At 34.8% G+C, this 53,933-nt stretch overlaps 2 protein-coding genes across 3 annotated transcripts; one reads left to right on the top strand and one right to left on the bottom strand.

Moving 5' to 3' along the window:
• LOC124371816 lies at window positions 1-296 on the top strand (the record flags this gene model as incomplete). Its single annotated transcript, XM_046830171.1, is given in 1 exon segment — window positions 1-296. A coding segment is annotated over 1 exon segment (96 nt), but the record flags the coding sequence as incomplete, so codon positions are not given.
• Window positions 297-6,944: 6,648 nt separating this feature from the next.
• Window positions 6,945-53,455, bottom strand: LOC124371815 (the record flags this gene model as incomplete). Of its 2 annotated transcripts, XR_006923275.1 has the most annotated exon segments (8): window positions 6,945-7,335; window positions 8,218-10,664; window positions 13,609-13,845; window positions 26,991-27,176; window positions 39,222-39,392; window positions 48,007-48,237; window positions 48,373-48,440; window positions 53,329-53,455. XR_006923275.1 is itself a non-coding variant. In XM_046830170.1 (6 exon segments), coding segments are annotated over 6 exon segments (1,698 nt in total), but the record flags the coding sequence as incomplete, so codon positions are not given.
• Between the last annotated feature and the right edge of the window lie 478 nt (window positions 53,456-53,933).

The raw sequence follows: 53,933 nt of genomic DNA, 5'->3' as shown, positions 1-53,933 counted from the left end.
AATCTTGTCGCGGAAGTCTTGGATGGCCTCGTTTGGGATGAGGTAGCAACTGAAAAAAGTTACATCCCAACATCTAATCCTCGGCCACGTCCGTGACTCCGCACCATGACTTCCTGTGAGTTCCGGGTCCAGAAGGCAGCAGTGCTGAGACTGTCTGGGATCCAAATGCTTGGGTCCCTGTCCCAATTCTGTTCGCTGACCAGGAGCGCGTCGGCACAGAGTTCTTGGGCGAGCTTATTTAGAATATTATCAGCCCCCCAGGATCTCTGAAGATTGGCCTAGAGGATACGGATTATTGGCCTCTGTCTTTTTGCCTGTTCGAGTGCGGATCTAAAAACACCGCGCTGACCAGAACCAGGTAAGTGACCAAGAGCATTCCCAGGAGAACCTGTCTCCTGTCCTTGCAGAGGAAACAGGAGAGGCTCGAGGTGCAGTCCTTCTTCTTGTGGGCTTGGTTTCCGCACCGGAGGCAGTGCAAACTTCGGTTGGGTCCTCTGCAGGTACGGGAAGAGTGACCGAACGCTAGGCACAGGAAGCATCTTTGCACGATCACCCTTCGTTTGAGCCTGCTACTCACCCATCCGACTCTCAGGTGCTGGAGGCTAAGCAGCTTATTAGCGTGCTTCTCTCCCATTTCAGCAATTGCCATACGCTGCTGGCTCCGATTTTGTCAACCAGGCCTTTAGACCTCCCGTTTCCCCCGGTAGTTCTGGGAGCGCCTTCTTTTACGCTCTGATAAATAGAGCGTCTAGGTCTCAAATCTCCACTGATCATCTCGGTTGAAGGGCTTGAATTGAGCCTTTGTCACCAAGAATGGTTTTGAGAGAAGCAGCAAAACCGTCCTTGTCCTTCGATCTCCGTTCTGGGTTCGTCACATGGACTTGATTGTGGTCTCCGTCTCTTCCAGTTTCGTCTGGATTTTAATCTTACCTAGGACATCGGCGAAAGATCGCCCCCCTAAGGGCTTGATCAAAATCGCCTCAGCCCTAGGCTACTTGGGCCTGGTGAAGACTTCCTGCAAGTTTTGCCAGGGGCCTCCTTAACTGGTTCAGAGACTTGGGCCTTCTTCTTCCCTTTTTCAGGCGTCTTCTTTGAGGCAGCCTCGGCATGTTTTAGCTGTCCCCTCTCCTTTTTTTTTTGGAAAAAACTTGATTTTTACAGGTGACATAAACTGTAATATATTGGCGGATGATGTCACAGCTGACGTGTATCTAGGCTTAATGGCCAGCTATGGGCAAAGTTCCCTTATATACGAACCGACAAGAATAGTAGGTGAAAGTAAAACCTGCATTTTTTGATTACTGTTTTGTTAGATTTAATAAAATTAATCATAAAGTTAAATACGATGCTTTAATATTACATCTTGGCATTACAGATCATTCAATGGTTGTTAAATTAAATAAAAATGTACGATGATACAATTGTTTTAAAGATCTATCATAGTAAATTGGAATTGGACAGTATACAATGGGCCCATGTCTGTAATTCAGTCTCAGATGCATTTGATTTGTTTATTAATATTTTGCAAAATTATGTAAATAAATGCAAAGAGAAAACCCAATTAAAAAGAGCTTATGTATACAAATACCTTAGATAACTGATTATTTATGTAGAGGAGTTGATAGAAGGAAAAGGATTTATGGGCTAATGATTTCTAGATCTTATTATTATAAATTGAAGGAATACAGGTCCTTATAAATCCTGTACTACAGATCATTTTAAAATAAGCTGAAAGTTAATATGAGAAATGCTAAAGAAAATTATTATTTGAAGAAATTTGAGGATTGTGCTGGGAACAATGGAGAATAATTAATGATTTAATTGGAGAAAATCAAGATAAAAATTAAATTAATAAAATAGAAAAGGATAACTCACACATAATTACTGATGAAAAGGAGATTGCATCAGAATTGAACTCTTTTTCATAAATGCACCGAAGGATTGTTAATAATCAAAATCAAGTTATGTTTTAATCAACTATTTCCCAGGAAAATTGTACCAAATTCTTTATTTCTTACTGCAACAACTGAATTTGAAGTTTTAAAAACCACAAAATCTTTAAAAAACAATAACTCGTCTGGAAACGATAACATTAGCGGTTGCATTTTAAAAAGATTTCATAAACATATAGTTCCAGTTCTGACAGATTTATTCAATTGAAGCATGTTAGAAGGTGAATTTCCATCTTGCCTTAAAATATCGGTTCTGGGTCCAATTCTTTTCCTTGTGTACATAAACGACCTATGTAATGGAGGTTTAAATGGTAAATCGACAGCTTTAGCAGATGATACAGCACCGACGTATTCTGATTACAATTTGGAAGCTATTTGTAGAAAAATGAATGATGATTTAAAAGTTTTAAATGTTTGGTTTAAAAAAAATGCAATGCTCCTAAGTGACAAAACAAAATTCATGATATTTAACGTACGAGGTACAAGCAAACTTTGAATATGATGTACACTATAATTATTTTATGTGCTCTGCAAGTAACGTAACGTTTGTAACTGTAAAAAGATTGAAAAAGTGGACAGATACAAATCCCTTGGGCTGACCATTGACTCAAATTTATCTTTGAAAGGTCATGTAAACTCACTGAAAAAAGTTTGAGAAGCTTTTATATGTTGTATGATGTCTCCAAGCTTGCTATTGAATGTTTACCACGTTTTAATACACTCCAGACTAAGTCATGGGCTTGTATGCTGGGGAGGTACGTATATATCCACGCTTTATCCTCTCATTACATTTCACAAATCCTTTATCCACATTATTACTAAATCAAATAAGACCAATCATTCCTGGCCACTATTTTTAAATTTAAAAATACTCCCTTTACAAAATCTTTACATATATAAGGTATTAAAACTATTTTTCATAAGAAGCTCAAACCCGGTCCTCGCACGTAATAATAGATATAATTTCAGAAGTTTGCTTGTTCCGGTTCCAAAGCCTAATCTTAACTGTTTTCAAATATTTTTTTACGATTAAATTAGATAAGAAATTGTTTAATCTTATTTCTGTTAAATTAGATCATTTAGCACTATTAAATCTTTTTTTTAAATGTTTAAAAATGTTTTATTTTTGTTGGATAACTGCGAGTGCTTTCTGAAAATTGTTGAATGAAATCATGAATAATGTGTATATTTTAGTTTGTTTTTTATCACCTTTTATAATTTCAATCAATCTTTTTTTATTTTTACGTCTATGACTTGTTTTATAGATTTTGTATCGATTCCTTATTAATATATTATTTATGTAGTGGTTTCATTCCTTCTTTGAGTTTAGTTTTATTATGTTAGTTTAATCTGATGTGCATCGTTCCGAGTTTTTGCCAATTGGATGTTCTATTTTATTTCACAATTATCGTTTCGTTTTTTTGTAAGTTCTTTTTGATTGTTAACTTTACTTTTAGTATGTTTGAACATTATATTATTATTTAATTATTTTTAAGTTTGTAAATATTTCAAGATGGATGGTTTTATATTGTTTTACGTTTTTTATTTTGTATAAATCTAAGTTTATAAATACTGTAAAATAAAATCTTTTTGAAATGAAATGAGTTACAGCAGTGTGGGTGGAATATCAAGATCCAGATGGATGGTGTGTCTCAGTTGCCAGGGGAAGAGGTTTTGAGTCTGGTAAATAGTATGGCAATTGCTATTGATGAAACTATAGTCTTAAATCAGGACATCCAGGCCGCACACAGCCATCCAAAAAAAAAACACAAAAGCCTCGTTCTCATGTCATTCGATTTAGTAACTAGCAGAGACGGGACAATGTTCTAAAAAATGCAAAATGGTGCAAATTACAGAGTACAGTGTTTGTGAGGGATGCACCACAAACTGTGGTGTATATTAATGAACATCTAACACTATACTTCAAAAAACTATTCTATGATTCAAGATTGGGAAAAGCTAAAATAAACTCTAAGTACCTATGGATATTAAACTCAACAATATTCATGAGAAAGGACAAAGAGTCAAACGCAGTAAAAATAACCGGCATACAGGATTTGGAAAAATTGAAAAACGATAACAAGTAAATAGTCAACAGATGAACAGAATATCAAGTTTGGACAGAGCATTTCTGGAAACTGGATTCTTGTCTTTGGTGCTTGTGTGGATTGACCATAGGTCGGATTCAAACATGTTCTTGTGTTGGTTAATGATGTCTTCAGTCACTGTAATCTCTGCCATCACTATTATACAAAAACTGTTATAATAATGATCCAACCTACCACGGTCCTTCTGCGAACGTTTTCATAACCTCAAAGTAAAAGACCGTTATTGCCATGTTGTGGGAAATTAATATTCTTTTATCGCTTATTGTTTTGTCTCCTTTATTAAGGATGCAGATTGGCTTTTTTATTTTTATATTTCTTGTTTTTGGAAGCATTATTTTATACATTTTTTTACTGATTATAATCAGATCAATTTACAATTTTCCAGCCTCTACATTTATAGACAGTTTATTAATTAGACGGTTAGACTGTTTATTCTAAACAGATTAGTTTCAATTAGGGTAGTGTTTTATTCTATTATGTTATCATAGAAAACAATAATATTGTTATTATTGTTTTACGTTATCGAACAAAGAATCAAACATTTTAAAGTATATAGCCTAGCTTGTGTAAAGCGCTCCTGTTGTCAAGAGCTGAAGTTCATTCAATCCACTGTAATTTTTACATGTTTTGAATGGTTTAGTTATTTTAAAGTATATAGCCTAGCTTGTGTAAAGCGCTCCTGTTGTCCAGAGCTGAAGTTCATTCAATCCACTGTAATTTTTACATGTTTTGAATGGTTTAGTTATTTTAAAGTATATAGCCTAGCTTGTGTAAAGCGCTCCTGTTGTCAAGAGCTGAAGTTCATTCAATCCACTGTAATTTTTACATGTTTTGAATGGTTTAGTTATTTTAAAAGTATATTAGCCTAGCTTGTGTAAAGCGCTCCTGTTGTCCAGAGCTGAAGTTCATTCAATCCACTGTAATTTTTACATGTTTTGAATGGTTTAGTTATTTTAAAGTATGTAGCCTAGCTTGTGTAAGGCGCTCCTGTTGTCAAGAGCTGAAGTTCATTCAATCCACTGTAATTTTTACATGTTTTGAATGGTTTAGTTATTTTAAAGTATGTAGCCTAGCTTGTGTAAAGCGCTCCTGTTGTCAAGAGCTGAAGTTCATTCAATCCACTGTAATTTTTACATGTTTTGAATGGTTTAGTTATTTTAAAGTATATAGCCTAGCTTGTGTAAAGCGCTCCTGTTGTCCAGAGCTGAAGTTCATTCAATCCACTGTAATTTTTTACATGTTTTGAATGGTTTAGTTATTTTAAAGTATGTAGCCTAGCTTGTGTAAGGCGCTCCTGTTGTCAAGAGCTGAAGTTCATTCAATCCACTGTAATTTTTACATGTTTTGAATGGTTTAGTTATTTTAAAGTATGTAGCCTAGCTTGTGTAAGGCGCTCCTGTTGTCAAGAGCTGAAGTTCATTCAATCCACTGTAATTTTTACATGTTTTGAATGGTTTAGTTATTTTAAAGTATATAGCCTAGCTTGTGTAAAGCGCTCCTGTTGTCCAGAGCTGAAGTTCATTCAATCCACTGTAATTTTTACATGTTTTGAATGGTTTAGTTATTTTAAAGTATGTAGCCTAGCTTGTGTAAAGCGCTCCTGTTGTCAAGAGCTGAAGTTCATTCAATCCACTGTAATTTTTACATGTTTTGAATGGTTTAGTTATTTTTAATTTATTAGTAAAGCACTATAAACATACGTACATTTTCATTCTGAATATAATTAAATAGGAGTGCTCAGCTGACTGAGATTATTAGCCTTGTAAAACTATTTGTTTGGTTGCGATAGAGCTGAGAACGGAGACATCAAGTGCAGAGCGAAGGAAGAGTGTGCTTCACAAGCAGTGCGGCAGGAAGCAGACAAAATCTATAGGTGTGCTGTGTCAAGAATAAACACAGATTCCGTATGAATACGTTTATAATTTGAAAACTTCAAATTCTAGATATCATTCTCCCAGAAATATTTTAAATTTCAAAATACAAAAAAAATTGATATTTTTTCCGTAACATTTTAAGCATATTGGAAAAATTAACTCACATTTTCAATGGCCTAAAAGTCCTTTTGGACATTTTAACGCCATTGATAGGAAAAAAACTGAATCTTTAATAAAAAATTCAAGGAATTTTGTAGAGAAGTCAAAATCCCTAAAGTTGACTGAAACTGACAAACTAGTAAGTTTTGACGTTGAAAGTCTATTCACAAATTTACCAGTTCAAAAGACTCTCAAAATCATTGAATCACGTCTCAGCGAAGACCAAACATTAAAGGAAAAAACTAAACTTCCCGTGCCGGTAATTATGGAACTGTTAAAACTATGCACTCAATTAAATTATTTTGAGTTAGAGGGTAAAATTTACCGTCAAGAGGGGGATGGTAATGAAACGGGTTCTCCACTGTCTCCTATTTTTGCCAATATCTTTATGGAGGAATTTGAGAAAAAAGCCTCGGCTTCAGCTCAGTTCAAACCGAAGATTTGTTGGAGGTATGTGGATGATACCTTTGTTATATTTTTTCATCATGGAGACACTAAATTGAATGAGTTTTTGAATTACATTAATAGTATTTCTCCTTCCATCTGCCTCACAATGGCAGTGGAAGTCCAACAAAACAAACTTCCTTTTTTGGATGCTTGTATATTAAGAGATAGGAATGTCATTAAGGAAAATAGTTCAATTATCCATCAAACCATCAAAAATCTGTCAAAGGAACGGCCTACTCATTATTAGATACAGCAAAGAGCTTATGCTCAGATAAAGATGGATTAAAAGAGGAATTTAAGAGAGTTCAGATCTTAGAAGCAGTGGATAGCCTCAGTTAGTAATAAATAAGTGCAAACGAACCAAAAGAATCACTCCTGAGTAAGAAAAGCAGAATAGCGATAAATTTGCGTTTTTCTCAATAGTCAATAGTCTTTATTTACAATTTCATGGAGAAATGTACATGCGTCAGTAAAATACAGGTTTCGGTTTATTAAAAATTGTCTAGTGAGTCAAGTTGTGTTGGCTTCTCTTCTCCAGTTCAGGACTCTTCTACGGAGTAGTATGGTCTGTCGATGAGCCATATGGTCAGGGATGTCTTCAGCTTCTTTCCTTGAAGTGTCTTCATGTAGTCTGGTAGAAGGTTGAATAATTTTCTGCCCATGTAAGACGGTTTCATTTCAAATTGCATGGTGTGGTGTAGAGAGGCAGGTGGAAGTTTGAAGTGTGACGGATGTTATAGTGATGGATATCTTGTCCTCATTGCAGAAGTTCCTTGTCAACATGCATGATTACTTCTGTAATGTATAAGCAGATTGCTGTTAGGATTTTTTGCCTTCGGAAATAATCTCTGCAGCTTTCCCTGGGACAGCTTTACACCATTGTTGGTCGGAAGACCATCATATGAATTGGGATGAAGCCAACATAATACATTGTGTACCTCATTTCTTTAAAAGGAAATTAATTGAAGCAACATTAAATTGGCAGACCAACCAATCAGTCAACCATCAGTCGAGATTAGGCCACTTTGCTTTCCAATTGTAAAAAATGAACTAAAAAGAAAATCAAAAGTATCAAACAGATTAAATGTTTACAACAAACCAATGCTGTGTCACAGTATGGTTTTAAGAAGTTCATCTAGTATAAACCAATAATAAAAAAGGCCCACTCCTGTTCTCTCCTTTTTTGCCACCATCTTGTTTCTGAGGTTACAATTGACATTTGCTATTGCCTCTGGTCAGTCGTAGATGGTTGGTAGATGAATGCAGACATATTGTAACCTGTATTCTGTAGTTCAGTTTTAATGATTGGTGTTGTGTATAGTTTTTTATTAAGTGCATGTTTTGGATGTTTTGGAGTTAGTGAATTTGACACACAACATGGTGGTTGTGATTCCTGACTTAGGTGTCACAACGCTCTGGTATGATTTGTTTATTTTAACCTAGTTTGTAATTATGTGTTAGGTTAGTTATTTACCTGAAGAAGAGATCAGATTACAGATCCTGAAAGTTTTACTGATTTTTGTGTGTCACTGAACGATGGAAAATGTCCGGAAAAATCCTGTTTCTTTCACAATTCTTCCATTGTCAAAAACAAACTTCAAACAAAGATATATAAACAAATAACACCCAAGATTTTTTTTAATATTCAAAGTTTATTTTTAGAAGAAGAGAACTAACCTTTTAATTAGGTGAAGCGCATAGTTCTCCCATTCTGCCATTCTGTCGAGGTTCTTTCACTGAAACTTGGCAATCAGTCTCACTCGGAATCAAATACGTTAAACCCTGTTTTTTATCTGATAATGAATAGACAAAATACCCTGGTAAATTAGACACACAAGGTTTCCAATAAGTTAGGTTTTCAGTTACTTTTCTCTCTTCAAAGTTATCACTATCATAAGGAAATAACTTGTCAAACAATTCCTCGGGATCGTCACAGCAACTTGAGTAGTAGCAATTCAGGTTATCAGCCATGCCATACCATGCCTGCACACATGTCAACCCCTTGGGGTCTGAGTCTACTTGCTGCAGCTGATCAACTTGGTACTCTTGTAGCACTCTTTCAAACAATTCCTTCCCATAATTTCCTTTTATACCGATCTCTTCAAAAATATCATTTAAGTCATTGCAAGTTGGATTTTTTTTTGGTACTTTAGTTTTAAGTTTTTTTATATCTTCGTCAAACATTTTCATCATTCGAACAGTAATTGATAATAGACACTGTGCATACTGAGTTAAATTCCAGTTAGGTGTAGCATTTCTCGGAAGAAAATCTAGTATCTGTGGTAAGAAATCATCTAGTTCTGAGGAACTGTCAGTAAATGATTTATTTTGCTCTATTTTATCTTTGATCTTACGGTTAACCTCTTCAAGAGGATGGCACCTGACATTGTAACTCATTAGACAGACAGGTCGGTGCTCGATGTTGTTACAGTACTGATTCACTTCTCTAACTCTGCTTGACACAGAACACATCAAATAACGCAATATTAATAATATACGATGCTTGTCTTCTTCGTTTCCATTACTTATTAATTGATTATATGCAGAACTGTATTTCTCATTTTCTTTCTGTAAGTTTCCATAGAGTTTCGACATGTTAATATCAATTTTATTGTACACATCCTCGGATGTTTCTTCAGTCAGGAACTGTGCATACTGGTTTATTTCTGCAAGAAGAATGAGTATATCTTTCTCAGCAGTACTGATAGTATTTAACAGTTTAAATACCAGTTCTGTTACGTTTTCAGAAACATATTTTTCTATATTAATAACGTCTCCCTTATCAACACTGTACTGAATGCTGTTGACATTTACAAGAGCCAACAAAACTTCAACATCATCACTATCTTCATTTATTTTAAGAGCTTTTCTAATGTTTTCTATCGCTTCTGAAGTTGATGCAGCATTAAAGTAGAAAGATATCATTGAAGATTGATCACAAAGTTCGTCCAATAATTCAATTAATTTAGTCGTATTATCCGAATAAAGCAAACCTACAAAGCCATTAAGACCACATATTCCCTGTGCAATTTTAGTGCTCACCACAACAGCCCCTTCTGCAACTCTCAAAGCTCCAGCTGCAGCTACAGCAATAACATTAAATGCACCTTTCACTACCTCTTTAGCATAAGGCTCATTATGCTTCTTCTTGTCTAGTATTTTGACAACACAACGGCCAAAGCCATAGATGCCTGCAGCTGCACCGCCTACGACTGCACAGGGAGCGAGTACGGGAGCAGCAACTACCAAAGCGGCAACCCCAGCAACTCCAGCGCCAACAGAAATTACCTTCTCTACTTTATCTGCGGCTTCTAGTGCTTTGGATTTAGCACAGGTGTCTTGAAAAAACCGACACTGAAACCGGTTTTTATGTCATAACTTCCATGTAAAGGATAACAAATGACAATATCAGGTAGGGTATTTGTCGTTAAGAAGTCAGCCCAGCTTTCATATACACGACAATTTGTATCTATGTACACAATATTGGATCCACCACTATGAGTTTTAAACACAGGAATATTTTTGATTTTTTTCTTTGCAGGAATACTAGAAACTTTTTGATTCTCTTCTTCTTTACGAATACTGGAAATGTTTTTATTCTCTTCTTCTTCAGGAATACTGGAATTTTTTTTATTCTCTTCTTCTTCAGGAATACTGGAAATGTTTTTATTCTCTTCTTCTTCAGGAATACTGGAAATTTTTTTATTCTCTTCTTCAGGAATACTGGAAATGTTTTGATTCTTTTCTTCTTCAGGAATACTAGTGTCTATAGAATCTTCTTGATACGTCACATACACATAGGAAAATTTGATTTCTTTATCTGTGCAACTAAGAATGGCATTAACAATTGATATAATTTTTTTGTCTTGATCACTATAATATCCTGTTGCAACTGTACAGTTTTTATTTGTATCAGTTTGTGTAGGACGTATTTCAGTATGAATAACTTGTTTGGGAGGGCCAAATAGGGCATAACCAACTTTTTTAAATAGCAATGTTTTGTCTCCTGGTATACTATCCCAAATATCACCATTCTTTTTCAATAAGGTACATGCTTCATAGAACTTATATTGCTCCGCTCTTACATTTTCCAAATTCTCTGCACCAGTTAGTTCTTCAATTTTCTGAAAGAAAATCATAAATAAAATTATAATAAAAATAAAATATAAAATTAGAAGAATAAAGCTTCCACTTTCAGAAGAAAGAACTAAGTTGAACAATTTACTTACGAAACTAACACTCACAAACCATCCTTCAATAACTTTTCAGGGTGATTGAGACCTCGAAACTAACACTCACAAACCATCCTTCAATAACTTTTCAGGGTGATTGAGACCTCGAAACTAACACTCACAAACCATCCTTCAATAACTTTTCAGGGTGATTGAGACCTCGAAACTAACACTCACAAACCATCCTTCAATAACTTTTCAGGGTGATTGAGACCTCGAAACTAACACTCACAAACCATCCTTCAATAACTTTTCAGGGTGATTGAGACCTCGAAACTAACACTCACAAACCATCCTTCAATAACTTTTCAGGGTGATTGAGACCTCTTCATTTTCAATAAATGTTCACATTACACTCACGAACCTCAGGTGCAAATGCTCCTGCTCAGCCCTACAACGCCAAATATACCAGCTGATATACGTCAGACACATTGCAGGTCCGAGGTGTGTGCAGTAATCGATCACGCATTTTCGCCGCTGTAACATTTCTCACTATCAGTTTGCGCTGAGCTGCAGTCACATAAACATGGCTGTCTTTATTGGTTCTCCCACCAAGTGTAAATTGAGGAGTGTTATTTGTTTCCTCCAAGCAGAAGGGACTAGTGCAGTAGAAATTTATTGAGATATGCCGTATTTACGAAGAAAATATTACAAGAGATGGTGTTAAATGTTAATCCCATCAACAGTTTAAAGATGGCTGAATGTCAAATTCAATGATCAATTCAAGAAATGTGAGAGCTGCAGCCATTTGGCGATTTTTTGTGGGTGTCAGTCAACATATCTGGCTTTCTACACCATTCACGCCCAACATCATCACTCAACATGTTTTCTGCATACACATGGCACATTCTGTAATGGATTTCTGCTGCACTAGTCTCTTCTGCTTGCAGGAAACTAATAAAACTCCTCAGTCCACATTTGGCGGGAGAAACAACAGAGGTGACCATGTTTATGCGACTGCAACACAGTGCAAACTAGCGACTTAAACTCGGTAGTGACAAAGTTGTAGCGAGGAATATGCATGATCTACTACTGCCCATAATGTGGAACTGTCATGGCGTGAGATCGGAGGTTGTACATATAGTGTGCTTCATTCGGAACACAGTGAACACAAAAAACTACGAATTACGTAATGTAAAATGGACACTGGCAGTTTTACAACATAAGCACAACAGATGACATTGAAAGGGTTACCTAACAAAATGTCTGCCACACAATCCCCATATGGATGCGTGGTCTATTCTCTAGAAAGTTAAAAACACAATCCCCATATGGATGCGTGGTCTATTCTCTAGAAAGTTAAAAACACAATCCCCATATGGATGCATGGTCTTTTCTCTGGAAAGTTAAAAACACAATCCCCATATGGATGCGTGGTCTATTCTCTGGAAAGTTAAAAACACAATCCCCATATGGATGCGTGGTCTATTCTCTGGAAAGTTAAAAACACAATCCCCATATGGATGCATGGTCTTTTCTCTGGAAAGTTAAAAACACAATCCCCATATGGATGCGTGGTCTATTCTCTGGAAAGTTAAAAACACAATCCCCATATGGATGCGTGGTCTATTCTCTGGAAAGTTAAAAACACAATCCCCATATGGATGCGTGGTCTATTCTCTGGAAAGTTAAAAACACAATCCCCATATGGATGCGTGGTCTATTCTCTAGAAAGTTAAAAACACAATCCCCATATGGATGCATGGTCTTTTCTCTGGAAAGTTAAAAACACAATCCCCATATGGATGCGTGGTCTATTCTCTGGAAAGTTAAAAACACAATCCCCATATGGATGCATGGTCTATTCTCTGGAAAGTTAAAAACACAATCCCCATATGGATGCGTGGTCTATTCTCTGGAAAGTTAAAAACACAATCCCCATATGGATGCGTGGTCTATTCTCTGGAAAGTTAAAAACACAATCCCCATATGGATGCGTGGTCTATTCTCTGGAAAGTTAAAAACACAATCCCCATATGGATGCGTGGTCTATTCTCTGGAAAGTTAAAAACACAATCCCCATATGGATGCGTGGTCTATTCTCTGGAAAGTTAAAAACACAATCCCCATATGGATGCGTGGTCTATTCTCTGGAAAGTTAAAAACACAATCCCCATATGGATGCGTGGTCTATTCTCTAGAAAGTTAAAAACACAATCCCCATATGGATGCATGGTCTTTTCTCTGGAAAGTTAAAAACACAATCCCCATATGGATGCGTGGTCTATTCTCTGGAAAGTTAAAAACACAATCCCCATATGGATGCGTGGTCTATTCTCTGGAAAGTTAAAAACACAATCCCCATATGGATGCGTGGTCTATTCTCTGAAAATTTAAAGCTGCAAATAAACAAATAAAAAATGCAACAGTGCATCTGTACAGACCTAGATAAATAAGAAAAGTGTAGAATATAATAATGTAAAATATACTTTCTGCAACATATCAAAATAGAACTTACAAACATGCCTTCTATTTAAATTTGCAGTTGTGTTAAAACAAAAAGCATTGATTAGCTCTTCTTAAAGAAAACTGCATAATCTTTGGTATATTTTGAATCATGAATTATAATATTCTTTTAATTGTTTAGCACATAACATAAATCATACAAAGTACACTTGTTCAAGACAGGTGAATATTAAATAAATATTTAAGTTAACTAATTTAACTGGCTAATGAAACATTAAATAATTGTAATTGGTTACTACGGCTGAAAAGTTTTATACATTATTATTACTAGCAATTTCAGTAGAGTGTTTAATAGTATGTATCCAGTCGTTTACTTTTTGGCACTAGTACTTGACCGGGAAGTTTATATATGAGTAATTTGACAACTTACCTTTAAAAAGTGTTCAGTTACACAACATTTCAAATTTTGATGGTATTTCAGCCATATCGGATGGATGACATTAGTATCTACTATATCCGTAAAGTCGTCCAATTTCAGGAATCTTTCTTTTACAGTTTTATCATCCAAACCAGTCAACTCTTCCAGTTCCTTCAAATCTTTTATGCTGTCCTTAAAATCATTATACACTTCTTCATAAAGTTGTCTATAATATACATCTGACATTTTCTGCAACATAGAAAGTCTCTAAAAGTATATAAATAATTGACATCAACTATAACTTATGTTTTGCACATCAATTGTCAAACCAAAGTCTCATTGTAACAATGAACCAGAGCTGCAGAGCAAATATATTGTTAGTAACTTCACATCAACTATAACTTATGTTTTGCACATCAATTGTCAAACCAACGTCTCATTGTAACAATGAACCAGAGCTGCAGAGCAAATATATTGTTAGTAACTTCACATCAACTATAACTTATGTTTTGCACATCAATTGTCAAACCAACGTCTCATTGTAACAATGAACCAGAGCTGCAGAGCAAATATATTGTTAGTAACTTCACATCAACTATAACTTATGTTTTGCACATCAATTGTCAAACCAACGTCTCATTGTAACAATGAACCAGAGCTACAGAGCAAATATATTGTTAGTAACTTCACATCAACTATAACTTATGTTTTGCACATCAATTGTCAAACCAACGTCTCATTGTAACAATGAACCAGAGCTACAGAGCAAATATATTGTTAGTAACTTCACATCAACTATAACTTATGTTTTGCACATCAATTGTCAAACCAACGTCTCATTGTAACAATGAACCAGAGCTGCAGAGCAAATATATTGTTAGTAACTTCACATCAACTATAACTAATGTTTTGCATATCAATTGTCAAACCGATGTCTCATTGTGACAATGAAACAGATCTGCAGAGCAAATATATTGTTTGTCAGTACCTTCACATCAACCACAACTTGTGTCAAACATATCAATTGTCAAACCGATGTTTCATTGTGAGAATGAAACAGATCTGCAGAGCAAATATATTGTTTGTCAGTACCTTCACATCAACCACAACTTGTGTCAAACATATCAATTGTCAAACCGATGTTTCATTGTGAGAATGAAACAGATCTGCAGAGCAAATATATTGTTTGTCAGTACCTTCACATCAACCACAACTTGTGTCAAACATATCAATTGTCAAACCGATGTTTCATTGTGACAATGAAACAGATCTGCAGAGCAAATATATTGTTTGTCAGTACCTTCACATCATCAACCATAACTTGTGCGAAACCCAATTGTCAAACCGATGATGTATTATTGTGACAATGAATTGGAGTTGCAGAGCAAATATTGTTTGTCAGTACCTTCACATCAACCACAACTTGTGTCAAACATATCAATTGTTAAAACAATGTCTCATTGTGACTATGAATGAGAGTTGCAGAGTAAATATTGTTTGTCAGTACCTTCACATCAACCACAACTTGTGTCAAACATATCAATTGTTAAAACAATGTCTCATTGTGACTATAAATGAGAGTTGCATATTGTTTGTTAGTAACTTCACATCATCAACCATTACTTATACAAAACATATCAATTGTTAAACCAATGTCTCATTGTGACTTGCATATTGTTTGTTAGTAACTTCACATCATCAACCATAACTTGTACAAAACATCAATTGCCAAACCGATGTCTCATTTTAACAATGAATTAGAGCTGAAGAGCAAATATATTATTTTTCAATAACTTCACATAATCAACCAGAACTTTTACAAAACATATCAATTGTTAAAACAATGTCTCATTGTGACTATGAATGAGAGTTGCAGAGTAAATATATTATTTGTCAGTACCTACACATCAACCACAACTTGTGTCAAACATATCAATTGTCAAACCGATGTCTCATTCTGCCAATGAAACAGATCTACAGAGCAAATATATTGTTTGTCAGTACCTTCACATCATCAACCAGAACTTTTACAAAACATATCAATTGTCAAACCGATGTCTCATTGTGACAATGAAACAGATCTACAGAGCAAATATATTGTTTATCAGTACCTTCACATCATCAACCACAACTTTTACAAAACATATCAATTGTCAAACTGATGTCTCATTGTGACAATGAAACAGATCTACAGAGCAAATATATTGTTTTTCAATAACTTCACATTATCAACCATAACTTGTAGAAAACAATTCAACTGTTGACCATTTATCACCCTTATTATGATCTATTAGTCAATTCTTTGACCATGAGTTAAGTCCATTTACTACATATCTAAAATAATCTAATGAGATATTTTGGTACTTTGAAATCCAGAATGATCTATGAGATGGTTATGAAAATGTTTTAAGGAACTATTGTAACACTGAGTGATGGTTCCTCTAACCATTTCATGGTCAATAGGATCAGTTGATGATCACTTGTCCAATAAGTATGTCTCATGCTAGGTGTACTTGTCTATCGCTAGTCTATGGTACCCCTCGAGTTATGGGCTGTGGCGTGACCTGCAGGTTGATGATCCATTGTCCAATTAGTATGTCTCATGCTAGGTGTACTTGTCTATCGCTAGTCTATGGTACCCCTCGAGTTATGGGCTGTGGCGTGACCTGCAGGTTGATGATCCATTGTCCAATAAGTATGTCTCATGCTAGGTGTACTTGTCTATTGCTAGTCTATGGTACCCCTCGAGTTATGGGCTGTGGCGTGACCTGCAGGTTGATGATCCATTGTACAATAAGTATGTCTCATGCTAGGTGTACTTGTATATCGCTAGTCTATGGTACCCCTCGAGTTATGGGCTGTGGCGTGACCTGCAGGTTGATGATCCATTGTCCAATAAGTATGTCTCATGCTAGGTGTACTTGTCTATCGCTAGTCTATGGTACCCCTCGAGTTATGGGCTGTGGCGTGACCTGCAGGTTGATGATCCATTGTACAATAAGTATGTCTCATGCTAGGTGTACTTGTCTATCGCTAGTCTATGGTACCCCTCGAGTTATGGGCTGTGGCGTGACCTGCAGGTTGATGATCCATTGTACAATAAGTATGTCTCATGCTAGGTGTACTTGTCTATCGCTAGTCTATGGTACCCCTCGAGTTATGGGCTGTGGCGTGACCTGCAGGTTGATGATCCATTGTACAATAAGTATGTCTCATGCCAGGTGTACTTGTATATCGCTAGTCTATGGTACCCCTCGAGTTATGGGCTGTGGCGTGACCTGCAGGTTGATGATCCATTGTCCAATTAGTATGTCTCATGCTAGGTGTACTTGTCTATCGCTAGTCTATGGTACCCCTCGAGTTATGGGCTGTGGCGTGACCTGCAGGTTGATGATCCATTGTCCAATTAGTATGTCTCATGCTAGGTGTACTTGTCTATCGCTAGTCTATGGTACCCCTCGAGTTATGGGCTGTGGCGTGACCTGCAGGTTGATGATCCATTGTCCAATTAGTATGTCTCATGCTAGGTGTACTTGTCTATCGCTAGTCTAAATTACAGAAAAAAAAAATTTTCTCAAATAATATTTATGATGTTTTACGTCAAGACAATGATGATAATGATGAAGTGAGCTATGTAGAAGACCTAGAACCAAAAGGGAAAATATTAATTTGTTCTGATAGCCATGGTAAGGATCCTGCATGGCACTTAAATAACAAACACTCTCTAAATTCTGTTGGCTTTGTAAGACCAGGTGGCCGAGCTGAACAAATTTTAAACATGGACAATATCAATGGTGAAGTGGTTTCCAAAGAAGATTTTCTAGTTATTATGTGTGGAACAAATGATGTGGCACGGAACGAAGCGGAGGTTTTAATAAACAATATAACAAATACATTAGAAAGTGTGAAAGAAAAAAAGGTAATTCTCGTTGATCTACCAAATAGGTACGATCTCGCTGAGTGGTCTTGTGTGAATAAGGAAACAAGAAAAACCAATTTAGTGCTTAAAGAACTGAGCAATGGTTTTGGCAATGTGTCTTTGGTGGAAGCAAGTGTTGCTACAAAGGACATGCACACGAAGCACGGTATGCATTTCAATGCCAAAGGTAAGGACTGGCTGGCTGGTAAAATTGATGAGGCCGTGAAAAGTTACAGCACTCGACCTCCTTCGGCCATGGACCCGAGCAGCGCAGGAGAACCCAGTACGGAAGACATGCTACAACCTACTGTCGAAACCTTGACGGGAAATGTGCAGCCTCCTCTTCACGGTCATCGAATAGAAGAACAAACAGACAGCACTCATCCAAACCCCTAACTCTTTTTCATCTTAACATTCAATCTATAAAAAATAAGGTAGATGTTTTAGACTTATTTTTAGATAGCTATGACTGTGATATCCTAACTCTTAATGAACACTGGTTATTTTATGAAGAATCTGATTTGTATATACCAAATGGTTATCAATTAGCAAGTATTTACTGTAGAGAGAAACCACTCCACTTAAATGTTTGCTGTCCCCTTAGGAAAATAAAAACAAAAGGTAAAGTTCAGAAGAATTCTTGGATAACACCTGGAATTCTGTTTTCTAGAAATAAACTAAAATTCTATAATGAAATATTCAGGAACACTAATGATTATAGATTCAAATCCTTCTATAGAAATTACAAAAGAATTTATAAAAAAGTAATAACTGCTGCAAAATCATACGAAATAAACAATAAACTAAAACAGTCATCTAACTTTTCTAAGACAGCTTGGAACATTATAAAAAACTCAACAAATAAAGCATCTTCAAAATCCATTCAGCTTGATGCTGATGGGATAAAATTAACTGATCCAAATGCAATAGCTTTGGAATTTAATAAATTTTTCTCCTCAGTGGCTGGTTCTCTTGATGCTGACCGTGAATTGGAACCGGATACAGTCACCAAACATACCCCTGCTTCATCTATGGTTCTGGCCCCTGTGTGTGAGGACGAAGTGGGACGTATTGTAAGAAGTTTTTCAGCTAAAACTTCCAATGACATAAATGGCATATCAATGTGGCTTATAAAACAATGTTATCAGCACATATTAAGCCCATTGACAAAAATCATAAATGTTTCTTTCGAAACTGGCACATTCCCATCCGCACTCCAATTGGCAAAAGTCGTACCTGTTTTCAAAAAAGGCAATCCAAAGTTAGCGGATAACTATCGACCAATTTCAATTTTACCTGTTTTTAGCAAAATTTTTGAAAAACTGTTCCTGGACCGACTTCTTAATTTTCTTGACAAACACAAAATTTTGTCTGATCTACAATTTGGTTTCAGACCAGGAAGATCAACTTTTGGAGCAATCACACAACTTGTAGACTTTATTGTGGAAGGCTTTGAGACACACCAAAGAACGCTCAGTGTCTTTCTTGATCTCTCAAAAGCGTTTGATACTGTTAATCATGGTATATTGCTACACAAGCTGGAAGGCTGTGGTGTACGAGGGACAGCACACCAGTGGCTCCACTCATACTTGAGCAGTAGAAGTCAATGTGTTCAGGTCCAGAATGCAGTATCAAGTACTATTAGAATATACCAAGGAGTCCCACAGGGATCAATCTTGGGTCCTGTCCTTTTCTTGATTTATGTGAATAATATCCATGCGTCAGCCTTATATGGGAAAATCATTCAATACGCAGATGACACGACTCTCTGTTTCCGGGCTGATTCTCTAACTTCATTGGAGATTCAAACCTTCATTGATCTTAATTCCTGCATTCAAAATTTTCTGGTAAATAATCTCAAAACTAATCATGAAAAGACAAATTACATCAACTTCTGTTTACGTGGGTTGAATACTTATGAAACCCCAACAGTAATGATGGATAACATTGTTCTGGAAGAAACTGATTCTGCTAAATTTCTAGGAATACACCTAGATAAAGGGTTAACCTGGAAAGTTCACATTGAAAGTGTATGTGCTAAATTGGCAACTGGAATTTTTGTCCTTCGAAATTTATCCAAGTTTTGTACGTCTGATGTCTTAATGATGGCCTACTATGGATTAATATTTCCATACCTGTCGTACGGAATTTCTCTGTGGGGCAGTTGTGCCATATCAAACTTGGAAAGAGTATTCAGACTGCAGAAAAAAGCTGTTCGAATAATCGCAAAATTGAACAACAGAGAGTCATGTCGAAGTGCCTTCAGGGAGCTCAACTTGCTAACTCTACCCAGCTTGTATATTTTAGAGACTTCATTTTACTGTCGATTTCAGTGTATATTGATGCAGGGCAGTGATATACACAAATACGAGACAAGAGCTCGGGGGCGCTTTCGAGCCCGACAGCATAGAACAGCAGCATTTGAACGCCTCCCTCCTCAAGCTGGGATCAAATTCATTAACAAACTCCCTGAAACACTAAATTTAGAAACAAATCCAAAAAAATTTAAAACCCAATTAAAACACTACCTGGTGTCTTGTGCTTTTTACTCAGTTGGCGAGTTTATGGAGCACACTTGGGATTGATATTCGCGGCAGTGTTGCAATCCTGGGGGTTGATCCCACGAATTATGAATTTTGTTTTTTTGTATGTGTATGAATGTGTGCCTGCGTGCAACTGTATGGAAAGTCGAGTGAATGGATTTAGTTTTTAAGATAAATACCGTAAAAAATTGGTATTATTGACTATTGCAATACAATGTAATATATATTGTCAACGCAATAAAATATATTCTATTCTATTCTATTCTATTCTATTCTACTCTGTAGGGGCGGCAGCTCAATCTTTGTAAAGTCTAAAATCCAATATAAAACTGTAGATATTAGTAGTTTTTGTGTTGTCTTTGTTTTGGAAGCAACAGCTATATATTTAAAGGAGATTGATGTTGTTATAGTTACCATCTACCGTACTCCAAAGAGTAATATTTTTAGTTTCTTTGATTATTTGGAGTCTTTAATGATATTTTTAAATAAAAATTTTGCAACTGTGATACTAACAGGTGATTTTAATGTAGATGTAAGAAAAGATTCTTCTGAAAAATTTACTTTTTTGAATTTATTAAGATCATTTAATATGTATTGTCATAATTTTGATACAACTAGAGAAGATGCTTGTCTTGACAATGTTAGTAATTTAAGCAAAAACAAAGTAAAATGTCAAGTTATCGAACCAAATTTATCTGATCATGCTGGTATATACACAGAGTTTTATGAGTTGCATTTTTCAAATACAGTACCAGACAAAAATATTCTTAAAAGAAAAGTGAGAGATCTGTCTTTTGGTGCCATTGAAAGTTTGAAACATAGACTGAATCAGACTGACTGGTGGCAGCTTACTTTTTTTCAAACTGTTGACGATGCTTTTGATTTTTTTATACAATTATTAACAAGTTCACTTAAAGAATGCTGTCCTGTTAAAGATGTCAAAATCAAAAGTAGAAACAGACCAAAGGTTGACTGATTTACACCTGAACTATATAAACTTAGAAATATAGTAACAGTGTTTTATGATAGATTCAAGATAAGTAAGGGCACAGAAAATGAAGCTGAACACAAAAAAATGTACATAGAAATAAAAAAGATGTATAAAAATAGAATTAAGGAAGAAAAACGATTAGCCACTGACAGATATATTATGAGAGCTCCAAATAAATGTAAAGCTGCTTGGAGTATAATAAAAAAGGAAATTCATTGTAAGAAAGAAAGCGTTGAAGAATTAATAAAGCCTGATGACTTTAATGATTATTTTATAAATATAGTTAGTACTACACATTTGAAGCAAAATAATTTTGACACTGCTATTGAGCTTTTGAGTAATTATTTATCTAGATTTAATAATGCTAGTAAAACATTCCAATTAAATGTAATAACTGAATTTGAAATTATAAAATATGTATCTAAGTTGAGTGGATCAAAAAGCGAAGATTATTTTGGGTTTTCTAATAAAATAATCAAGGATATTATACCCTACATAGTAAAACCATTGACATTTCTATTCAACTGGATGTTATCTGAGGGGATTTTTCCTAAAGCACTGAAATGTTCCAAAGTAGTACCAGTATATAAGAAGGGCAGCAAGGCAGATCCTGCTAGTTACCGTCCCATTTCTTTGGTTCCCATACTGAGTAAGATTTTTGAGTGTTGTTTAAAAGACCAATTGTATGATTTCTTTTCTCAAAACAATTTGCTCTGTAAAGAACAATATGGATTTATAAAAAAATCAAACACTGTGAAAGCAATAGGAAAAATTGTGGAAAACATTTTAAATAATTTTGAGAAAAAGGTTATATCATCTGCAACATTGATAGATTTAAGTAAAGCGTTTGACTGTATTAATCATGAGTTGTTGTTAAAAAAGTTGTTTAGTTATGGCATAAAACATAAAGCATTACAATTATTGTCATCTTATTTATCTGACAGGAAACAGATGGTTGTCCAAGGGGAGAACAAGTCCAATTTCAGAACAGTGAAATTGGGAGTTCCGCAAGGCTCTGTTTTGGGACCTTTTCTGTTTATTGTTGCAATCAATGATTTTTCATCTAGCCTACCTTGTAATTCTGTTTTGTACGCGGATGATACTACTCTTTTAAACTGTAATAAAGACTCAAAAATCTTAAAATCTGATCAAGAACGTTCATTTAAATTAGCTCTAGAATGGTTTAAAGCAAATGGGTTGGCAGTGAATCATAATAAAACTGAATATTTAACATTATCTCTACACAATAATACTAAATACAGTAATGATTCTGTTAAGTTATTGGGTGTTATCCTAGATAGTAAATTAAGCTGGCAACATCATGTTAATTATTTATGTACTAAACTATCTAGAGTTATATACCTATTATGTAAACTAAGGAATACTGTTACTCAGGAGATGTTGATAACTGCTTATTATGCATTTTTCCACTCACACTTGAGGTATGGTGTGACTCTTTGGGGGAACAGTTCCAGTGCCAAAAAAATATTTTTATGGCAAAAAAAAGCTATTAGGATTTTAAAAAATGTTTCTAAACAAGAATCTTGTTCACCTTTTTTCAAAGAACTTCAAATTATGACCTTGCCAAGTTTATACATCTACTGCTCATTACTTGATGTAAAAGAAAATTTGAATAGTTTCATAAATAGACAAGATGTTCATACACACTGCACAAGAAAAAAGTATTTACTCGATCTACCCCCAGTCAGACTCGAAAAGACCAAAAACAGCCAGATATTTTTCAGTATAAAATTATTTAATAAATTACCAGAGAAAGCATGGAATGTTACACTTGATAATTTTAAAGTTACCATTGCAAAGTGGCTGAAAAATAAAGCTTTTTACACTGTTGAAGATTACCTAGCCTGTGATATTAGCTCATTAAGTTTTTAATCCATTGTTAATTTAAGGTTAGGATTGTTAGCACATATTGTATAGATTTTTAAATTATTTAATTGTAATTTAATTGTTTTTATTCACATTTATATTATTTTTATTTAGTTCTATTAGCTCATTAAGTTTTTAATCCATTGTTAATTTAAGATTAGGATTGTTAGCACATATTGTATAGATTTTTAAATTATTTAATTGTAATTTTATTGTTTTTATTTCACATTTATATTATTGTTATTTAGTTCTAGCTGGCAATACTGTATTTTGTCCTATAACTGTGCCTAGATTAAAGATTAGATTAAAGTAGGCTATATAATATGTTGACTTTGTCTATTGCATAATATGTATTGTGCTTAATGACAATAAAATATCTTGAATCTTGAATCTATGGTACCCCTCGAGTTATGGGCTGTGGCGTGACCTGCAGGTTGATGATCCATTGTCCAATTAGTATGTCTCATGCTAGGTGTACTTGTCTATCGCTAGTCTATGGTACCCCTCGAGTTATGGGCTGTGGCGTGACCTGCAGGTTGATGATCCATTGTCCAATAAGTATGTCTCATGCTAGGTGTACTTGTCTATCGCTAGTCTATGGTACCCCTCGAGTTATGGGCTGTGGCGTGACCTGCAGGTTGATGATCCATTGTCCAATTAGTATGTCTCATGCTAGGTGTACTTGTCTATCGCTAGTCTATGGTACCCCTCGAGTTATGGGCTGTGGCGTGACCTGCAGGTTGATGATCCATTGTCCAATAAGTATGTCTCATGCTAGGTGTACTTGTCTATCGCTAGTCTATGGTACCCCTCGAGTTATGGGCTGTGGCGTGACCTGCAGGTTGATGATCCATTGTACAAGAAGTATGTCTCATGCTAGGTGTACTTGTCTATCGCTAGTCTATGGTACCCCTCGAGTTATGGGCTGTGGCGTGACCTGCAGGTTGATGATCCATTGTACAATAAGTATGTCTCATGCTAGGTGTACTTGTCTATCGCTAGTCTATGGTACCCCTCGAGTTATGGGCTGTGGCGTGACCTGCAGGTTGATGATCCATTGTCCAATTAGTATGTCTCATGCTAGGTGTACTTGTCTATCGCTAGTCTATGGTACCCCTCGAGTTATGGGCTGTGGCGTGACCTGCAGGTTGATGATCCATTGTCCAATTAGTATGTCTCATGCTAGGTGTACTTGTCTATCGCTAGTCTATGGTACCCCTCGAGTTATGGGCTGTGGCGTGACCTGCAGGTTGATGATCCATTGTCCAATTAGTATGTCTCATGCTAGGTGTACTTGTCTATCGCTAGTCTATGGTACCCCTCGAGTTATGGGCTGTGGCGTGACCTGCAGGTTGATGATCCATTGTACAATAAGTATGTCTCATGCTAGGTGTACTTGTCTATCGCTAGTCTATGGTACCCCTCGAGTTATGGGCTGTGGCGTGACCTGCAGGTTGATGATCCATTGTACAATAAGTATGTCTCATGCTAGGTGTACTTGTCTATCGCTAGTCTATGGTACCCCTCGAGTTATGGGCTGTGGCGTGACCTGCAGGTTGATGATCCATTGTACAATAAGTATGTCTCATGCTAGGTGTACTTGTCTATCGCTAGTCTATGGTACCCCTCGAGTTATGGGCTGTGGCGTGACCTGCAGGTTGACGATCCATTGTACAATAAGTATGTCTCATGCTAGGTGTACTTGTCTATCGCTAGTCTATGGCCCTTGAGTTACGGGCTGTGGCGTGACCTGCAGGTTGATGATCCATTGTCCAATTAGTATGTCTCATGCTAGGTGTACTTGTCTATCGCTAGTCTATGGTACCCCTCGAGTTACGGGCTGTGGCGTGAGTTCATCAGAATTCAGAAATATTTATTGTCATTAAGCTTAAGTACAGCGATAGACAAAGTCAGCTTATTCATTTATGTACATACAGATAAATAAAACACATACAATATCACAAATAAATAAAATAAAATAACAAATAAATAATTATAATGTAACAAGTCAATGGGACACATACAAATTAATTTTAAAAGCATAAAAAAAGTAAAGTAAAGATGTCTTATTTTACCAGGTGAAGTTAGGACTAAGAAGTCATCTCTAACACTTAACCTAGGGACCAACGGCAGGCAGGCTGCTTGCAAGGACAGGATCACTCAGCGGTCACCCATCCTAGCAGTAGCCACGCTCGACTTTGCTTGATCCGGTTATCTTGCAATAACTGTTGTACCCGCTACACAGCGCCATTGGTAATTGGCATAAATATGTAATATCACTACTTAAGAAATCTGAGACTGAGTAATAAACATTGTTCTTGAACCAGTTCTCTAATACTCTCTTAAAATTGCTTAAAGGTACAATCCATGCATTTTATGGTAATTTGTTAAACAGTTTAATTTTCATAAAGTTTCTTGGGCGTTCATCTGGATGCTGGTTTTTCTTGGCGTCAGCATGTAGAGGCCCTTTGCTCTAAGCTCAACTCTGTATTGTTTTTCTTAAGATGTCTTTCAAATTTTCTGAAAGTAGTGGACTGAAAATTGTATATGATGGTTACTTTTCCTCTGTGATGTCATATGGCATAATGTCATGGGGAACTGCTTCATCTTCTCTGTTACAAAGAGTATTCAAATTACAAAAGAGGGCTATTCGTTTAGTGTTTGGGTTGAGGGACCTGGAGAGCTGTAGGCAAGTGTTTCACCAAGAACGTATACTAACCCTCCCCTCCATTTTTATTTATTCCGTTTCAATTTACACTTTTAAACACATTACCGATTTTCCTACCAACAATCATATATATCCCACCAGAAATAACAATAGTTTGAAACAGTACCCCACCATAGTAATAATATGTTCCGCAAATCAATAGAAATTTAGGACCTACAATTTATAATAGATTGCCAGATTATTTAAAAGCCAGCACTTCACTTGCATCTTTCAAAAACAAACTAAAAGACTTTCTTGTAAAAAACTGTTTTTACTCACTCTCTGAATTTTTGTGCCCCACCCAACCTTACAAGTAAAAATATCATTAGTACTATTTTTCAATATATTTTTAATTTATAGTTTTACCAGATATAGCAATAACTTTAATAAGAATATTTTTAGTATTTAGTTATTTTAAACATATTGACAATTCTCTATACATGTTAATGTCAATAAAAAATAAATGATTTTGATTTGATTGATTTGATAAAAATATGGCTACCTCTAGTTTTTTCTAATCTTACTTGAGGAAGATCTAAAAAATACTTCCTCCTCGTATCATAACCATGTACTTGTTTCCTAATTGTAAAGCTGCGGAGGACTTATTTTACACTTACTAAAAAACAGTAAATATAAAGATTTAGCAGTGTGATAATTTTATACTCTCTAAATAGAGCAACACAAGTTTCTCTATCTGATACATTTTTTATTGATCTAACCGCTTTTTTACCATATGAATGCTCTTTGTGCACTAGCACCGTTTCCCCATTAAGTTACATCATATCTTAATTGCGATTGAAAAAGGGCATTATAAACTAATAATATCAGTAATAATAATAATAGTAATAGAGTAATATCATCAGCATATAATGGAGCCGTTATATGAGCATGCTATGAGAATTACGTCAGTTTGTAGGACCAATGAGAAGCGAGCAAAAGAATCATATGACTTTATGGTCACAACGGATTTTCCTGACCAGTTTAATCAAATACAAACTATTGATAACATGTAATATTGAAAATATTATATACAGGTGACTGGCTGACTATAAGACATAGAGTGGAAAGATGTTTGAAATAATAAACTTTTATATTTAGATTTATGAGCATAACAATTACTGCACCTACATGCAAAACTTTATTATTGTAAATAACGTCACACATTTCTCTAAGAGTTACTGGTTCATATTAACTATGTTTAGTTTTAAATTGATTATGTTCAAGAGTATGCCTTGTTACTTAAATTGAATTGAATGTAATGCACACTCACGTAGGATATTTGTGTACAGAGAGTAGACTTCCACTGTCCCTAAAATATATGTAAATAAAGTATCTTATTGAACTTACTTTAACAGCTTTTTCCCTGGTTTGGATTCGAGTAGCAGTGTTTCCACACATATATTTATCCAAAAGAGACACACAACCTTTCCAAATTTCATGACATTGTTTGGTTCGTTTTGAACTTGAAAAATTGTCCTCGTATTTCTTGTATACTTTCTGAATAACTTCTGAGTTCATCATCTGTTCCAGAGTCTAAAACCAAGGAATTTCAAGGGCAGCATATTAGAAAACGTTAAAGGTATCATGAGTGTTTAATGCATTGCAACACATGGAAATTACATTATAATACACTACAACATGTGGAAATATCTTTATGCTACATGTACAATATATGCAGTAGATAGAGAGTTATATGAACAGCATTTGAATTTAATCAAAACAAATTTTAAAGGCCAAAGAGACAGCAGTTAGCTTGCCCAAGATGCTCTAAACTTTATAACCAACTGGTGTCGTGGAGACGGTCTAAGAATTAATCCATCAAAAACAAGTATAATAAATCTTTACCAGAAAAAGGAAATTCCAGCTTGCACAACCTGTTCTGGAAGGTAATAGAATAAAACATTCCGATGTAGTCAAGTACCTAGGAATAGTGTATCATATGTATATTATATGTACATGAATGTGTGTGTGTGTATAAATTTTGTACAATCTTCTTGTGTTATGAGGTCATTGCCAACTATAAGGGATGGATATATATAATCTTCTAAGTACTTTAAAGTGTACACAAAAACAGAAACAAAAATTCAGTGCTCATGTTTAATTTTCGAGTTCACAGAATCCTTCATCAGAACACACTGAATTAAAACATATAAACAGAACTCAAACAAAAAACAAAAGACATAACCAAAATAAAATTTTAACAAATCTATATATATATAAATGAATGTTTGTATGTTTGTCCTTTATGGAATCGTGAACTATTGGACCGATCATGATGAAAATTTGTACGTATATGTATTTTTCCACGGAGAAGGTTTATAAGCTATGCCCATCCCTTTCCCGATTCAGGATTCCGCCCCACTGGTTACAGAAATACCCATAAGAAATGCATTGCAGCAAACATATGTTAACGTCTTTTCAAATTTTTAATCAGCTGTTCTTTGTAAACATATATTACACTTATAGTTTTAAAGCATAGAGTAAGCTTAAGAGAAACGACAAATTTTGTTTAAACTGTTTCTGCAATCACTGTTAAACATAGACTTTACTATCCAGATAATACAATTCAAATTTGACGTAAAAATTCACCTTTAACTGCAATATTTATTTAATATAAACCATGCTCATGCTTGATCAGAAGAGCAATGCAGATATCATAATTACTATCTTACGTTGGCTACAAATATAAAGAATGTTATAAAATCAACCTTAGTTGTTTTTTTTGACAGAAGTATGGTTCTCAAAACTCCGTGTGTACATATTCTCTCGATCGAGACAACAAAGCAAGCTCAATCGTGGCATCGGAGATATAACTAATTTAATCTAAAATTTATTATAGTAAAAAAAAAATTTACTAAGTAATATAAGGACTTCGGTTCTTAAGATTTGCGTGCGAAGCCGTGGGTAACAGCTAGATAGAGGCAGGAATATGGTACATACCTTCATAATACACCCAAGAGGCTCACGATGGAACGACTATCAATTATCTCAGCAATGTTTAGAATGTGATAGAAAAAGAATAAGTGAATATAGTGTACTGTTTTCAACGGGAAATTGCGTGCGAAGCCGCGGGCAACTTTTGCAAAAAATTATTGAAATGCGCAGCAAAGCGCGCCGGGCCCGCTAGTAAATACCATAAACAACAAGATTCCAATCAGCTGTGTGTAGAATATTTGTAAATGTTTACATAGAACTAAAAATTTTTTTGTAATAAAAAGGAAAAGAGAATCATCTTAAGTTCAACCCATCTGGTTGCCTTGGTTTTAAAATTAATTGATGTGCGATTTCAACATTTCTTAAATTTATCAGATTGGTATTTTGATTGGGGTTTGGGTCTAAATGGTAAAATTCCTTTTAGGCTGAAGCAATTTTCTAATTTATTTTGATTGTGTTGAATCGCATGAGCAGATAATGGTCTCTCGTAATTTTGATGAACAACATCAAATCGATGATTGGTCATTCTCACTCTTAATGAAGTGATGGTTTTTCCAATATAGTCTTTGGGACAGAATTTACAGGTTAGTTGATAAATTATGTTTTTTGTAGTGCAATCAATGTTACCTTTAACCCTAGAACTGTTAATCGACATAATTTTGTCGGTCAATGCCGCTTCTGTAATGTTAACCGTCAAAATTTTGTCGGTCACACATTCCCTCATATAATTACTTTTTACAATATACTCCGGTAACGTATCGAAATAATTTATGCACCATTGGATTCGGGAAGAAAAATGCTAGGGAACAGATGAGTTTTATTCCTTTTTGTATTATGGTTATGAAGAAGCAAGCTTGTTATTTTGAACGTAAAAGAAAACGCGACGCCGTTTGTTGTGACCGCCATATTGCCGCTGCCGTTCTGTATCACTTTCGTGCCGAGCTGTGGATATTTGTAAGTTTTAATAGTTTTACGCGTGTTTTAGTGTCGTATTTAATGTGTAGTGTGTTGTTTGATATCGTAGTAGTGTAAACATATATATTTTAGAATAAATCAATTTCTATTTACTGAAATATGTTTGAGAAATTAGCGGCTCTGTGTAGGCTATGGCAAAATGACTTGGCTAAAATTCATTTCACATAGTTTGTTATTGTTTTCACTAACTAATCGTTATTTATAGCACTCTTTTAGCTCTGAGTAACTATTTAGTTTTGGTAAATAGATAGTTTTCACAAAAAAATATGTATTTCCTGTAATTTCTTTGATTATATATAATAACTGTTTGGGTTATTCTATATTTTTTCAATATATTTAGTTATATTTATAGTTTTCTAACTACATAATATTTCCTATTACTTATAAACCATAAATTTATAAATTTTGATATAGTACAAGCTTTAAAAAAGATTTTATATTTTGCTGAATGAAAATTTTTTGCAAAATTTTTGAATAATGGCAAAATTTAACTTTTTTTTACTTTTCAAAAAATAATTTATGGTAATTATTTCATTAGTACTGTATATTCTATTTTATTCTAAGTAATAAAATATGCAATATAACATGTATTCATAGATAAATGTATTAGCAAAACTTGTTTTACCAAAGTCTTACGTGTACACCCGATTTTCAGAATTTATACGCATCGCTGCTTTTTGTTCTATAGCTATGATGCTTTCATAAATGTATATAATGTTTATGTTTTTCTGAAACTAGATAAAATTTGACACAGGATGGCTATCTCACTTATAAATATTTCTCACTATAACTTCATTTGCTAGGTATGGTCCCCCTCAAATTTAAGAAATATTTTTTGTAAATTTTATATTTGATTAAAAAAAGTGTTTATTAGAAAATTTTTTATGGTTAATTTTACAATATATTGCAACGTTTAATTCTGAACACAAAAACATATACTCTTATTTATATTGCTTTTATTTTATATTTTTAATAATTTTTTTAAAAAAACCTTGCGCGAAGCTCCAAAACAGCCTGACACTACATGATGAAATGACCGTCAGTTCTAGGGTTAATAGGATATTCTTTTTCAGTTGTGCTACTTTTAAACGATTTAGAATTTATTAACATCTTACAAATGCCGCATCTTGGCTTGTTACAAGGATTGCACACGTTACATTTGATGTTATTACTTTTTGGATTGCCTTCATACTTTAATTTCGGTCTAGAGAGAATGTTTTGTAAATTTGGAGGTTTTTTAAAAATTACTTTGGGGGGCTTAGAAAATAAATTTCTAGTTTCAGGGGAAGATTCCAAAATAGGAAAAGAAACCTTTAGAATTTTGTTGATTTTATGAAGGCCAGGAAAATATTGGGTGAAAATTTAGGATCATTAGGATTGATAGCACTGGAAATATTTTTAGGTGCTCTGATTTGTCTATAAACAAGATTTTTTGGATACCCCCTTTCAAAAAGTACATGGGACAGTCTGTTTATGTAGTTATGGAAGTCAGATTGATTGCTAGAAAGATTTTTTGCTCTTATTGATAAACTCTTGGGTATAGATTTTTTAATGTGAACTGGATGGCAGCTGGTGAAATGCAAATATTGCATTTTGTTACTGTCTTTGACATGAATTTTTGTTTTCAAATTGTGATTTTCAATAAATACATCAGTATCCAAGAATGTTACTGAATCTGGTGAGTAGACCATGTAAATTTTAAAATGCTAAATTTATTTAGATTAAAAAGAAAGTCGTTAAGTTCTTTGATACCATGCTGCCATATTATAAAAATATCATCTATGTACCTGAACCAAATTAGAGGTTTATAATTTTGACTGGTTAAAAAATTCTTTTCCAATAGTCCCATAAAAAGATTGGCATAAGAAGGAGCCATCCGTGTGCCCATAGCAGTTCCTTTTGTTTGAAGGTAATTTTGGTCTTGAAATTTAAAATTATTTAAGGTTAAAATCATGGTCATAAGTTTGAGAATGAAATTAGTACTAGGTTTGGAATTGTTTGGGCGTGAATCAAGGTAATTTTGGGCAGCGCTGAGACCATCGTCTGTAGGAATATTTGTATACAAAGATTCTACATCGACAGTACACAATAAGACGTCGTCAGGCAAGGGTTGATTAATTTGAGCTAATTTAGTTAAAAAGTCATTTGTGTCCTTGATATAGGAAGGAAGTGTTCTTACAAACGGCTGCAAGATGTCGTCAACATAAGCAGATACCATTTCCGTAGGGCACCCATAGCTGGAGATGAAAGGCCTGCCAGGAGGTGGTCTGGTAGGCTTGTGTGTTTTCGGTAAAGTGTAAAACACTGGAGTTCTAGGATATTTAGGTGTTAGTAGTTCAATGGCTTTCTGAGACAATCCCTCTTGAGGACCGTTATTCTTAAGGTAATTTTGGATTTGTTCATTATGTTGAGGAGAAGGATCTTCATCTAATTTCTCATATGTTGATGTGTCATTCAGTTGTCTTTGTGATTCACCAATATAATCTAAAGAATTCATCAGAACGATAGAGTTACCTTTTGTCGCTAGGTAAAATAATTATGTCTTTGTTTTCACGTAGTGATTTAATTGCTCTAAATTTATTTTCAGATAAGTTTTTGGTAGTATTTAAGTTGTTAGGAAACGAGGAATTTGATAGATTGGCTAGGACGACATTTATGAATTCTTCAACAGGATGATTAGTTGGTAAAGGTGGAGGTTCCCAACCTGGATTTGTTTTGAATTTTGATAAACAGTCAGGAATTTTTTCAGTTATATTTTGATTTCCTGTATTTTGGACAGTAAAAAAATACTTTAATCTTATACTGCGTGCAAAATGAAGGGCATCTGTAACAAGTTTGAAGTGGTCAAATCTTGGTGTGGGTGAAAAAGTCAGGCCTTTTTCTAATATCGATCTTTCGTGAACATTTGGTGAATAGTTAGTGTTATATAATTTACTCCTTGTAAACATAACTAGATCATCTGTTATTTTAAAGAAGATATTAAGTAATTGTTTATACATTCTGATTGAATATGTAAGGTTATCTAGTTGAATTTTGTTGATTAAAGCCTTAGTTTGTAAAAAGGTTTTCTTAGTTTCATTACAATTTAATCAACAATTTTGCTATACTAACTTCAATACTCTGTAATGGAAAAACTACTGAAACCTGAGAAATTTGCATGCAGCCCTGAAACAACAAATGCTTCTAAACAATGGAAACATTGGTTTCAAACGTTCAATACATTCATAGAAAATGCTGAAGTTAAAGAAGATAAGAAACTTGGAGTACTAGTGAACTTTCTAACCTATGAAAACTATGAATTTATCAGTGAGTGTAAAGATTACAACAATGCTATACAAACTTTAGAAACATTATTCATACCTAAGAAAAATGTACTTTTTGCTAGACACTTGCTCGCTAATCATAAACAACAAGAAGGAGAATCAATAAATCACTATTTGCAAACGCTTAAATCTCTTAGTAAGGAGTGTGATTTCGTAAATGTCGATGCTAAAACCTATAGTGATGAGTCTATCAGAGATGCCTTTATTAGTGGTTTAAATTCTTCTCAAATCAGACAACGTATTCTGGAACATAACGTTTTAACCTTGGAAAAAGTTGAAGAAATAGCTCGTTCCTTAGAGTCAGCTCAGAAACATGCGGACGCTTATTCCATGACTTCAGAGGTACCTCAATCATATTGTCACAACGTTGATACGAGTAGTAATTTAAAGATCCCTTCAGACAAACTAAAAACTCAGGAAGACAATTCTACTGCTGCTGCTGTATCAGCACACGGACTCCGACAGAAATGTTATTTTTGTGGAAGAGCAAGACATATTTCAAGAGATGACTGCCCTGCAAAAGATGCTATTTGTAAAGGTTGCTCGAAAACTGGTCATTTTCTCAGAGTTTGTTTATCTAAGAATCTTAAAAAAGGTAAGATAAATTCAGCCTCTTTAACAACATGTCCCGTAATAACTTCGGCAGTAACACCCAAAGTATTATCTAAAGCAATTGTATCCGGAAATGTAAACGGAATTTCTGCTAAGTTTTTAGTTGATACTGGAAGTTCTGATAGTTTTATTGACAGTAGTTTTGTAAAGGCTAACAACCTTAAAACATTTCCAGAAGTCAAACAGGTGTCGATGGCATCTACGTCACTCGTTTCACCAATTAAAGGATATGTTAGGGTAGATCTGTATGTACAAGACAATGCTTACAAACAAATCAAAATGCTTGTAATTGAAAGGTTATGTACTGATGTACTGATAGGACACGATATCATGAAACTACATACAAATGTTACTGTAGACTTTGGGGGACCAAGATCATCTTTCTCCGTTTGTAACGTTGCCTGTGCTAATGTGGAACCACCATCATTATTTCAGCACATGACTAAAGATTGTCGACCTGTTGTGACTAAGACAAGGCGGTTTTTTGGGGAAGATGAAAAATTTATACAATGTGAAATACAATCTCTTCTGAAAGATGGTGTTATCGAGGAAAGTGTTTCTCCATGGCGAGCTCAAGTGCTCATTACCAAAAATGAAAACCACAAGAAACGACTTGTAATAGACTATTCTCAGACAGTAAATAAATTTACATTATTGGATGCTTATCCTTTGCCAGATATCGAATCACTTGTGTTAAAAATTGCTAAATTTGATACTTTCAGTTCATTGGATTTGTCTAGTGCTTATCATCAGATACCAATTCCAGAGCATGAAAAACAACTTACCGCTTTTGAAGCTAATGGGCAGTTGTATCAATTCAAACGCATTCTTTTTGGAGTAACCAACGGCGTGTCAGCTTTCCAAAGGACTATAAATAAGATTATTTCAGAAGAAGGACTCGAAGGTACTTTCGCATATATTGATGATGTTACAATAGGAGGAATGGGTAAACAAGATCATGATAAAAATTTAGAAAAGTTTATGGCTGTGGCTAAGAAATACAATCTAACATTGAACCTGAAGAAATGTAAATTTGCTCAAGATACTATATCTATCCTTGGTTATCAAATCAGAAATAGAACTATACGTCCCGACCCAGAGAGATTACAACCACTTTTGGACATGCCTCTGCCTCATGATGCTGCTTCTCTTAAACGAACACTTGGATTGTTATCATACTACTCCAAATGGATACCAAGGTTTTCTGACAAGATTAGAAGTTTAGTAAGCTGTAAGAATTTTCCTATTGAACCAACCTCCATTGCTGCTAGTGATTTTCAAAACATTAAGAAGGATATAGAAAGATCATTTCTTGTGACTGTTGAACCGGAAAATCAATTGATAGTCGAAACTGATGCTTCAGGAGTTGCAATAGCTGCTACACTGAGCCAAAATGGACGTCCTGTTGCCTTCTTTTCTAGGACTTTGTCTGGAAGTGAAAAACAACACTCAACAGTAGAAAGAGAAGCACAGGCCATTGTAGAATCTATTAAGAAATGGAGACATTTTTTGTTAGGGAGACAATTTATTCTCTTAACTGATCAAAAAGCTTTGTCATTTATTTTTGACCAAAAACATTCTAGCAGAATTAAAAACGACAAAATCATGCGCTGGCGACTAGAGCTTTCTCCTTTCTCTTACGACATTCAATATCGACCTGGTAAAGAAAACGTTTCTGCAGACGCACTCTCTCGGATCTGTAACACCTCTACGACTGACAACAAACTTTTTGAAATGCACCAGTCTCTTTGTCATCCAGGAATAACGCGTTTCTATCACTGGGTACGCAGCAAGAATTTGCCATATTCTTTGAATGAGATCAAATCAATGACTTTATCTTGTCCTATTTGTTCAGAGGTTAAACCTAGATTCCACAAACAAACCAACACATTGATAAAGGCCACTTCACCTTTTGAAAGACTCAATATTGATTTTAAAGGACCACTACCATCGTCAAGTAGAAATCGTTATATGTTAAATATTGTTGACGAGTACTCTCGCTTCCCATTCTCTTACCCCTGCAAAGAGATGACTTCGAGTACTGTGATAGAATGTTTGGAAAACTTGTTCTCTGTTTATGGGATACCAAATTACATCCATTCTGATAGAGGCAAATCATTTTTGTCTGATGAACTAAGGACATATCTTCATCAAAAGGGGATTGCTACAAGTTTAACCAGTCCATACAATCCTGCAGGAAATGGACAAATTGAGAGGTATAATGGAATTATATGGAAGACCGTTACACTGTCACTAAAATCCAAAGGACTGGACCAACGATACTGGGAGTCTGTACTTCCAGAGTCTCTACATTCGATACGCTCTTTACTATGCACAGCAACAAACTGCACTCCACACGAGAGAATGTTCATACATCCGCGCCGATCAACTAAAGGTACTTCACTACCAGCATGGTTACTGCAACCTGGTCCAGTACTGACCAGGCGAAATGTAAGAAGCAGCAAATACGAACCACTAGTTGATGAAGTTGAATTAGTAGAAGCAAATCCACAATACGCACTAATTCGTTACCCCAATGGAAGAGAATCTACTGTTTCACTTAAACACTTAGCTCCCCGAGGTGATAAAAGTCTAATGGTGACAGACTTATCCAATTGGTCGGGAGAACAGGAGGTGGAGGATGAACATGAAGATGCATCACAAGGAAATAAGGAAGATTCTTCAAAAGACACTGAAGTTGAATCTGAACAGTTCAATCAAGAAAATAAAATAGTTTCTCCTCGAAGAGGATCAAGAATAAGAAGGATCCCTGAACGTTTCAATGACTACCTCCTAAATTCAGTGGGGGAGAATGTTATATAATTTACTCCTTGTAAACATAACTAGATCATCTGTTATTTTAAAGAAGATATTAAGTAATTGTTTATACATTCTGATTGAATATGTAAGGTTATCTAGTTGAATTTTGTTGATTAAAGCCTTAGTTTGTAAAAAGGTTTTCTTAGTTTCATTACAGTTAGACAGGTTTTCAATTCGCAAGGTTTCTTCATTGCTGTAGTTAAATGGACGTAAGTTGTAGCTATGATCGTCAGACTTAAGTTGGACGTGGTTGTAATTGGACGAAGACTGTTGATTTGGCTTAATATCGGTAGCATCCATGGTATTCTTGGTATTTATGGTTTCAATAGAAGTTGTAGTTTGAAGAGGAGTGTTATCGGAAGAATTGGAAGGATGGTTATCGGAGGAATTGAAAGGGATTTCAAAGGAAGACGTAGTTGGGACATTTGGAAGTAAATTTAGATTATCAAGAATGTTTTCAGTAACACATGAAGATGTTTGTCGAAAGGTTTGTTGTGGAATACAAGGATAAGAATCTGAATTGATAGTGGGGAGTAGAGGTAGGTTATTTTGATCAGAAATTGAACTATTACCAGCACAAAAATGATGTGAAATTGGACTACTATTTTGATATTTATCAGCTGAATTGCAATAGTTTTTAGAATTCGCTTACAGATTTGACAACTTGAGATGTAACGAATTGAATTTTTTAGATATAAATTTCTGTGAGTTTGATAATATTATATTAAGGTCATAAATTGCGTCTTGATACTTATTAGAAATTTCCAAATGTAGCAGTTTAAGTTGTTTTCCGTGGTGTTGGGCAAGAGTCTTGTATGAATTCAAAACTAGATTAGTTAATTCAAAGCTAGTTTTTATGGCTAAACCAATAACACTACTGTGAATTTCAGGGGGAAGACCAGTTAGTGGAAATTTGGGTTGCAGGCCACGTGGTGTGAGATCTAAGGATAGGCAAGCTGTCAAAAACATGATGTGGCAATTTAACTTAGCAATTTTGTTGGCGTGATATCTAAATTGCTGCAGATAAGAAGATTTATCCAAACAATTGAAGTGGCTCGAGTTTCTGTTCATTGTTCACAAGGAGATAAAGAAAAACACAATACCAGTAGGCTTATAGAATATATATAGGCTTATAGGCATTGCAGAATAAATATATATATATATACATTAAAGTTTGTACTGTATGATTTCTTGAAGTGTTGAACTTTATTTCATCGTCGTAATACATTAAAAGTGCATCTTTATTTTACCAAGTATGAGTAGGTAAGCGGTTTTAGTTTTGAATTAAAAGCTTTAATTTATGTTTTGGCTGAATTTAATTTAAATTAATATCAAATGTCATTGCAGTATAGGAGAGGTATTTTATTTAGTTATATTTTACTTTTGGAACATTTAGAATAATTATGTTAGTAATAATCGAATCAGATGTTTCCACATATTGTTGCCTATTAAGATAGGAAATAAACCAATTTAGTTATTGTATGACTATTCCAAAATTTTTGAGTTTGTTTAACAACAACATATGGGATACACTGCCAAAGGCAGGTGATAAATCAAGGAAAATACATATAGCTTTCTTTCTGGCATCAACTGAATTTATAATATTTTCACAAAATACACCGTGAGAAGAATTTTTATTAACGCAAACTTATTGAGGCTTCAAACATAAAATTGGCAGACCAACCGCTAAGTCAACCTTTGGTTGAGATTAGACCACTTTGGGTACCAATATTAAAAAAAGAACTAACCAGGAAACCTAAAAAGATTATAACAATTAAACAAACCTCAACCAACAAAATTCGGACACACAACACGACACTAAGGCTTAGGACAAAAACTTAGCAGCTTGTCTTTACCCCTTCCCCTTCCCCCTCCTGTTGCATTGTTCCACTATCACTCGACAATATGTGGTGCCGATGAAAGAGCCGACATCCTGTGCAGTGACAACGTCTGGACTGGACTTCAAGCAGCTTTTGGGTATGTTTGAACGCTTTTCTTTACCTTGTTTTCTTTTTTTCTGTTCTTTATTTTTGTATGTATTAATACTTCCCCCACCTGACCAAGAGGACAAGTTCAAATCCTCCTTAAATGTCGTGTTAAACCTTTTGTAACATATAACGATGGTAAATGTCCGAAATCCTGTTCTTCTTTCAACCTTCCATCGTCAATAATAACATACTTTGAACAACGATCAGTATACTGTCGATCAGCTGCAGTCAGAAATGCGTGTCACATATATAGAACTGCAAGCAAAGTATTTACAAAGCTAGGATAATTTATTAATTAGGATATCTAACACGGTTACTCATGCATAAAAAAGACAACAAGATTAAGTTTTCGTGATCAGTAATTTGCGTTAAAATAATCAGCTGTTGTCCGAGAATATGCGCAACGGACATCTGGTGATTTACAGACATCAATCTAAAATATATTAACTGCAAGCAAAATACTAATTTAAAAACTCAAGACAATTTATAAACAAGATTATCTATTTACGATTTTTCAACCACGAAATACAATAAAAACATGTTTGTGATCAATAATTTGGTTTCAATTTATCTCAAGAAACTATCACAATGCTATAAAATTTATATTTTAAACAGAAAATTTCAGTGTCAGGTCATAATCCATGATTTTTTTGCAATTTCCGTGAACCCTCATTAAAATTTTTTACTTTTTCCGGTCTATTGTGAAATTCCATGACTATTCCCAGTCACCAGCCACCAATTGTCAGAATTTTAAATAGGGTAGGTTTATGGCCATTCCAACCGATATAACAAAGTACACCAATGGTTAGAGTACTGTGTAGGCACCAGTGTCACTTAATGGTATATCCTCTCCTGTTTCCTTGGACTAAGGAAACTCACACTAATAAATATACTAATAATAAACAATACTAATAAAGCTGCCTTACCCTTTTAAGTCTTTCATTAAAACGTGTTTTTGACTGCCCTCTGAACGCATTTTCACCCTCAGTTTCAATTTCTGTCTTAAGTTTCTGTAGAAGGTCAAGGTCTTGAAATCCACCTGGAAATCTCGCTAAAAGCAGTGACTCCTTGGAAAAATTTATATTCTCGGTGAACATCTGAAAAAGAAGCATACAAGATCTTGCATTCTACATGAAGTAACATGTAATAGCTAACATATTGATATACAACCGGTAGGCCTACCCCAGTATTGCTCCAGGGACTTAAGTGTATACCATTTGAATGTGCAATCTATTAGAAATAAATTAGAGGCTCTAGAATTATGGTTAGACAAATATTGTTTTGATATTTTGACAATTAATGAACATTGGCTGGATAAAGAAGAATCAACACTGTATATACCAACTGGTTATACCTTAGCCAGCATTTTTTGTAGAAACCCACCATTAAAAAGAGGTGGAAGCTCAATTTTTGTAAAGAATTGTATTGACTTTAAATTGTTAGATATTGACAAGTTTTGTGTTGATTACTCCTTTGAGGCAGCTGCTATAATCTTGTCAAAGATTAATGTCATTGTTGTAACTGTTTACCGTACTCCAAATTCTGATACCAACCAATTTTTCCATAGTTTAAGAGTTTATCGTAGAATTTTTAAATGAAAAATTTGTAAATTTAAAACTTATTTTAACTGGTGACTTTAATATAAATATTAACAATAAATCTAATGAATGTAATTGTTTTCTGAACATACTTCGCTCTTTGAATTTATACTGTTTAAATGAGCAAAACACTAGACAAGAAGCCTGCTTGGATAATATAATAACAAACCTTAATGAGTCAAACATAGTACAATGTCAAGTGTTAGATCCTGATTTGTCTGACCATGCTGGTGTATCTGCGGTGTTTTTTGACTTGATCATAGTTGACAACAATAGTGAAAAAGTTTCATTTTTGTTAAAAAGAATGCTTTCTGCTAATTCAGTCTTAAAGTTTAAGGAACAACTGTCACAATTTAACTGGACACAACTTACGAAGTGCACCAATGTTAACCAAGCTTTTGACTACTTCTTATTTATTTTGACAACTTCTCTTGAAGAATGCTGTAAAACTAAAAAAATAAAAAAAAGTAAATTTAAAAGGCCAAAAATCACATGGTTCACACCAGAGTTAAAAAAATTTAGAGATTTTATTGTTACCTTATATGATAGATATAAGTTATCGGTAGGGGGAGAAAGTGAACAACTGCATAAAAACGTTTATAATGAAGCAAAAAAATTATATAAGGCTAAAATTTTAGAAGGCAAAATATCTGCGAATGACGAATATATAAAGAATTCTAAGAATAAATGTAAAGCTGCTTGGAATATTATAAAGCTTGAGACCAACCGTTCTAAAGTTAGTCAAGAAGTACCTGTTAATACTAATGATTTTAATGACTATTTTATAAGCTCTGTTTCACTTACACCAACAAATAATGTTTTAGCAATTGAGTTTGTTGATGATTATATTTTAAGTTGTAACGGTGGGGTCAGTTGTTTTAAGTGGCAAAGCATTGATAACACTAAGGTGTTAAAGTGTGTCTCAAAGTTAAGTTCGTCCCAAAGTGAAGATTATTATGGGTTCTCTAACAAACTTTTAAAAGAAATAATCGATGTACTTGTAGACCCATTAACTTTTTTGTTCAATATGATGTTGGAATATGGTGTCTTTCCTGAAGCATTAAAAGTGACCAAAGTCATTCCAATTTATAAAAAGGGTGAGAAATCACATCCTTCCAGTTATCGGCCAATCTCTTTGGTACCTATATTTAGTAAGGTTTTTGAAAGTTGTGTAAAGGACCAACTAAGTTTATATTTTTACAATAATAATTTATTATGTAAAGATCAATTTGGGTTTCTTCCAAACTTAAACACAACCAAAGCCATAGAAGCAATAGTAGAAAACGTTTTAGAGAATTTTGAAAATAAATTTTTGTCGTCTGCAACTTTAATAGATCTCACAAAAGCATTTGACTCCATCTCTCATGAACTGATTGTAAGTAAATTCAATAGCTATGGAGTTAGAGATACTGAACTACAGTTAATTTCCTCTTACTTAATAAGTAATAGAAAACAAATGGTTGTAACAGGCTTGGAACTATCTGATTTTAAAACAATTCAAGTTGGGGTACCGCAAGGATCTGTTCTGGGTCCTTTTCTATTTATAGTTGCTGTGAATGATTTTTCATTCAATGTGCCATGTAAAGCAGTACTATATGCCGATGACACCACTCTTCTGAATCAAAGTAAAGATTTGAATGGGTTATTGTTAGAAGAAAATAATTCAATGATAGCAGCTCAGGAATGGTTCAAAGTCAACGGGCTACTTGTAAACAGTAGTAAAACTGAAAATATTGTTTTCTCATTGAATAAACTTATAAATGAAGGTACTAAACCCGTTAAACTATTAGGATTATATCTAGATAGTAGGCTTAGCTGGGAATGTCAAATAAATCAATTGTGTATAAAACTATCTAGAGTTACTTATTTATTAAGAAAACTAAAAAATTGTGTTAGTTTCCCAATGTTAGTTGCTGCTTACTATGCCTTCTTTAATTCCCATTTATTATATGGAATAACACTTTGGGGCAACAGCTCACAATCACTAAAAGTGTTCAAATGGCAAAAAAAAGCTATTAGGATAATGGCAAATATCTCAGGTAGAGAATCATGTGTTCCATATTTTAAAGAATTCCAGATAATGACTCTTCCATGTATGTACATATATTTTAGCTTAGTTAGTGTTAAGGAAAACTTAAATAATTATAATTTTAGAAATGAAGTTCACACCTATAATACTAGACAAAATTACTTACTTGATTGTATTTCTATAAAACTAGAAAAATAAAAAAAAAGCCATGTGTTTATGAAAATAAAATTATTTAATAAGTTACCAAAAGAAGCATGGTCTGTAAACCTTAGCAGATTTAAATTTATTCTGTCAAAATGGTTGAAAGAAATTGCCTTTTACTCTGTTAGTGATTTTTTGGCCTGTGATATTAGTACTTTAAGATTTTAACTGTATTTTTAAATGTCATCTTGTTTTTTAATTTATTTTGTAATTTTAATGTCTATGTGTTATCTATTTATTTATATAGATATATATTTATGTCTATGTTTATTAAACAGTCAAGATATTTACTCTTTAGGAAGATGCTTAAATATATAATAAATTTCTAGACCTTATGTAAAATATAAATAATGTTTATTAACTGTTTATTTATTTTGCACATGTATATTTTTTTTTTTTTTTGTAGAAATTGTATTAGATGAAACTGTATTTTATTTGACTTTGTCTATTGCCATGTGCTTAACGACAATAAAATTCTTGATTCTTGATTCTTATTACAAGTGAAGTAGCAAAACTCAGATTATATACATATATAATCTGTAAATTACATTTTTGTAAAGATATGTCATTTTTCCTTTTTGTCATTTCTGGCCAAGTAAATGCAATTTGAAATTCACAGTACTTAAAATAAACAGAACTAAGGTTATTTCTGATAAAATAACTAAAACTATTCATATCCTAAATTTAAAAAAGTTTAAAACAATATTTACTTTGCTACAAAATGAGATTTCAAAAATTGATGGCAAACCTGTTAAATAAACTAAAAATAATAATGGTGCCAATATAGAGCCTTAGAGCACTCCATAACTAATTAATTATATTTAGTTTTGAAACTGCTGAAGTTATATGGTTAAAATTGACAAAGGGAATATCTACATATTGTTTTCGACCAATTAGGTAGAGCGTATAGACCAGAGGACATTTTATTTACTACATGGTCAACATGTTTTTCCCAACTCACGACTATGTCTGTTGTCGATTTGCTCTTCCTGAATCCAAATTTTTAACTTGAGAGCTGATTGCATTTGTCCAAAAACCAAAGCATTCTTATAAGAAAAAGCTTTTTACCAAAAATTTTGCTCAGCACTGGTAAAATTGAGACAGGCCGGTAGTTAGTGATTGAAGTTACGTCGTCCTTCTTGAAAATTGGAACAACTTTAGCAATTTTCAGGAGAGAGGGGAACACTCCTGTTTGGAATGAATAGTTTACCAATTGAGTTAAAGGTCTCACTAAATTCTTGCAGCATTTTTTTATGAGCCACAGGGACATTAGATTGTTATTTGATTTTTTGGCTGGGAGCTGCTGAATAATTCGGTGAAGCAAATTAACGACAGGAGCCAACGCCATTGACGCTGTGGGGCTCTGTCTTCGCCAGGGGCGTACTTGGGGTTCAGATGGCCGAGGACCCTGCCCACCAGCAATGGATACGAAAAATCCACTTAACTGATTGACAATCTCTGTTTCATCCTCCAAAAGCCTATCCCCAATTTTAATTTTAATTTCTTTGTGAGCTTTTGTTTTATTGTTAATGATGCTCCAAACCGTTTTTGATACGTTTGAACGTGAAAGAGAGAATGGATTTTGAGACATCATATGCTTTTGCGGCTTGGATCACTTTCCTGTATATTTTTTTATAATTTTTGAAAAAAAAATTTGAATTGTTCGCTTGAAGTGTTTTCATAAACTTCAGAGAAGAATTTTAGTTTCTCTCTAGAAACTAAAATACCTGTTGTGATCCAGTTGTTTTTTTTAATTTGTGCACAAACATTGATCGTTTTTGCAGGGCAGCAGAAGTTAATGTGGAAATTTAGAGTGTCATTAAACAATTTAAATTGCTGCTCTATAGGTTGAAATGAATTTAGAAAATCCCATCTTTCGTTAGAAAGGGAAATGTTGAGGTGAGCAATGTTTTCTGGCCTTATGTCTCTTACTGTTTGCTTAATTTTGGGCTCCCTTTTGAATTGTACCCCACTAATGACTTCTTCTTGGCCATAGTGGTCTGAAATAGCTGTATTCACTACAGACACAGCGACACTTGGGTGGTTGGTTATGATGTTGTCGATAGCCGATTGTGTTGTAGCCGTCACTCTCGTGGTGAGTGTTGTCCAAGGCGTCCATGTTGAGATCCCCCATCATGACAAATTCTTGATGTTGGTTAGTCAGGTATGTCAATAATTTTTCGAATTTAGAAAAAAAGATGTCCTTATTACCATTGGGAGACCTGTAAATTCCGATCATGAGTAATTTTGATTGTGTCGTTTGAAGTTTGATCCCGACTGCTTCAAAATCTTTTTCAGTTGATTGTTGGATCGGAAAAGGTGTAGATAACAGATGTTGTTTAAGAAAAATAGCAACTCCTCCTCCTTTGGAGTGGTTTCAACAAAATGCGGAAGCCAATTTGTAATTAGGGATTTTGCACAGTGCGATGTTCTCTATGTTGAAACCACATGGTTTCGATTACTACAAGCAAATCAGTTTTCAGATTCTCACACATAAGTTGAATTTGGTCCAGTTTGTTGGTTGCAAATTGAGAATTTTTATGAAGCAGTCTGAATTCAGTTTGTTTTTGAGTGTTTGTTTTAATTGAGTTTTGTTTGTAAATTTTGTCCGCTGTTTACAAGTAGGGTCTCTAAAAAAACAGCTTTTAATTGAATCCTTTCATCAATTTTTTTTTTCCTTCCTGAGGGAAAAGGACAGTTTGTCCCCGCCCTTAGTCCTCAAAAGGACCTTTGCGCCTCCCTTACTTTAATTTTGTGCCCTCAAAGACCGAGGCTTTTGCAAAAACCAATCAGATTTAAGGGCTCCTGTTCTCTAATGTCCTTGGGGCTGAGGAGATATGCTCCCAAGTATCTTTTCCTAGTCTCTACGATGGCAGGACAATCTAACCAAATGTGCTCTGCTGACTCCTCCTCCTCTCCACAGAGTCTACATTCGTTACTCTGACTAAGGCCTATCTTCATCAGGTGCTTCCTCAGAGGGCCATGTCCTGTCAACATTCCTAATATCAGTCTTATATCCTCCTTATTCTGGTCTAGGAGAGCTGTCCACCCTTTAACGTAAGGAGAGATAAACCATTTGGATAGTCTTAATCCTGAGGCTCTACTCCAATTATTGTGTCTTGTCCTCTTTTCCCAATCTTTGACCAGAGCTTTAATGTTGGAGAAGGCTATCCCACAACCTGGCTCAGGCCCCACCAATGTGGATTCCGCTCCCTTTTTGGCGAGGATGTCTGCTTTTTCATTCCCATGAATACCTTCATGACCAGGTATCCAACCGAGTGTTACTCTGTTATTCATTGCCAGCTCTGCTAGAGCATTCCTGCTTTCCCAGACTGCTTTCGAATCAATCGAACAGGTATCAAGTGCCTTCAGTGCAGCCTATCAGAAAGTATTAGGTATGATAATCCTTTTGTCCTCATTCGTATGAGTCTTCTGGAACATGAGTCTATTGCCATGACCTCCACCTGAAAAACGGTGGCATGTCTTCCTAGGGACACAGCCATGTCAACTCCAGGTCCGTGTATTCCGTATCCTGCCCCTGAGTCAAGGCGTGAACCATCTGTGTAAAACTTCAAGACTCCTTTTGTAGGGTAGGCCTCCTTTTTAATCCATTTCTTCCTACTTCCGATAGAGGCCATATATGGTTTGTCAAAGGAGTATTTCTTAATCATTGCATCTGACACTTTGGTTAGCATTTCAGCCTCAGGAAATTTTTGCAATATTTTCATGCGGCCTTCTAAGGAGGTAGCATTTATTACCTTTGTTCCTAGAAGCTTAATTGCACTTATAGCAGTTGTTCTCATCACCTCCTGCCCCAGAGGAGTGTAACCCAAGACCGCTTCAATTGCTAGTGTTTGGCAGGAGCTCATCGCTCCCGTGATGCTTCAGCAAGCTAGCCCTTGAAGACTCTGTAGTCTTTTAGCAGCTGTTGTTTGTTCTACCTTTGGCCACCACACTAAGGCAGCATATGTGACCATTGGTTTTATTATGGTTTCGTAAATCCAATATATCATTTTGAGTTTAAGTCCCCATTTAAATCCAAAAAGTTTCTTACAGGCCCCAAGGGCCATTATTGCTTTGGATATCCTGTTTCTAATATGGGAGTTCCAAGTGAGCTTTTCATCCAGGATTAAACCCAGATACTTCACTTCCTTTGTTTGGTTAATGCTGATTCCCTCCAGGACAGGTTTTGCTAGCTGGAATTTTCTTTTCCTGGTAAAGGTAATCATATTTGTTTTAGATGGGTTGATCTGTAGACCTTCCCCATGACACCAGTTACTCATGAAGTTCAGTTCTGTTTGTATTAGGCATTCCAGCATGCCTTTGTTTTTTTAATAATTAATGTTTTTTTGTTTGTTAATAATATGCCAGTTTAAATATGCCAATAAAATATCAACTGTATGATTAGTGTGCATACAAAGGCTAGCCAGAAAGTAAATTACGTTTTGATATAAACAAAACATAAAGTACGTGAAAAATATTGTATTATGTACATTTGAAAGTGACACTAAAATACTATTTCTCAACATAGTGAACATAGAAATTTAATCATAGCGGTGAACTAGATTTTTAATCTTCTTATTGACTTGGCTGTCTACTTCGTTAGTCATACACACTAGTTTGGCCATTTTTAAACCTAATACACCAAATGATGTGTAGTGATAAGAAAGGATCGAAACCTAGAAAATGTTACAAGAAGATGTATGCTAACTATTCTTGACTACACATAGGGATTTATTTTTGAAAGTCTTATTCCGTAAAAAATGTAAAGACTGAGAAAAATGTAAAATAGCTCATGTCTGAGTATAACATAACTGTAAAGGCCTACTTTATAACATTTTATTTATATATCTTTGGGTTTGGTAGTCCTTGTCCTATACTACAAACAGTGGGTTATATCGTTCTGTGATAAAATGTAATTTTAAACCGTTTTTGTACAATTCGTGATTAATGTTTTGGACATGACAGAATTAGTTGACTTGGCCGTAGGTTTAGTAAATTGAAACAACCAATTTTATACTGTAAGTAGACACGAACTACAAAGATAACCAAACAATAAACTAACAAGGACTGACGTGTCTATTGCAATACCCTATTCCACTATCACGAGCTGCACTTTTCTGTCACTAGTGATAAGCTTTCTTATCATTATATTTTTGCTAATAATAATTCTTTTGTAAATGTTGTAAATAATTTTATTTTATATTTTAGTTAAATTATAGCTTTATTACTGAATGAACATTAACACTAATAATTTATTAAAATATTGTTTTAGCATTTTAAACTTTTAATTGTAAAAATGGACTTCACAGTAATGTTGTAAAAACAACCGTGGGTAAACCATGCATTTTATTTAAAGATTTCAAATATAGACATCTTCCCGTCAACACTCATCAGCAATCTGTATACTCCTTCACCGTCAGTTTCGTTTTAGGAGGAACCAAGTTTTTAATGATACCTTTACATCTAAATTTACTTACATTTAAGAAAGACAGATTGTCATCTGCTATCTTCCCGTCAACACTCATCAGCAATCTGTATACTCCTTCACCGTCAGTTTCGTTTTAGGAGGAACCAAGTTTTTAATGATACCTTTACATCTAAATTTACTTACATTTAAGAAAGACAGATTGTCATCTGCTATCTTCCCGTCAACACTCATCAGCAATCTGTACACTCCTTCACCGTCAGTTTCGTTTTAGGAGGAACCAAGTTTTTAATGATACCTTTACATCTAAATTTACTTACATTTAAGAAAGACAGATTGTCATCTGCTATCTTCCCGTCAACACTCATCAGCAATCTGTACACTCCTTCACCCGTCAGTTTCGTTTTAGGAGGAACCAAGTTTTTAATGATACCTTTACATCTAAATTTACTTACATTTAAGAAAGACAGATTGTCATCTGCTATCTTCCCGTCAACACTCATCAGCAATCTGTATACTCCTTCACCCGTCAGTTTCGTTTTAGGAGGAACCAAGTTTTTAATGATACCTTTACATCTAAATTTACTTACATTTAAGAAAGACAGATTGTCATCTGCTATCTTCCCGTCAACACTCATCAGCAATCTGTATACTCCTTCACCCGTCAGTTTCGTTTTAGGAGGAACCAAGTTTTTAATGATACCTTTACATCTCAATTTACTTACATTTAAGAAAGACAGATTGTCATCTGCTATCTTCCCGTCAACACTCATCAGCAATCTGTATACTCCTTCACCCGTCAGTTTCGTTTTAGGAGGAACCAAGTTTTTAGGTGCAAAGATATTTGTGATGAAGCTTTTCACTTGCTTCAGAAATTCCTTGTCAAGTTCTGCAATATAAATTCCAGTTTTAAATTTGTTGTAAATTTTTTCAGATTCTATTTTTCTACAATATTAATAGTATTATAAAAACCATTTTGAAACTGCATTGTAGGCACTATTGCCAAACTATAATTAATTATGACATGTTTTAAATTTGACACATTTCTAACAAAATTACTATCTTGAGACATTTGAGCCCTACTGTGGCCACAATCCTCAGATTCAAATTCAAAATATCTTTATTCCATCTTTATATACGAAACATTGCATAGGAATAGAGTCAAACAAATATATAAAATCCTTAAAACTAACTTACAAAAATCTTGTTTATTAACCTTTTCAGTGTTATTGACGCAAATCCGCGGAGTGTCAGTACAAGCTCGAAACGTTATTGCCGTGGATCCGCGTTTTTGGATTCTTAATTATTTTATTGCTATGTTAGTTGAATATTTTGCCGCTAGATGGTTCTAGTAGTAATGCGACATACAGACGGGTTGCCCTGCCTCGAATTCTATTACAATGGGAGTGGCAGTGGCTTTTAATTGGCCAAACACTGTCTAGCGGGCGTGGCCCCGCGCCTTTCACAAAGTCATTGACGGGAGCTCCCGTCAAGGCATCTAGCCAGTTAGTGAGAAGCGTCCGGTAGACGCACATGTATTTCGGTTATCGCTAATTTTCTGTTGGGTAATATTCTTTTTAAAGTAAATTATTAATATTATATACAGCAAAGTCCAGTGTTTATTTAGTGTTTTTTTACCATTATTCGTGTGCAATGGTAAATACAGACGATTCGAAATTTGAAGATTTGGTAATTCTGAGAAATTACTTGGTCAAACCCAAAATTTTCATATTTTACTACGGTCAAAAGGATATTCTCAGAAAGCAAGAAACATAATTCAAGCCCCGCAAGGCCGTCCTACAGGTTGCCGAGCTATAAGAAGGTTCAAAGTCCACGCGATAACAGTGGCTTGCGGGAGACGCGCGGAATGCTAGTTGTGACAGCCCGCCACCAAATAAAAACTCTTTGTCTACTTTTGTATTTTTAAAATTTTATTAGTTTGTAATAAGTATATGTTTATCTGTAAAACTGTGTTTCATTCCCCTACTTGCTGAATAAATGAAAAAGATTAGTGACAACTATACTGCTATTCTACGATATTCTCAAAAGTTAAAAATTAGCCTAGGAAATCCAAAAAGGGCTTAACAAATTTTATTCACCGTTAAATAACTCTATTTTGACATGCAGAAACAAAAATAAATTTAACTTTACACATTGGAAATTAAAAAAAATTGTAACTTAATCAAAGATCAGGTCCAAATTTCATGACGCTTAAAGGGTTAAATTAATGACAATTATAGCATCCCTCTTTGGTTAGCATTCTGATTGAAGAACTCATCTGAATAACGTGGGGACTTCATTAAATGTATTTTCAAACATTTTTGGTTTTTGGGCTTTAATTAAGTGTTTTCTCATGTTATTTAATTGGGTAGTGTACTTGAAGGAACGTTTGTCCAGTATAGGAAGTTGTTTTAGTATAAAATTACCAATTATGTTTTTAAACTGTCAATTTAAATCAGGTATTGCAATTATGGCCATTGTTAGTTACTGAAAATCTGGCAAGTTGTTTAGCACATTTTTATGCATTCAAATATGAACGAACTAAAGACAGTTAAAATTTCCACTACTGAAAAAAGATGTTTTACTGATATGATATACCTCTTTTTCATAATTCTTAATGCTCTTTTGCTACAAAAGTATTTTATCCAAGCTCCGTACAACGATATTCCACACATCATTTTATGTGAGTGCACAGGAGTCAAGAACACAAATACATCACACCTGAACTGAAGAACTGCATTAAGTTCAGACTGGAGAAAATGAACCCAAGCCATGTCACTGCACAGGAGTCAAGAACACAAATACATCACACCTGAACTGAAGAACTGCATTAAGTTCAGACTGGAGAAAATGAATCCAAGCCATGTCACTGCACAGGAGTCAAGAACACAAATACATCACACCTGAACTGAAGAACTGCATTAAGTTCAGACTGGAGAAAATGAATCCAAGCCATGTCACTGCACAGGAGTCAAGAACACAAATACATCACACCTGAACTGAAGAACTGCATTAAGTTCAGACTGGAGAAAATGAACCCAAGCCATGTCACTGCACAGGAGTCAAGAACACAAATACATCACACCTGAACTGAAGAACTGCATTAAGTTCAGACTGGAGAAAACGAACCCAAGCCATGTCACTGCACAGGAGTCAAGAAAACAAATACATCACACCTGAACTGAAGAACTGCATTAAGTTCAGACTGGAGAAAATGAACCCAAACCATGTCACTGCACAGGAGCTAAGATCACAAATACATCACACCTGAACTGAAGAACTGCATTAAGTTCAGACTGGAGAAAATGAACCCAAACCATGTCACTGCACAGGAGTCAAGAACACAAATACATCACACCTGAACTGAAAAATGCATTATGTTCAGACTGAAGAAAATGAACCCAAGCCATGTCACTGCACAGGAGTCAAGAACACAAATACATCACACCTGAACTGAAGAACTGCATTAAGTTCAGACTGGAGAAAATGAAACCCAAACCATGTCACTGCACAGGAGTCAAGAACACAAATACATCACACCTGAACTGAAGAACTGCATCAAGTTCAGACTGGAGAAAATGAACCCAAGCCATGTCACTGCACAGGAGCTAAGAACACAAATACATCACACCTGAACTGAAGAACTGCATTAAGTTCAGACTGGAGAAAATGAACCCAAGCCATGTCACTGCACAGGAGCTAAGAACACAAATACATCACACCTGAACTGAAGAACTGCATTAAGTTCAGACTGGAGAAAATGAACCCAAGCCATGTCACTGCACAGGAGCTAAGAACACAAATACATCACACCTGAACTGAAGAACTGCATTAAGTTCAGACTGGAGAAAATGAACCCAAGCCATGTCACTGCACAGGAGCTAAGAACACAAATACATCACACCTGAACTGAAGAACTGCATTAAGTTCAGACTGGAGAAAATGAACCCAAGCCATGTCACTGCACAGGAGCTAAGAACACAAATACATCACACCTGAACTGAAGAACTGCATTAAGTTCAGACTGGAGAAAATGAACCCAAGCCATGTCACTGCACAGGAGTCAAGAACACAAATACATCACACCTGAACTGAAGAACTGCATTAAGTTCAGACTGGAGAAAATGAACCCAAGCCATGTCACTGCACAGGAGTCAAGAACACAAATACATCACACCTGAACTGAAGAACTGCATTAAGTTCAGACTGGAGAAAATGAACCCAAGCCATGTCACTGCACAGGAGTCAAGAACACAAATACATCACACCTGAACTGAAGAACTGCATTAAGTTCAGACTGGAGAAAATGAACCCAAGCCATGTCACTGCACAGGAGTCAAGAACACAAATACATCACACCTGAACTGAAGAACTGCATTAAGTTCAGACTGGAGAAAATGAACCCAAGCCATGTCACTGCACAGGAGCTAAGAACACAAATACATCACACCTGAACTGAAGAACTGCATTAAGTTCAGACTGGAGAAAATGAACCCAAGCCATGTCACTGCACAGGAGCTAAGAACACAAATACATCACACCTGAACTGAAGAACTGCATTATGTTCAGACTGGAGAAAATGAACCCAAGCCATGTCACTGCACAGGAGTCAAGAACACAAATACATCACACCTGAACTGAAGAACTGCATTAAGTTCAGACTGGAGAAAATGAACCCAAGCCATGTCACTGCACAGGAGTCAAGAACACAAATACATCACACCTGAATTGAAGAACTGCATTAAGTTCAGACTGGAGAAAATGAACCCAAGCCATGTCACTGCACAGGAGTCAAGAACACAAATACATCACACCTGAACTGAAGAACTGCATTAAGTTCAGACTGGAGAAAATGAACCCAAGCCATGTCACTGCACAGGAGCTAAGAACACAAATACATCACACCTGAACTGAAGAACTGCATTATGTTCAGACTGGAGAAAATGAACCCAAGCCATGTCACTGCACAGGAGTCAAGAACACAAATACATCACACCTGAACTGAAGAACTGCATTATGTTCAGACTGGAGAAAATGAACCCAAGCCATGTCACTGCACAGGAGTCAAGAACACAAATACATCACACCTGAACTGAAGAACTGCATTAAGTTCAGACTGGAGAAAATGAACCCAAGTCATGTCACTGCACAGGAGCCAAGAACACAAACATGTCACACCCAAACTAACGAAGTTAAAGCAATGTGATTTCAATCCTCGAAACATAGTATTATACTTTTTATATCATATAACGATGGAAAAGGTTCATTATTCTTTCAAATAAAGTTAACTTTTACCCTTCTCTTCTTTCTTGGGCTATGCGGTCACTTTGTAAGTTGTTAAAGTCTAATTCTATTTAAATTAATTTCAATACTTACTTCAGATAGTTTAGTTCATTGACAACATGTAGATATCATACTTGTCTGAATTAAAGTTATATATTTGATTGTTGAATATGTCATAGATGACATGGCAACTCAATACTAATTAACTTATATTCTTGACAAAAAATAAAATGGCCAACTGTCGGTGGGTTTCCAATGCTCTAGTCGAAAACAAATCAATCACATCATTAGTAAAAATCAGATTCACAATTCTAGATCTTACACGACATTTTCCACAAATGTATGTAATAAAAACTGTAACAGTTACATATAATTTTTTATTTCCCAAAGCAACTTACTTTTCATATGACCCTCATAAATCACAATTTTGTAAATCACAAAACAGTACGAATGGTGAAACAGTAGGGATTGTAGTGGAGAACTCCACAACTTACCATTCAAGTCCCCAGTTTTTGCAAACCCTTTCTCCACTGCAGAACCAGGAAAGGGAAGTAATAAACACTGCAGGTCACTGAAGGTACGTTTAATCTCTGACCATAGATTTTTGAGTTCTCTTGAACCCTAGAAAGATTATGTATACATTATTTTTAACAAAGTTACCACACATACCATTCCAATAATTGGTTTTTGCCAACGACAAAACATACTGGCTACATACAAATTATAACAATATATAAGTCAAAAGAATGTAATAAAAATTACAGGGCACAAAAAACTATCAACAATTATTGTGTTTAAGGTATATAACAAATGAAGCATGTCATGCAGGTATGTGTTAGTTTATAATATTATACAAAACAATTAATCTTAAAATAACCTGGAACAAATATTGCACTAGGATCTTATTCCATAAAACAAAAATAATATAATGAGGACAAAAACAGAATGATTTTTATTAGTAATAGTAATTGACTTTCCTAATTAAAATAATAAAACATTTAGAAGGTAAACTAATGAAAGTTTGTGAATAGAAATAGTCATCATATAAGTTTACATTACTAACAACATTACATTACCTTAGTGCCACCTTGCACCTATT

The sequence above is a fragment of the Homalodisca vitripennis genome, unplaced genomic scaffold (assembly GCF_021130785.1).
Source record: "Homalodisca vitripennis isolate AUS2020 unplaced genomic scaffold, UT_GWSS_2.1 ScUCBcl_2060;HRSCAF=6433, whole genome shotgun sequence".
Lineage (NCBI taxonomy): Eukaryota > Metazoa > Arthropoda > Insecta > Hemiptera > Cicadellidae > Homalodisca > Homalodisca vitripennis.
This window is presented reverse-complemented; position numbering and strand designations above follow the sequence as displayed.